We start from the raw sequence: 72,089 nt of genomic DNA, 5'->3' as shown, positions 1-72,089 counted from the left end.
GTAAAATGAATCAAAAATGGGTTACTCCTAACCCTTTAAAAAACGTGAATGGGGGAGTATGGAGACAAAATTTCAAGTGATAATTTTATGTATCTAGTCCTAATTGCTTCCAAGTTCAATTACCTAGCCCTCATGGCATGAATAATGGCTGGTTAGGTGGTGATTTTGATGTGTATTTACTATTAGTAAATACGTATAGAAGCTTGGTATGATACGAGTACAAATACTCTAGGTATACGTATAGAAATTTTGTGAAAAATGGAATGAGGATTCAAATATAGCTATCTTTTGTGAATACACTTATATGATTTTATGTATTTAAGTTCTTAAAAGTGATTAAATACATTACTTATACGATATATGTATAAACATTATAAGTCTTAAGTATTTATGTCAAATAACGTTACGTATAGTTATCGTTTTGAAAACTTAAGTTAGTAGTTTCAAAATACACATATAACTTGTTGTTATTAATACAAAATGAGATATTAAAACATTTATTAATCATGTTAAATATGTATATATACATTTATATACACAAACGTACAATTATCATATATTGTATAGTTCGTGATATCATCGGTCAAACTAGACGGTCAAACGTTGTGTAAAACTCTTTTCGGAAATATAAATCTCGACAATTTGGATTGCTTATCATGTTGGCAAGGTTTAATTTATGTAAATATTAATCTTATAAGTATAGAATGATCGAAAAAGTGCGGGTCGTTACAAATGTTCACCGTGTTCTTGGTCATTCTTTGAGTAAATAAGTATGTCATCAATGAAAACAATGACAAACTTGTCAAGGTATGGTCCACACACTCGGTTCATAAGGTCCATGAACACAGCTGGTGCATTAGTTAAACCAAACGGCATGACCATAAACTCGTAATGACCGTAACGTGTTCTGAAAGCAGTCTTTGGAATATCATCTTCTTTCACCCGCATTTGATGATACCCGGAACGTAAGTCAATCTTTGAATAAACAGACGAGCCTTGTAGTTGATCAAATAAGTCGTCGATTCTCGGTAGTGGGTAGCGGTTCTTGATGGTAAGTTTGTTCAACTCTCGGTAGTCGATACACAACCTGAATGTACCATCTTTCTTCTTGACAAACAAAACAGGAGCTCCCCACGGTGATGTGCTTGGTCGAATGAAACCACGCTCTAAAAGTTCTTGTAATTGGCTTTGCAGTTCTTTCATCTCGCTGGGTGCGAGTCTGTAAGGAGCACGAGCTATTGGTGCAGCTCCTGGTACAAGATCTATTTGAAATTCAACGGATCGATGTGGGGGTAATCCCGGTAATTCTTTCGGAAATACATCGGGAAATTCTTTTGCAATGGGAACATCATTGATGCTCTTTTCTTCAGTTTGTACTTTCTCGACGTGTGCTAGAACAGCATAGCAACCTTTTCTTATTAGTTTTTGTGCCTTCAAATTACTAATAAGATGTAGCTTCGTGTTGCCCTTTTCTCCGTACACCATTAAGGGTTTTCCTTTTTCTCGTATAATGCGAATTGCATTTTTGTAACAAACGATCTCCGCTTTCACTTCTTTCAACCAGTCCATACCGATTATCACATCAAAACTCCCTAACTCTACTGGTATCAAATCAATCTTAAATGTTTCGCTAACCAGTTTAATTTCTCGATTCCGACATATATTATCTGCTGAAATTAATTTACCATTTGCTAATTCGAGTAAAAATTTACTATCCAAAGGCGTCAATGGACAACTTAATTTAGCACAAAAATCTCTACTCATATAGCTTCTATCCGCACCCGAATCAAATAAAACGTAAGCAGATTTATTGTCAATAAGAAACGTACCCGTAACAAGCTCCGGGTCTTCCTGTGCCTCTACCGCATTAATATTGAAAACTCTTCCACGGCCTTGTCCATTCGTGTTCTCCTGGTTCGGGCAATTTCTAATAATGTGGCCTGGTTTTCCACATTTATAACAAACTACATTGGCATAACTTGCTCCGACACTACTTGCTCCGCCATTACTCGTTCCGACACCATTTGTTCCTTTCGTTCTATTAACCCCTGGTCCGTAGACCTCACACTTCGCCGCGCTATGACCATTTCTTTTACACTTGTTGCAAAATTTGGTGCAGAACCCCGAGTGATTCTTTTCACACCTTTGGCATAGTTGCTTCTGATTGTTGTTGTTGTTGCGGTTATTATTGTTGTTGGGATGATTGTTGTAGTTGCTGTTGTTGTTGTTGTTGTTGTTGTTGGGCCGTTTGTTGTAGTTGCGATTGATGTTGCGATTGTTGGGATAATTGTTGCGATTATTGTTGTAATTGCTGTTGTTGTTGTATTGGTGATTCTTATCACCGTTTTCCTCCCACTTTCTTTTGACTTACTTCACATTGGCCTCTTCAGCAGTCTGTTCTTTAATTCTTTCTTCAATCTGGTTCACTAGTTTGTGAGCCATTCTACATGCCTGTTGTATGGAGGCGGGCTCGTGTGAACTTATATCTTCTTGGATTCTTTCCGGTAATCCTTTCACAAATGCGTCGATCTTCTCTTCCTCATCTTCGAATGCTCCCGGACACAATAGGCACAATTCTGTGAATCGTCTTTCGTACGTGGTAATATCAAATCCTTGGGTTCGTAACCCTCTAAGTTCTGTCTTAAGCTTATTGACCTCGGTTCTGGGACGGTACTTCTCGTTCATCAAGTGCTTGAATGCTGACCACGGTAGTGCGTACGCATCATCTTGTCCCACTTGCTCTAGATAGGTATTCCACCATGTTAACGCAGAACCTGTGAAGGTATGCGTAGCGTACTTCACTTTGTCCTCTTCAGTACACTTACTTATGGCAAACACCGATTCAACCTTCTCGGTCCACCGTTTCAATCCGATCGGTCCATCGGTTCCATCAAATTCCAAAGGTTTGCAGGCAGTGAATTCTTTGTAGGTGCATCCTACACGATTTCCTGTACTGCTAGATCCAAGGTTATTGTTGGTATGTAGCGCAGCCTGTACTGCGGCTATGTTTGAAGCTAGAAAAGTACGGAATTCCTCTTCATTCATATTCACGGTGTGTCGAGTAGTCGGTGCCATTTCCTTCAAAATAGTTAAATGGAACAAGTTAATCATACAGAATATTAAGAGTAGTTAATAGTATTTCGTAGCATAATATGAACTCATTTATAAAAGCTTTTTCTTCATATTAGCATTTTATAAGTTTAAATTCGGGTAGTACCTACCCGTTAAGTTCATACTTAGTAGCTAATATACAATTCAACTACTACAATTCTATATGAAAAACTGATTGTAATAATATTTCGCGTTCAAACTTTTATACAATATTTTACAAACTTACAATACCGCTTATTTTACATAAAGCATGAAATATAGCACTCAATAACTTTGATACAAGATAGTTGTGAAGACAATTCTAGCTAGTACACAAGTCGTTCGGCAAAGGCAATAAAGACACGTAATTCATACGTCCAGAAACAAGTCATGCATTCTGGTTTTACTAGGACTACTTCCCATCCTTGGTCTTGTGCAACATAACCGTTATGGCCGTTGATAAGACAGCGTGTTGTAACGTCATCAAAGGGACGAGGGTTACGTAATGTCCAACAGTCCCGTAATAATCTAAAAACCTCATTTCTTACCCCAATTACCGACTCCGTCACTTGTGGAAACGTTTTGTTTAATAGTTGTAGCCCGATGTTCTTGTTCTCACTTTGGTGAGAAGCGAACATTACTAATCCGTAAGCATAACATGCTTCTTTATGTTGCATGTTAGCCGCTTTTTCTAAATCACGAAGTCCAATATTCGGATATATTGAGTCAAAATAATTTCTTAACCCGTTGCGTAAAATAGCATTTGGGTTCCCCGCAATATATGCGTCAAAGTAAACACATCGTAACTTATGGGTTTCCCAATGTGATATCCCCCATCTTTCAAACGAAAGTCTCTTATAAACCAAGACATTCTTGGAACGCTCTTCGAATGTCTTACAAACTGATCTCGCCTTAAATAGTTGTGCCGAAGAATTCTGGCCGACTCTAGACAAGATTTCATCAATCATGTCTCTGGGTAGGTCTCTTAAAATATTGGGTTGTCTATCCATTTTGTGTTTTTAAACTGTAAAATAGACAAGAGTTAGATTCATAAAAAAAATACTTATTAATACAAGCAATTTTTACATATATCATAAAGCATAAGAACACTATATTCCATATATTACACCACACGAATACAACTATCTTATTCCGACTCGCTCGTTTCTTCTTCTTCGGTTTTGGTTCATTTTGCCAAGTTTCTAGGGATATATGATGTTCCCCTAATACGAGCCGTCGTTGTCCACATTGGTTTAGAAAAACCTGGTGGTTTAGAGGTTCCCGGGTCATTGTTACAACTTAAGGACTTCGGGGGTTGACGATACATATAAAGTTCATCGGGGTTGGAATTAGATTTCTCTATTTTTATGCCCTTTCCCTTATTATTTTCTTTTGCCTTTTTAAATTCAGTTGGGGTAATTTCTATAACATCATCGGAATTCTCGTCGAAATCCGATTCATCGGAGAATTGGTAATCCTCCCAATATTTTGCTTCCTTGGCGGAAACACCATTGACCATAATTAACTTTGGTCGGTTGGTTGAGGATTTTCTTTTACTTAACCGTTTTATTATTTCCCCCACCGGTTCTATTTCTTCATCCGGTTCCGATTCTTTTTCCGGTTCCGATTCTTCTTCCGGTTCCGACTCTTCTTCCGGTTCCTCTTCGGGAACTTGTGAATCAGTCCACAAATCATTCCAATTTACATTTGACTCTTCATTATTATTAGGTGAGTCAATGGGACTTGTTCTAGAGGTAGACATCTATCACATAATATCAAACACGTTAAGAGATTAATATATCACATAATATTCATATGTTAAAAATATATAGTTTCCAACAAAAATGTTAAGCAATCATTTTTAAAGAAAACACGGTCGAAGTCCAGACTCACTAATGCATCCTAACAAACTCGATAAGACACACTAATGCAAATTTTCTGGTTCTCTAAGACCAACGCTCGGATACCAACTGAAATGTCCCGTTCTTATTGATTAAAAACGTTCCATATTAATTGATTTCGTTGCGAGGTTTTGACCTCTATATGAGACGTTTTTCAAAGACTGCATTCATTTTTAAACAAACCATAACCTTTATTTCATCAATAAAGGTTTAAAAAGCTTTACGTAGATTATCAAATAATGATAATCTAAAATATCCTGTTTACACACGACCATTACATAATGGTTTACAATACAAATATGTTACAACAAAATAAGTTTCTTGAATGCAGTTTTTACACAATATCATACAAGCATGGACTCCAAATCTTGTCCTTATTTAAGTATGCGACAGCGGAAGCTCTTAATAATCACCTGAGAATAAACATGCTTAAAACGTCAACAAAAATGTTGGTGAGTTATAGGTTTAACCTATATATATCAAATCGTAACAATAGACCACAAGATTTCATATTTCAATACACATCCCATACATAGAGATAAAAATCATTCATATGGTGAACACCTGGTAACCGACAATAACAAGATGCATATATAAGAATATCCCCATCATTCCGGGACACCCTTCGGATATGATATAAATTTCGAAGTACTAAAGCATCCGGTACTTTGGATGGGGTTTGTTAGGCCCAATAGATCTATCTTTAGGATTCGCGTCAATTAGGGTGTCTGTTCCCTAATTCTTAGATTACCAGACTTAATAAAAAGGGGCATATTCGATTTCGATAATTCAACCATAGAATGTAGTTTCACGTACTTGTGTCTATTTTGTAAATCATTTATAAAACCTGCATGTATTCTCATCCCAAAAATATTAGATTTTAAAAGTGGGACTATAACTCACTTTCACAGATTTTTACTTCGTCGGGAAGTAAGACTTGGCCACTGGTTGATTCACGAACCTATAACAATATATACATATATATCAAAGTATGTTCAAAATATATTTACAACACTTTTAATATATTTTGATGTTTTAAGTTTATTAAGTCAGCTGTCCTCGTTAGTAACCTACAACTAGTTGTCCACAGTTAGATGTACAGAAATAAATCGATAAATATTATCTTGAATCAATCCACGACCCAGTGTATACGTATCTCAGTATTGATCACAACTCAAACTATATATATTTTGGAATCAACCTCAACCCTGTATAGCTAACTCCAACATTCACATATAGAGTGTCTATGGTTGTTCCGAAATATATATAGATGTGTCGACATGATAGGTCGAAACATTGTATACGTGTCTATGGTATCTCAAGATTACATAATATATAATACAAGTTGATTAAGTTATGGTTGGAATAGATTTGTTACCAATTTTCACGTAGCTAAAATGAGAAAAATTATCCAATCTTGTTTTACCCATAACTTCTTCATTTTAAATCCGTTTTGAGTGAATCAAATTGCTATGGTTTCATATTGAACTCTATTTTATGAATCTAAACAAAAAAAGTATAGGTTTCTAGTCGGAAAAATAAGTTACAAGTCGTTTTTGTAAAGGTAGTCATTTCAGTCGAAAGAACGACGTCTAGATGACCATTTTAGAAAACATACTTCCACTTTGAGTTTAACCATAATTTTTGGATATAGTTTCATGTTCATAATAAAAATCATTTTCTCAGAATAACAACTTTTAAATCAAAGTTTATCATAGTTTTTAATTAACTAACCCAAAACAGCCCGCGGTGTTACTACGACGGCGTAAATCCTGTTTTACGGTGTTTTTCGTGTTTCCAGGTTTTAAATCATTAAGTTAGCATATCATATAGATATAGAACATGTGTTTAGTTGATTTTAAAAGTCAAGTTAGAAGGATTAACTTTTGTTTGCGAACAAGTTTAGAATTAACTAAACTATGTTCTAGTGATTACAAGTTTAAACCTTCGAATAAGATAGCTTTATATGTATGAATCGAATGATGTTATGAACATCATTACTACCTTAAGTTCCTTGGATGAACCTACTGGAAAAGAGAAAAATGGATCTAGCTTCAATGGATCCTTGGATGGCTCAAAGTTCTTGAAGCAAAATCATGACACGAAAACAAGTTCAAGTAAGATCATCACTTGAAATAAGATTGTTATAGTTATAGAAATTGAACCAAAGTTTGAATATGATTATTACCTTGTATTAGAATGATAACCTACTGTAAGAAACAAAGATTTCTTGAGGTTGGATGATCACCTTACAAGATTGGAAGTGAGCTAGCAAACTTGAAAGTATTCTTGATTTTATGAAACTAGAACTTTTGGAATTTATGAAGAACACTTAGAACTTGAAGATAGAACTTGAGAGAGTTCAATTAGATGAAGAAAATTGAAGAATGAAAGTGTTTGTAGGTGTTTTTGGTCGTTGGTGTATGGATTAGATATAAAGGATATGTAATTTTGTTTTCATGTAAATAAGTCATGAATGATTACTCATATTTTTGTAATCTTATGAGATATTTCATGCTAGTTGCCAAATGATGGTTCCCACATGTGTTAGGTGACTCACATGGGCTGCTAAGAGCTGATCATTGGAGTGTATATACCAATAGTACATACATCTAAAAGCTGTGTATTGTACGAGTACGAATACGGGTGCATACGAGTAGAATTGTTGATGAAACTGAACGAGAATGTAATTGTAAGCATTTTTGTTAAGTAGAAGTATTTTGATAAGTGTATTGAAGTCTTTCAAAAGTGTATAAATACATATTAAAACACTACATGTATATACATTTTAACTGAGTCGTTAAGTCATCGTTAGTCGTTACATGTAAGTGTTGTTTTGAAACCTTTAGGTTAACGATCTTGTTAAATGTTGTTAACCCAATGTTTATAATATCAAAAGAGATTTTAAATTATTATATTATCATGATATTATGATGTACGAATATCTCTTAATATGATATATATACATTAAATGTCGTTACAACGATAAACGTTACATATATGTCTCGTTTCAAAATCATTAAGTTAGTAGTCTTGTTTTTACATATGTAGTTCATTGTTAATATAATTAATGATATGTTTACTTATCATAATATCATGTTAACTATATATATAACCATATATATGTCATCATATAGTTTTTTACAAGTTTTAACGTTCGTGAATCACCGGTCAACTTGGGTGGTCAATTGTCTATATGAAACCTATTTCAATTAATCAAGTCTTAACAAGTTTGATTGCTTAACATGTTGGAAACATTTAATCATGTAAACATCAATCTCAATTAATATATATAAACATGGAAAAGTTCGGGTCACTACAGTGTCAGTTTTCGTTAGTTAGGGGCGTCAGTGGGACTGGTAACGCAAAAAAAATCGCCGGTTTCTGTTTTGGCCAATCAATGATTTTCGCTTTTTAATAAATATATATTTACTATTATTAACTTATTTTTTCACACCCTATTTTCAATCAGATTTTACCACATCACCTTACTCAATATTTAACACAAAAAATTGACACAACGGTTAAAAAATGTCATAAACTGACATTGCTAAATCTCAGTCAGATTGCACTTTTTGTCCAAACTGCCCGTGATATCATCGCGACGGTTAGAAATGGTCTTAGATGTGTTATCATGTGAGAGTTGAATATTAGTTTTATGAATTTAGAACTTAGTTTTATGAAGAAACTATGAGTGTATTAATATAGGGCGTAGTATGTTCTTAAATTTTGAGTGTAGTAATATGATATCTATCTATGCATCTTTTTTTATTATTCTACAATTGATGCATATAGGCTACCTGTTAAGGAAATATCCATTTACAGTACATAGATACAATTTTTATGATAATAATTCAACTCTGAATTTGTGGTGTGGTGCCATATTTTCTTAGAATGTAGGTTACAACAATACAACATCCATGATGGATATTTACCTATTGTAGTGGTGTTGATAAGTTTAGATTGTTGTTCTTCAACTAACCCGTAAAATCACGGGTCATTCGACTAGTATTTTTATTTACTTTCTAATAGATAATTGTGTTCCAGTGTGCATTAACTGAAGATTAAATTACCAGGGTTCTTTTTAAAAGATTCAATCGTTATAATCGAGCTCCAAAAAATACAAGGATCTCGAGCTCCAAACAATATAAAGATCTGATATCCAGCTTATAAACAGTATTTGTAGAACTTTAAAGTTGTCACATAAACAAATAGTTATATGGATATGTTCTGACTAATCGAATAAGAGTTTGTTATTTAAAATCACGAAAACTTTGTAATAGTCCATCGTTGAATGCTATACCATTCAGCGAATTAGTTTATGATATCTGAATAATATATGATGTAGAATAGTTCAACATTCATTGTTGAACATTCGGAGTTGAAACACTCATTTAAGCATTACATGCGTAAATTTTTGATAATACATACTTAAATCGTACCCATAGCACTTATCAAACAATTATATTGAATATGCTATTCATATAAAACCTTATTAATTCATTCACGTAGTTCATTAAAATGATTATCAATTTTTGTCATTAAAAAATAAATTCATTCGGAACCTCTTAATTATTCAAAATATCAATCATTAAACATTTAATCATTTAGTGTTATAAAATGCATCTTTATTATTACAAGAGAAAATGAAGTTGTAATGTGGTCCAGCGGTTGGTGACCTGCCTCCTTTAGGGAAGGTCAGGAGTTCGACCTCCGTTGACTACATATTAACCCACAATTTCATCACTGCCATGAAGTTCCACCCATGACACATTTCCCACATCGCGTTGAGGGTAAAGGAGAAGGGGTTTTACCATCCATGCCGCGTATGAGATTCGTGCGGGTTTTCTCTTGGGCACGCAGTTGGGGCAGGTATAACTGTGTAGGAGATGAACATGTGGGTGGTTAAGTTCCCTCTGGGTGATCCTAACAGTTGTCCGAAGAAAATTATTACATGAGAAAATACTACGGAGTATATAATTACTTGAGAGGCGGGAATATTATACTTTGACCATACATTTATCCAAGAAGAAAAAATGACAAGAGCTTAGTTACCTTTATGATATCATAAGTTAACTTTTGTGATGTCCAAAAAAAAAAAAAAATAAATAACATAACTTTTGTCCCTATAAATGATGATTTTTTTTTTTTTTTTTTTTTTTTTGAAAGACTGCCAAAATTTTATCACTATATGAAATTTACATTACATTTACGGTAGAAGCCTACATGTCATGAAGTAGGACATGAAGGAAAAAAACAGAACCGAAAAAACGAAAAGATGACCATCTGTATGCACATCCGAAAGCCTAATATGATACAATCAAAAACAAAACTTGTTCTTTAACCCACCCCTGATCGTGGAGCTGAGAAGCAACACGAACCCGGGTCAGTTAGCCAACGATACCTCGAAGCAACATTTCTTTGAACTCTTGGTGATCCACTCAAAACTTGTGCATTGGATTTCCGTGAGAATGACCGAACTAGAAGAAGATTTCTTACCAAAAACCATGAGATTTCGATACTTCCATATCAAGTATCTGCTAACCCATGTAACCGCTTGCCATACTAAGTTGTTTTCATTCGAGTTTGGGTATGGGCTCGCATCCCTAAAAAATTCGTTGATGGATAGTGTAGATACATTACTAACTTTCCACCATTGAAAAACTTTCGACCAAATATCCATCACACATTTGCAAAATAATAAAGCGTGTTCGACCGTCTCTAGATCATCATCGCACATCGGGCACCTCACCGAGTTGAGATCGATATATTTTTTATCTAACTCAACTCGGGTTGGAACCCGTTTGCGAAGAGATCTCCAAGCGAATATTTCAATTTTCTTCGGAACTAATTTATTGCGAGTAGTCTCGTGTACCTGAAAAGAATTGTGCAGTAACTTCTCGTTGATTAAGGAGGACATTACACAACTTTTAAAAATCCCGCTACCATCAAATTGCCAAATACAGCCGTCCCTTTCCTTTGACCCGAAGACCCCCAATTTCACCAGATTCTCGAGCTATGCAGCGTCTGAGAGGGCTCTGCCCAGCAGTGGTCTTGACCATTGCCACGTGAAAAATGAAACCTGTCACCTGCTTGCTTACCCTATCTCCTACGCATGCGTCTTTTATGGCTTCAAGCTGATACAATCTAGGAAATAAGTCCTTGAATCGAATATCGCCACACCAAAGATCATTCCAAAAAAGAGTTTCCCTACCATTGCCAATTTCTCTAACAAAAGATTGGTTTAAATTCAGCCCAAGATTGGACACAACTGAACCCACCTGAATAATATCATTCCATGTCGATCCCAAAGTAATGGATGATGAAACGCCCAACCCGCCCTCCCGCCCATAAATGCTTCTAATTATTTTGACCCAAAATGCTCCATTTTCCACCCGAAAACGCCACCACCATTTACAAAGTAAAGCTAAGTTTTTTGCTTTTAACGAACCAATGTTTAGTCCCCCAGCCCTATATGGAACAAGTATATCATCCCATTTGACCCAAGGTATTTTCTTGTTTTCCCCCGACCCGTCCCAAAAAAACTTACGAGTAAACTCTCAAGATGTTCGATGGCACATGTTGGAGCTCGGAAGAGAGAGAAGAAATACAACGGTTGTCACACCCCCAAATAGGGCCAGGGTTATTTGTGACCATTAATATCATAACACAGTTGTATAAACGAGAACGACTCTATATGAGACGTTTTGAATAAAACATTTATTAATAAAACAGCGGAAGCAATTAAAAGTTTTACATCAAATTTAAACTGAAATAATAATAATAGTCTTAATGCAAAGTAAATGTAATGAAATGAAGACTCCATGTAGCAGCATTCAATTCATCAAGTAGCAATCATGACAATCATCTTATTCATCACCTGAGACAAAACATGCTTAAAGTGTCAACCAAAAAGGTTGAGTGAAATTCATAGGTTTATATAATATGCATTAGACCACAAGATTTAGTTTAAAGTTGATTGATACCAAACATATCAATCTAAAAGTGTTGCTGAAGTTTGTAATATCGCGACTAAACAAAAATTACCTCGTGACACTTTGTTATTCAGTGTCGTTGAATCATTATTATGTAACCAAAGACCAACGGTCAAATGGTTAGAGACGTTACTCTCAATAGGCCTATTCACAATAATTAAGTTTGCCTTTTATACGTAGCAATTTACGATATTACGGTGAGGATTTGCATGAATCAAAGCATGGCAGCATAATAACATTTGAGTACTTGTGTCTAAATGTAAAACAGTTATAAAGCAAGCATGTGTCTCACCCCAAAAGTTATAAACAATTTAATAAACAGTAAAAGTGGGGCTATGAAAATCACCTTAAATAGCAGTTGAAGTATTCCACGCAAGAAAGGAAAGTAAAGCAAGTAAGTGACCGGGATATCAACTTAAAGGTATAACGTTCGATCAGTAAATGTCTAATAGACCAAGTGTATTAATATAATGAATTATATTAATAGTGACAGTCCAAAATAGGAAGGTTTCAACTTATGGAAAGTTTATAAGTTCATGTTATATTCATTAGTAAGACGTTGTACAACTTTACTCAAACTTCGTTGCTATCAAATAAGTCAGGAATGACCAGATGTAACCGGGGGCCCAGGACTCTTGACCAGAATCTAAGTCATGGCATTCGAGATCCACAAACTTACCCATAAATGGCAACCTAGACATCATTCACTTACGACTGTAAGTAGCGATGAAGTTTGTATATAGTGCACGTTATCTTTAGAGTATAACCTTCACGTTATGTGCATATAGAATTACGACACATTGATATAATTTACTTATACAGTAAATATATATTATGTTAAGTTTGAATATATTTAATATTATTAATGTATTATCATTATTAATTTATTTTAAAATTAATCTTATAACAAAGTATTATAAGTTTAATTATGTAGATAGGTTAAATATGTAATAATTATGTCTTATATATATATATATATATATATATATATATATATATATATATATATAGATCTTAAATTTATATAATATTATTTGATTAATATAAATCTTATATTTATTATATATATCGAAATTTATATATATAAACTATCTAAATTCAAATTTATATATCAATAAATCATCTAACAATTCTAATTAATATTTTATTGATTTCACAACAGTAGGTAAACTAAAAAAAATGTTTTATACGTTGAAACTAATCTTTATGCTTTAATTATTATTTTACTTACTCGATTAGTATCTAAAATACAAAAAAAAACTGATAAACGAATAGAAATTTATATTTTATATTTTTCTCAGTACCTAAATATCACAATAAACATATAAAAATTTTATAAAATTATTCCCATTACGTTTTGTATTTAATTTGTATTTATTTTTATTTTTAAATCGTAAACAAGCTTAAATAAGAAAAAATATAATTCTACTAAAAAAATTTATTTTTATAATTTTTGCTTGTTTATATAAGTTTTATAATCTCAGAAAAATTATATATATATTTTTATTGTCGTTTAAACTATTTATTTCAATTTTTACCTTATTTTTACATATAAATAATACATAATTCGAAATTAATTTTTATATAATATGTATTGATCCAATAAATTAAGTTTAATATTATAATTTACTAGAAAAATAGTTTCATAATTTATTTAACCCTTTTCCTAATTTATTTTAATTTTTTTTATATATATGCCGATTATGTATATATATTTAATAAACTGTTTTTAATTATTTAAAATATAAAAACATGATATACATTCGAAAAAAATATTTTTCTCAGATCTCATAATACTTTTTAATAATTATCATGTACAAATTATAATTTATTAAATTCGTTATATATTTATTAAAATAATTAAAAAAAACAGCGGCTGGAATAATAAAAACAAAATTAATTTTTAAAAATACAAAATTGACTAATTAATCTGGAAAACTAATTTTTATAGATCATAAACTTCATGTTGATAATTATCATGCAAAGTTTTGTATTTAATTATGTTATAGATTAATTAAAAAATATATATATGTATCTTGTATATGTCTCGGAAAAAAATACAAAAATAATTACAAAATAAATATAAATTCGATATGTAAATTCTTAAAAATATTTTTAAAATTTCCAGTAACATTTATCACTAATTACAATATATTACTTATATTTGTTTCAATTATAACAAATTTAACATTATATATATATATATATATATATATATATATATATATATATATATATATATATATATATATATATTTCGACTAAAAATAATATATAAGTAAATAAAAAAATAAATATAAAGGAAAGAATACTTACAAGTACTTTCAAGAGAGAATGAAGTTTTTGAGGTGCAAGTTCAAATGAGAAAATTGATGGGTATTTATACTTGAATTTTTGAATAAAATAATATAAAAGAAATAAATAAAAATACAAAAGAAAATAAAATAAATGTAAAATAAAGCAAATGGTAGAAAAAAATAAAAAGAATTCTAGCCTACTCATGTATCTATTAAATAAGAAAAGGTAGTTTGTCTCTTTTTATTTATTTATTAAAAGTAGATCTAGATCTAGTTTTAATATTTTTTATTTATTTTTTTTTATTTATTTTTCAAGTACTTGATTTATGTTTTTCTAAAAACTTTTATCAACTATTTTTTTAGTTAATTATTAAATACGAATTTAATATAAAATATTAATATATTCGTTATTTATATATATATATTATTAATAAATATGATTTTTAATTTAATTATAATATTACTTTATTGTTTTATAAATATTATTACACTTTTATATAGTTGCATTTATTATATAATATAATATAATATATATATATATATATATATATATATATATATATATATATATATATATATATATATATATATATATATATATATATTATTTATTTAAGTGTGTAATTATTCGGTCTATGTTAATTAAATTTTATATATATCAACCCTTAAATAATAAGAACGTACAATCAGGTAGTAAACCTTAGGGTCAATTTAGTAAATTTAGAAGTCGAAAAGTGAGGGTTGTTATAGTACCTCCCCGTTAATAAAAACTTCGTCCCGAAGTTTTAGGTAGACTTCTCGGATGCATCAGCGGTTGAGAAGAGATGGGGATATTTTAATTTCATCTGGTCTTCACGTTCCCAAGTATACTCAGGTCCACGTCGTGAATTCCAACGGATCTTAACAATAGGTATGGTGCTTTGTTTCAAGCGTTTAGCAGATCGGTCCATGACCTCTACGGGTTCTTCTATGAAGTGCATTTTATCATCAATGCGAATGTCATCCAAAGGAATAATGAGAGTGTCATCAGCGAGGCACTTTTTAAGATTCGAGACATGAAATACGTCGTGTATGCTGCTAAGTTCAGCAGGTAGTTCTAATCGATAAGCCACAGGTCCGATTCTTTCAGTAATCTTGAAGGGTCTAACAAAACGCGGACTTAGTTTACTTCGTTTACCAAAACGAACGACGCCTTTCCAAGGGGATACTTTCAACATGACTTTGTCACCAACTTGGAATTCCAAATCTTTTCGACCTTTATTAGCATAGCTCTTCTGTCGGCTGCGGTCATTCTATTCGTTTCTTAATCTGAACTATCTTTTCGGTTGTCTCGTGTATGATTTCAGGACCGGTTAACTGTCTGTCAACAACAGGATCGGTTAACTGTCTGTCAACAACAGGATGACGCCCCGTACTAAATCATCATGTACGGACCATCAACAACAGGATCATTACAAGGTTAAGTACTATATGCGATTTCAAAAAGAGTTTGCATTCATTAATAAAAGGTGACGTCATAACTAACGTCAAATGTTTTACATCTCAAAAGCATGCATCGCTAAGTAGAAGCAAATCATAAGTGTACGTGACCCCAAAGGTCGTTACATTACATAGTTCAAAAGTATAAATGTTTGAATGCAAAGATAAGTAGTTCATGCGTTGACAACTCTAAGCAGCGGGTGTCTACAGCACAACTAGTATGATAGCGGAAGCGACCTCAAGCACCTGAGAAATACATGCTTAAAAATGTCAACACAAAGGTTGGTGAGCTATAGTTTAAGTATAACAGTAATGTAAGTAGGCCACGAGATTTCAGTGCTACAACGAGCGTTTCAAAACAGTAATCCAAATCAGTATGTTTAAGTATATGCTCAACCGTGGGCACTCGGTAACTAACTTAACGTTTAAATATTAATACCCCCTGAAAGTACACTTGGCGAGTGCATATGTTTACGAAGTATTAAACACTCGTTGACTGCTAGCGCGACTAGCCCGAGTGGGGATGTCAAACCCTATGGATCCATATCTAAGATTCACGTTCACGGTTCAAAAACCAATGATTAAACGTTACCGAGCTAAAGGGAATGTTTATGCCGTTGTATAAACCACACATATATAAGTTTAAGTACTCGTGCCTAGTATGTAAAACGTAAAATGCGCATGTATTCTCAGTTCCCAAAATAGTTAAAGTAAAAAGGGAATGCTATAACTCACAATGATATGTAGTAGCGGTTAAGTTGAGTCGGGAAAGGTGTGCAAGTAAACGGTCCGAAATCCTCAACCTAAGTCAAATAGTACTAAGTCAGTAAGTTGTCTAAAAAGGTTCATATGTATGTAATTAAGGTCATAAGGGTCATCATCAATCATCATCAAACAAAAGGTAACAAGTAAGGTTCGTTCATGAAGGAAGTTTAAAACAAAGGCTGACTTGGATCAGTCACCACGGCCTCTACACAAACCGAACAGAGGTGAGACCAGTGGCCATGGCTCCGTATATGAGTCATTTAAGTGTGGTAAAAATTTCAGAAGCTAACTCGTCTTCGTTTGACCGTGGCAACGGTATAAGTGCGAGTAGGTCTGAAATTTCTGCACAACGTTAAAAGGACCTAGTGACGATCGGAGGGCCATAAATCCTAAACCGTAACTCGGATGAAGACGAGTCTTATATGGAAAATTATCTAATCGAAAAGTTCTATCTAAAAATCAAGGTTAGAACAGCCCAGGTCTACTGGTCGGTTACAGAAACATCAGATCAGTAGCTTTTGGACAGAAACAGTAAGTTTAAAAGGGTTCCGGTGGTCTTGGTGCTTGATGTTCATCATGGTTCTCATCCTTGATGCGTATAGCTTCAAGTGTACAACTCATGGATGTGTTTATATCATCTTAACCAAGTCTTGACCATCATAACACTAGTGCAAGTCTAATACATGAAGCACAACTCACTTAAGAGTTGCATGTAGTTTGATGAACCAAAGTTACATCAAAGTCTTAGGTTTGACACTTACATGAACTATAAAAGTAACATTGAACTATAAACTTGAAAATAAACTAACTAATCAAGATCATAAGTAGTAGAACATAGTTCTTAGTTTGATCTTGAAGATCCAAGACTCAAAAGTCTTGATCTAAAGTTGCTAAGTTAAATCATAAGTACTAACACATGAGTCTTTACTTTAATGAAACCAAAAGTTACAAAACTTAGATTATCATCAAGTATAGTGTATGTAGGCTTTAAATCTCTTGTTTATGACAAATTAAGTAGACCATAAGCTATAGAACTTAGATCCATTACAAGTATGTGAAGTTATAACTAGTAAGTTAAACTTCTATATTCTTGAAAACTTATAAAGTTAACTTTAAGTTTCGAGAAGTATAAGATCAAAGTTAACTAGTAACATTTGACCAACAAACCAACAACATGAATTTTAAGTGCATAATATGAAGTAGTAACTAAATAAACAAGAAAAATGTTCATGGTTGTTCATACTTTAAAGATTCAAACCAAGGTTTGATCTTTAGAAAGTAAACTTTAAAGTTTACTTCATGAACTTCAAGTATGAGTTAAATCAACACATGAACTTGCAATCTTTTAAGAGAGTATATGTAGAACATAACTAGTAAGTTTATGTTCTTGTTGTGTTCTTGAAATTACAAGATAAAAGAAGAAAGAAACTAGTAAGTTTAATTCTTGAAAGCATGTAAGTAAACAACAACAACAAAGTAAGTAAGTAATAATAACAAACAAGTATTCAAGTAACAAAAGATGATGATGATTAATGGGAGTCTATGTTTCGGTTTTGATTAAAGAAAAGAAGGAAGAAAAGTTGTTCAAACACTTACAAGAAGAGAGAAATGTGAGAGAAAATGAAATGCAAGTTTGAGAGTGTTTGAAGTTGTGAGAGAATGAGAGAAATCAAGTGATGAAAAATGAAACACAAACACCCCTAAAGGGTCCTCTAAACCCACGGTTTGCAGGCCCAAATAGGGGAGTGAAATGTTTGTTGGTCCATGCATGGTAAAGCTCATAAAAGGTGGTTAAAAGAGGTGGTTACATGGGGATAACAAGTTAACTAGATTCTAATTCTTTCAACTAACTAGTTAACTCCCTAAATGATACTTACACTTTGAAAGACATGGGCTAAGTAGTTCATTAATAATGTAGGGTAGGCTTGTAAGCCCAAAGTCAAGTGTCCATTAACTTAAAACAAGCCCAAGTTCCAATAATAACAAGTAAACCCAATTAAAGCCCAAGTAATTAACTAATAACCTTAGTTAATTAAAATGATTAATAAATCATAATCATGAATGCAAATAATATCTAGAAATATTATTTGTGAAGTTTCATGTGTCACAAAGACGTTTCGGGCACTTAAAAGTCAAGTACGGGCAATCAAGGCAACATGTAAACGTAATAACATGCATTCGTTTAATCACACGTATTAATAATAATAATTATTAATAAATACACGTTGGAAAATCCAGGGTCGTTACATTACCCACCTGTTAAAGAAAATTTCGTCCCGAAATTTTAAGGAGTGACCAACAATGGTACCGTATTCGAATAATAAGGAGCATATCATAGTTCTGTGAGACCCGTGGGCTCAGAAGTAAGTTATCTACCTTGAAAGGTACTTCGGCGTATGAAAGTGAGAATAGGTATATGCCGTTACTTAAGCCTCTTGTCCTAAGAGGTCAACAAATTGATTTTATTTCTGATTAACAGGAGTATGTCATCTGAATGTATATCCACAAGAAGGAAAGATGGTGTGTTTAGCCTTACAGGCATCTTCAGTAAGCTGGATGCGTGAAATGCATCATGAATGTTCCTAAGCTCATCTAAAACATTGAGCGTGTATGTCGTAATATAAGCTGACAGGTAGAATGGAAAACATAGTGATTACAACCATGCGATTTGATGTATGGATAACGTTAGCTACGGATTTTACTAATCCCTTGGTTTCGAAAGGAGGCCATAGGCATAGGAACTCAATATTTAAGAATGTTTCATTTGAGTAAGTGAATCGAAATTTTAGCTGAAGGTGACCAACCGAACTTGCAGGCCATAATTATTCATAGTGTCTTCAGGATGGTCTGAACGAACAAGGAGGGACACTACCTAGTTTACCATACTACAGGTGAACCTATCCTTGGATGAAATGAAAACACGGTTTCGCAATGTAACTTCATCCTTTCAGTTACATGTTGAAGTTAGGATTAACGTTAACTAGAGTAACATACAGTTGCAACCAATGAAGGAAGAAATATATAGAGTATCCACATGAGTGTCGTAAATGTTTTAAGCAGTCCCCTCCCATGGGGTAACAAGATTCATAGGCTCTCAAAGTTTCTTATGTTACATTTCCAAAAGAAAGTCGCACGAAAGGCGTGGTCTTGAACGAGAGTGAACTCTTCGAGTGGTTCGTTTTGAATTTATCCGAGTACTTAAGGGGATGCGTGAATGAGGAGATACGTGAACCCTTGGTCCTAACGAATGTCTTAATCCGAGTGAAAAGAATCTCCAAAAATGATTCTTGTGTCTCAACATACTGATTCATAGAGATGAAGTTTACGAGGGTGTTGTGATTCGCCGTGAAGTATTGAGAACAGTAATCCACCTAGTATCTTTCCTACGATAGGGTGACCAATGAGTGTACCTCAGAAAACTGATTTATCGGCTCACGTTTTTATCATGTCTAACTTTAAAAGAACATTTTTGTGGGTGCAAAGATTTTCTAACAAATTTTATAAAACCGCCATCCAAAGTGACTCGAGAATTTTTTTTTTTTTAACAAAGGTCTTAATAGTAGGTTTCATTCCTAACGGAGGGCGAGAGAAAGTGTGATCCTTACATGGTGTAGTCTAATACGAAAGCCTTTAATAAAGTCCACCGAGGGAGTTTTGAAAAGCAAAACCTTTAAACGTTTGTTGTGATCACATAAACGGACGAAGTTCCTAGTAAATTTAGAAGTAGGTACAACGTGTACCATTTTGCTCAAAACTATTTGACTTAAGTTGAATAGCTCAGTAAAGGAGCGGTTTTTAAATAATTTGAAGATATAACTTAGTATCAAAATAGGTAAGTATAAATTTATACATATATGATTTTATAAATCATTTAAGTGACCGAAAAGTTTTTTTTTTAGTACCTTCATTGTCTGTAAATCTTGTGAGGACTGTACAAATAAACAACGTGTAAAATTTTTTGATAAGCATGGTTTTTCGTATTTCAAAGGTTACGAATTGAAAAGATTTGAGTGAAAAGCTTGGAATCCTTGGGTGACCAGTTACTAGGTAATGAAAACTAATGATATAAATGCAGTTTTGGTAATTATCAGGATACAAGTCTTTGGGCCAAAAATATTTACGTGCGACGCCGTTGCTAAAAAGTGAGGTACGAAGGATAGAGCACGAGGATGAGAAGTTAATCGCTTCTTGAATTTGCAAAATGCCAAACAGGTCGTGACTAATAATGAAGTCAGAGTACCGATGGTGTTAATGTTACTAAATGAGAGTTTCTTGGAATGAGTTAGGACTTAGAGTTATGTAAGGAAGAGTATTGTTCTAACTGGTGTGGTAAAATAAATCCATGGAGTGACGCAATAGTTTTGAATGGTTTATGTGGATGTCCGAAGGCCTTGCATGACGTGGTAGTCAGTGACTTTATCACATATACATGAATCTCTCGATTTCGACGGTTATAAAGCCTTTATGATGACTTGGATACGAATAACACGAAAAGTTTTATAAAATAAGCAACGAAAATTTTATAGAAATTGTTTATGGTGACAAGGTAAGAGAAGAAACGAAGTTCTTAGTAAATTAGGGTTATGTACAACACGTACCATTCAAAGTATGATATCTTTTGAATAAAGGATTTGATTTGTAACAGTGAAAGTGAAGTTTCGTATGTACTTGTCAAAAATAGGTAATCATTTACTTTATTTTTTTTATATAATGGGTATGATTTCGAAAATTTGTATGAATGACAAACAAAATAAGTTTATTTTTCTTATAAAGCTTTGAGAGGATAGCACAGTAAAATAATGTGTGTAAAATTTGGTAAACAAAATTTTCATATTTCGGGGGATACAAGTTGGAAAAGATTGATGAGAACCGAGTAAAAGACTTTTGAAAATTTTGAGTGATATTTGAGGTAATAAAAACCATTGAATTTATGTATGATTGACGACTATTAGTAGGGCATAAGTCCTTTGACTAAAAATGATTAAGTGTGAAGTTGTTGCTTATAAGTGAGATACAAATGGGAGAGTATGAGGATGAGAGTTAACCACTCATTGATTTTAGGAAAATTTCGAACGGGTATGACGGATATCGAGGTAAGAAGGATGATGTTGTGGTTATCACCGAATAAAGATTTCTCGTAATAAGCTAGGACTTAGAGTTGCGTAAGAATGAGTATCAAAATGAGATTCTTGGGAGGTCTTCAATATAGGCTTTAAATTGCTGAAGTGAAGGAATACAATCTTCCTTAAGTATTGTTGTGCAAGTTTGTCCATTGTATCGGTTTCTTTCATGGCTAGAAAGTAAGCAGTTTTGGTGAGACGGTCAATAATAACCCAGATGATGTCCTAACCATCTTACCGTCTTTGGTATTTTAGCGATGAATTCCTTCCCATTTCCATTGTGGGATTTCGAGTTGTTGTCATGTAACTAATAAGGTTCAGTTCTCGGGCTACATCTCTTCCCATAATAGTTTCACCATTCTTGCGAGGTATACGGATAAATTTTCCCTCATTATAAACAAATTCCACTTTCATCCTTGAAAGTCAGTTCGTGCTAACTATTTCCTCAAAGCTTCCTAGCTCGATGAGTATTAGGTTAATCTTAAAGTTCATCCCAAATCAAATCTTACTGTACTACTGTGAAAAACAAATTCTATCAATCTTCTCAAATAACATATGCCTGTACGTAGGTAACTATTCCTTTTCAACTATTACATTAAAACTCCCAAGTTTGGTTAATATGAGGTCATCTCCAAATGACCCACCTGTTAATCTTAAAGTACTACCTTAAATTATTCCCCTATCTTCATCAGTTTACCATTTGCTTACCCTATAGAATACTTAGCTCTCATGGTTGTTAATGGCTTATTAGTCGTAACACTAAGTTTCTTAGATATAAGGTTTCTATCGCTCCAATATTAAACAGCCTTGAGACAATAAATCGTTGTGATGAAACGTACCCTAACCAAAATTAGGATCCATGCGAGTTTCTATAACTGAGATAACGATTGCTCTACCACAAGCTAGTACAAAGTTTTTCCTATTTGGGAACTTTTTTCTTAAATGACCAGGGTGTCGATCTCTAATACAAATTTTTCGGGTTATCAATTCTGCAATCAAGGCCCCTCTTGTACAGTATCTGAGTTACGTGGTTATTCCTTCCCTACCTTTAACAGGCTACAATGTGTACGCTCAAGTAATTCTTAACAAAATTTTCCCTGGATTACCCCATATTCCTCATGTAGTAACATTGGAACTTCTGCATGATTTACTTCAATATAATCACGCTGGCCTGGCGTCATTATATTATAATAAATCGTACGTTCATTCCAATATCAATCCATATGGTCAATGTAACGTGATCACTTCCAATTATACGCAAATTTCATCTAACAGTGCTTTATCTGTGCCAACAAAATAGAATTGACATAACTAATCTCGCAGTTTCTCGATGTCAGTGCGTAGGTTCCGTAGACCATGTATTAATGCTTAAGTGTCCTGAAGTTTCTTCAAAGGTTCGGATTTAGGTAACGTTGTTAGGTTCCTTCTAAATATTCAATCCGGGTTTCGCGTCGGGTTGTACGTGTAGCAAGTAGTAATACGATGTGTTTGAGCATCAGTAGAAGGTACTATGACCTTGTGAAAGGAGATGTCCTCCTGACTTATCCAATGTCTAGGGGTGGTAGGGACTTAAGTGCAGAAGTGTCGTTAGATCGTTGAGCAGTCGTGAAGAATGAAAGAGTTAAGTGACGGTCATGAGAGCGTACAGTGTATGTGTCAACTGAACAATCTTCTAGATTGCGTGAAGTAATGTTTCGATCTCTGGAACGGTGGAACAGTAGTAACAGGTGGATTGCACTACTAGTTCTTAGGGTTAGACGAGTGGGAAAGTAGTTCAGGAAAACATCTGAACTGGGAAGGATAAGTTCTCCAAGTCGATATAACGGATAGTAGATAGGTAGTAAGAGCGTAATCAGGCATAACAACTACAGCGGCCTAGATCGTTTACAGCGGCACGTGGCATGGCAATAGTAACATTATTATACCGAGGTAACATGCTAAAGGCAGATAGTAGCATGTAGTAATATAACACAGTAGCATGCAATCGAAAGCGAATAATAGCATGCAGTAGTGAAATCACATAGTAGCATACGGCATATAGCAGTAAAAGTAAGCAGCAGCATGCAGTAAGTTCAGCGGAAACAAGAAAACTAGCAAGTTGTAGATTAGTCCCATTAGTGAATCCTACTCGGGTCGGTCTTAGACTCACTAATGCAACCTAATTCCCTACAACCAATGCTCTGATACCAAATGTGACGCCCCGTACTAAATCATCATGTACGGACCATCAACAACAGGATCATTACAAGGTTAAGTACTATATGCGATTTCAAAAAGAGTTTGCATTCATTAATAAAAGGTGACGTCATAACTAACGTCAAATGTTTTACATCTCAAAAGCATGCATCGCTAAGTAGAAGCAAATCATAAGTGTACGTGACCCCAAAGGTCGTTACATTACATAGTTCAAAAGTATAAATGTTTGAATGCAAAGATAAGTAGTTCATGCGTTGACAACTCTAAGCAGCGGGTGTCTACAGCACAACTAGTATGATAGCGGAAGCGACCTCAAGCACCTGAGAAATACATGCTTAAAAATGTCAACACAAAGGTTGGTGAGCTATAGTTTAAGTATAACAGTAATGTAAGTAGGCCACGAGATTTCAGTGCTACAACGAGCGTTTCAAAACAGTAATCCAAATCAGTATGTTTAAGTATATGCTCAACCGTGGGCACTCGGTAACTAACTTAACGTTTAAATATTAATACCCCCTGAAAGTACACTTGGCGAGTGCATATGTTTACGAAGTATTAAACACTCGTTGACTGCTAGCGCGACTAGCCCGAGTGGGGATGTCAAACCCTATGGATCCATATCTAAGATTCACGTTCACGGTTCAAAAACCAATGATTAAACGTTACCGAGCTAAAGGGAATGTTTATGCCGTTGTATAAACCACACATATATAAGTTTAAGTACTCGTGCCTAGTATGTAAAACGTAAAATGCGCATGTATTCTCAGTTCCCAAAATAGTTAAAGTAAAAAGGGAATGCTATAACTCACAATGATATGTAGTAGCGGTTAAGTTGAGTCGGGAAAGGTGTGCAAGTAAACGGTCCGAAATCCTCAACCTAAGTCAAATAGTACTAAGTCAGTAAGTTGTCTAAAAAGGTTCATATGTATGTAATTAAGGTCATAAGGGTCATCATCAATCATCATCAAACAAAAGGTAACAAGTAAGGTTCGTTCATGAACGAAGTTTAAAACAAAGGCTGACTTGGATCAGTCACCACGGCCTCTACACAAACCGAACAGAGGTGATACCAGTGGCCATGGCTCCGTATATGAGTCATTTAAGTGTGGTAAAAATTTCAGAAGCTAACTCGTCTTCGTTTGACCGTGGCAACGGTATAAGTGCGAGTAGGTCTGAAATTTCTGCACAACGTTAAAAGGACCTAGTGACGATCGGAGGGCCATAAATCCTAAACCGTAACTCGGATGAAGACAAGTCTTATATGGAAAATTATCTAATCGAAAAGTTCTATCTAAAAATCAAGGTTAGAACAGCCTAGGTCTACTGGTCGGTTACAGAAACATCAGATCAGTAGCTTTTGGACAGAAACAGTAAGTTTAAAAGGGTTCCGGTGGTCTTGGTGCTTGATGTTCATCATGGTTCTCATCCTTGATGCGTATAGCTTCAAGTGTACAACTCCTGGATGTGTTTATATCATCTTAACCAAGTCTTGACCATCATAACACTAGTGCAAGTCTAATACATGAAGCACAACTCACTTAAGAGTTGCATGTAGTTTGATGAACCAAAGTTACATCAAAGTCTTAGGTTTGACACTTACATGAACTATAAAAGTAACATTGAACTATAAACTTGAAAATAAACTAACTAATCAAGATCATAAGTAGTAGAACATAGTTCTTAGTTTGATCTTGAAGATCCAAGACTCAAAAGTCTTGATCTAAAGTTGCTAAGTTAAATCATAAGTACTAACACATGAGTCTTTACTTTAATGAAACCAAAAGTTACAAAACTTAGATTATCATCAAGTATAGTGTATGTAGGCTTTAAATCTCTTGTTTATGACAAATTAAGTAGACCATAAGCTATAGAACTTAGATCCATTACAAGTATGTGAAGTTATAACTAGTAAGTTAAACTTCTATATTCTTGAAAACTTATAAAGTTAACTTTAAGTTTCGAGAAGTATAAGATCAAAGTTAACTAGTAACATTTGACCAACAAACCAACAACATGAATTTTAAGTGCATAATATGAAGTAGTAACTAAATAAACAAGAAAAATGTTCATGGTTGTTCATACTTTAAAGATTCAAACCAAGGTTTGATCTTTAGAAAGTAAACTTTAAAGTTTACTTCATGAACTTCAAGTATGAGTTAAATCAACACATGAACTTGCAATCTTTTAAGAGAGTATATGTAGAACATAACTAGTAAGTTTATGTTCTTGTTGTGTTCTTGAAATTACAAGATAAAAGAAGAAAGAAACTAGTAAGTTTAATTCTTGAAAGCATGTAAGTAAACAACAACAACAAAGTAAGTAAGTAATAATAACAAACAAGTATTCAAGTAACAAAAGATGATGATGATTAATGGGAGTCTATGTTTCGGTTTTGATTAAAGAAAAGAAGGAAGAAAAGTTGTTCAAACACTTACAAGAAGAGAGAAATGTGAGAGAAAATGAAATGCAAGTTTGAGAGTGTTTGAAGTTGTGAGAGAATGAGAGAAATCAAGTGATGAAAAATGAAACACAAACACCCCTAAAGGGTCCTCTAAACCCACGGTTTGCAGCCCCAAATAGGGGAGTGAAATGTTTGTTGGTCCATGCATGGTAAAGCTCATAAAAGGTGGTTAAAAGAGGTGGTTACATGGGGATAACAAGTTAACTAGATTCTAATTCTTTCAACTAACTAGTTAACTCCCTAAATGATACTTACACTTTGAAAGACATGGGCTAAGTAGTTAATTAATAATGTAGGGTGGGCTTGTAAGCCCAAAGTCAAGTGTCCATTAACTTAAAACAAGCCCAAGTTCCAATAATAACAAGTAAACCCAATTAAAGCCCAAGTAATTAACTAATAACCTTAGTTAATTAAAATGATTAATAAATCTTAATCATGAATGCAAATAATATCTAGAAATATTATTCGTGAAGTTTCATGTGTCACAAAGACGTTTCGGGCACTTAAAAGTCAAGTACGGGCAATCAAGGCAACATGTAAACGTAATAACATGCATTCGTTTAATCACACGTATTAATAATAATAATTATTAATAAATACACGTTGGAAAATCCAGGGTCGTTACACATATAGTATCATTGCCACTAGAAGTCTTGGACAATTTAGTAATAAAGTCCATAGCGATACATTCCCACTTCCATTGCGGAATTTCCGGTTGTTGCAGTAAACCAGACGGCTTTTGATGTTCGGCCTTAACTTTCAAACAAGTAAGAAACTTGCTCACATATTCAGCAATATCAGACTTCAAATTAGGCCACCAATAGAATTCTTTCACATCGTGATACATCTTACTGGAGCCTGGGTAAATAGAATATCTAGTCTTATGTGCTTCATCCAAGACTAGTGTAACGACCCGTCAAAATCGCTATTGACGCGGCACGTTAATCATGGATTCCACAGTGAGGTTTTGACCTCTATATGATACGTTTTGATAAAATATTGCATTCATTAAAATAAGTGACTTTCTAAACATAGAAATTTATAAACATGTGGGCGAGTGCTTAGGTATAAGCAAAACCCCAAAATACATAAGTCTTTAATTTACAGGTTGACATCACAGTCTAATTATTTATTACACAACGCAGTTTTATTTTGAATGCAATAAACTTTGTACAAAGCATGAGAGACTCCATGCAGGCAACAAGCACATCACAGCGGAAGCAGTCTAAGGACCTGAGAATAAAACATGCTAAAAAGTCAACACGAATGTTGGTGAGTTATAGGTTTAATTGCTCGAGTCATAAACATATATAAAAATAGACCACAAGATTTCATCAAAAGTTTTATCAATAGATTCTACGTAATAGAGCACCCTGGTAACTAAACTTAACGCTATAATGATAATTACCCCATTCGTTTTAATACACGCAAACCAACGTGTCATAAACTCAAATAATATACGTCCGTTAAAAGGCTAGCGCTCTAGCTCGGACGGGGATGTCAAGCCCTATGGATCCATATACAATTATTCACGCCCACCAGTCCATATCCTATGTACTGGCAGCTACTAGTTACCAAAGCTAAGGGATTTTCGATTTAACTCAGTGTAGAATTTAGTATGTACTTGTGTCTTATTGCGTTTAAAATAAATTGCAGGTATTCTCAGCCCAAAAAATATTTAAAGTATTTAAAAAGGGAGACTATAAACTCACAGTTCAATATTGAGACTCAATATTGTAGGCAAATTGCGTAGACGTAATGATGGTAGACGACTGTTGTAACACCCCGCCAAAATCGCCATTGACGCGGATGTTAGCTCTGGTCCCAGTGCTCGGCTTGACTTCTAAGTAACAGCAGAGTTCTACAGCGGAAGCAATATATCTAAGTACCTGAGACAAAACATGCTTAAAGTGTCAACTAAAATGGTTGAGTGAACAACATAGGTTTAATAATTATAACAAGTTTTTAGACCACAAGATTTAAATAAGCAGTTTAATCAGTCCGGTAATAGTGCTGGTGTATATGATATCGATACTAACCATTAGTTACCCTAAACACATCACGTTCGTGTCGTTCATCGTTATTATGTATCCATTGACCAGCGGTCATTCGGATAGAGACGTCACCCTCAATAGCGCTATCACAATAACTAAGCTTGCCTTTATACGTAGCAACTAACGATATCATGGTAGGGATTAAGCATGAATCAAAGCATGTTAGCAAACAGTTTGAACTGATCAAAATAAAGTTTGAGTAATTGTGTCTAAGCGTAAAACAGTTTAAAAGCAAGCATGTGTCTCACCCCAAAAGTTATAAAACAGTTAAGAAATAGTAAAAAGAGGGGCTATGAAGTTCACCTTAATAGCGGATAGATATTCCACGCAAGTTATATGATCGGAGTGTTGAACACGGAGATCTCAACCTAGAGATATTATGTTCGATTAGTAAATGTCTAATAGACATAAAGTTTGTTTATTAATATAGCAAACTATATTAACAGCGACCGTTTTCGAGAAAAAGTTTTATTTATATAAGTGATAATATACTTAGTGTACTTAAATGTTACTATATAGATAAGTGTATAAGTTATGATAATAATAGTATTATTATTCTTTAATTAACTATTATGTATACTTATCTTTATATGTTACATATATAAATATACTTTTATGTGATACATACATATATATATTCTTTATTATTATTATTATATGTGTTTACAACTATGTGATATATGTATATATTATATGTAAGTGTTACTTATACATTAGTGTAAAAATGATATATATATATATATATATATATATATATATACATACTTATTACTTTTCTTTTTACATACCTTATACAACTTACACAATACACACTCATACATACATACACACGTACATATACATACATATACACGTACGTATACGCACACACATATATCTACAATGTATACATGTACATACATACGTATGCATGCTTGCATGCATGTATATCATCTTCATTATTATTTACTAATACACTTTCATATTTGACAACTAATCCCCATTAATCATAATCATGACCTATTAACTTATTAATTTTCATAATCTTAACCCTTAATCATTATTATCTCATTAATCATCCTTATCACATATTAACACTAACCCTTACTAACCACAACTATCATCCATTCCAATTATAACCACAAGTTCATATCATTTTAACCCTAATACTTTATCTGTTATCATCTAATTTTATAATCATACTTAACCTTATAACCTTTTAACATTATCATAATCTTATTCATATATCAATATCATGATCATAACCTTTTATCATATACTTAACCTAGTAACTTTAACATAAAATCATACGTTTTTAATTACAATCTTATTACTAAATTTGTAACCCTTATTCTTAATACCACATATATACATAACCATAATCATTATTCAAATCTCCTAATCCTAATCATATTATTCTTAATCAATTCTTTTTCATAATCTTTACAAATCATAAAATCATAACTTTTATCAAAGCCTAACAACATTAATCATCACTACATGAAATCATAATCTTTTTATTATATTCAAGTCCATTGATCTTAACACTTAATCGTATTCATTAACCCTAATCTTATTCATATTCATAACCTATATCATAATCATATTCAATCAACCTTCTTTTAATAATCATAATACTTCTAATCTATTCATGCTCAATCTTATTACGAATAACTATAATCTTTTATCATACTCATCTTATTCATAATCATTAAACTAATTTCATGTCTTATTCATAATTATAATCATATTAACCATAACTTTTAACCTTAATCATAAATCTTTTTAACTTTACTTGATCATAATCATTAAAGCTTTTACCATTTAATTATATATATCAAGATCAAATCTTTTATTATCAATAATCATAATACTTTTAACAAACTTATTAATCATCATCAAAATATATTAAAAAGTAGTAGATTGAAAGTAGATTTATTCTTTAGGGTTATAGGTATACCTTAGGAGATTAAGGATCAAGAACAAGTGGCGATAATGACCCAAACAGAAACTGAATTTCAGCAGCAAAAAAGACCCACAGAAGGGCTGTTTGGGTCTGACCTGGTTCGACAGAATCACAGCAGGTTTAGCAGCAAAACACAACCCAAATCGTAGGGTTTTCTTGGGCTGTTTGTGTTCGACAAACACAGAAGGAACAACAGCAACTTTTCAGAAAAGAAACGCAGCAACAAAGGTACTTTTTGGGGCTGTTTGATAGCGACTTTTCAACAGAAAAAAGGAGACTGTTACAGCAGGTTTTTGGGCTGTAAAAGTGGCGAATGGACTGCACAAATACAGCAAAAGATAGCGACAGGAAAAAGCTGTGAATGGTGACGTGTGCAGGCTGTTTTGGAGGGTTGTTTTGTCGACTTACAGCAAGTTTTTAGAGGGTTTAGAAGTCGATGCAGGTGAAGGAAAAACTACAGGAACTCGTCGACTAATGTTAGGGGTTTTGTGGGTTTATTTTGTGATACACTTATGGAATTTCATGAGGCCTTTTATAGTTACAATTAGTTTCCTAATACTTGGAGATCAAGGAGTTGTATTAGACTTAAACTAGGATTTGTGGATACTTAGTGATCAAGTATTTCCTAATTTATTTCTTTCCTAGCCGATTTTATAATATTAATTCATGTTTATTTTTTTTTATTTTTTTCGGCATTTATAAATTTATTTATGTATTTTATATTTTTTTATTATTATTATTATTATTATTATTATTTTTATTATTATTAAGGTTACATTTATTTAAAATACATTTTATTAAATCATTTACATTTTGTCCATGTTCTTTTGTTAAATTTTAATTTAGTTCTAATTATAAATGTCACAATTAATTTATTTACATATAGTTTATATTATTAATTTAATATTAGGGTTAGGGTTTATAAGATTAGGGTTTTAATTAATATCTGAGTTTGAGGTTTTAGGTTATTTATTACAAGCATTAATTTACAGATTGTTTAATTACTCGGACACTTATTATATCTAAATAACAACCTTAACGCTAACACACCGAATATGGCAATGAAACCCTAAGGGCAATTTGGTAAATTCGGAATGGAAAAGTGAGGGTTGTTATAGTACCTCCCCGTTAATTTAAACTTCATCCCGAAGTTTCAGGAAGACTTCTTGGATGCATCAACGGTTGAGAATAGATGTGGATATTTCCGCTTCATCTGGTCTTCACGTTCCCAGGTATACTCGGGGCCTCTACGTGAATTCCAACAGATTTTTGGCAATAGAAATTGTTGTCCTGTTTCAAGCATTTGATCTCACGATCCATAACTTCTACAGGTTCTTCTATGAAGTGCATTTTATTATCAATGCGGAGGTAATTCAAAGGGATAACATGAGTGTCATCGGACTAGGTTTCCTTAAAAGGGATTGTGATATTTTAGTCGTACAAGCATTTCGGTAAGTTGGACACCTGAAATGTGCAACGGAAATTACTAAGTTTATTTGAAACCTTGAGCGTTTATGTCGCCATTTGGGCAGACAATCAGAGAGTAGTACTTGAAGATCACAGCCATGTAGTTTGATGCATGGCTTGTGTTTGTTAGATATGTTACTGACTTCAAATTTCTGAAGATAACCATAGACATGATACCTTTGGTTTTCAAGAAATATCTAATGTGAATAGATGTAACCAGATTCCAGTTGAGAAGTTACTAATCAGGCTTATACGCAAAGCAAGCCATGATTACTAAGATGCCCTTAGAATGGTATGAAAGATTAACGAAAGATTATAATACATGCAAACTTATCCCTGGGAAAGAGTTTTTAAAAGCACATTTGCAGAATGTATCTATAGCTATATGTTGAAACAGAGGTCGAAACTTGACTAGTATAGCATCTAGTTGTAACTAGTGAGGAAGAAATGTTTAGTGTAACCACATATATGCCATACGTTTTAAGGTAACTCCTTTAGAGAGGATAGCGAGGATCATAAGTTATATTCCTGATATGAAACCGCACGAGATGTGTGATCTCTTGATGGGAAAGATGTTCTCGTACAGATGACGAGTCAATCTAGCATTCACTTATGAGTTTAAGTGCTGATGAGAAGAAATATGAATCACTGGCTACATAGAATAGTTTACACCGAGTGAGGAAATTTCCGAAAATGATTGCATTTGCCACAAAATATTAAATTATAGGATTGATATTTACGTGGGTGTTGTGGTTTAGCCACGAAATATCGGAAGTAAAAACTCCTCAACGATCAACCTTAAAAGGGAAAAGTTGATGAAAACAGAGGGTTTTGAATGATGAACTTAATGATAAGTTTCGAAGGACAAGAGGAATTGCGATTAATACATGGTGTATAATAATACGAAAATTTTTATATAAATAAGCAATGAAAATTTTATAGAAGTTCGAGTCGTTTAAGGTGACAATTTTAAAAAGGAAATGAAGTTCTTAGTAAAACTAGAATTATGTACAACATGTACTATTTTAAGTATAATATCTTTTGATTAAAAGAATTGGTTTATAAAAGTCAAAGTATAATTTTATATGTACTAGTCAAAAATAAGTAAAGGTAAATTTTATTTATATAAACATATACGATTTATAAAATTTGCACGAATGGTAGTAAATAAATTCATAAAATTTCGAGAGGATCGCACAGTAAAATAGTATGTGTAAAAATTTCGGTAAACAGAATTTTATATTTATGAGGTTACGAGTTGGAGAATGACTGAGAAAAATCGAGTGAGGGACCTTGAAAATTCCGGGTGATATTTTAGCAACAATGTTACGAGGTAATGAAATCTATTGTATTTAAATACGGTTGTTGACTACTTTTTTTAGGACATATGTTCTTAGAATTCAAAATGTTCATGTGTGAAGCTGTTGCTGTCAAGTGAGATATGAATGGTAGAGTTTGAGAACATGATAGTGAATGTGGTGTTTATAATATCTTCGTTTGAATATTCAAATGAAAATCTTGCGAGTGGTTGTCGCTTATCTTCGACGGGTTTCCTAATGAGTTTATGAAAATCTACACTAGGAGCGTAATTGCAGATAACAGAAGGCATGCTTCGAAGAAGTTTCAGGGGTGTCACTTCAAGTCACTTAAGAACATGCATCCTTCCCTCCAGCGGGGATGTGATAATTAAGCGTCAAAGATAAAGGGATAAGTTGTTTAAGAAAGAAAGATTGCAAAGTTTTACAACCTTTATGGTATAGGAGGGATTGTTAATCTACTCATGGATATGAGATATATAGTTTGGTTAAAACGAGCTCTTGATATATCTGAAAATCGGATGATGATTACCCTTCATGTAATAACATTGAGATTTTCGAATGAATGGCTTATAAATTTTTCTTTAATTCACTTTCTATTCCATATGTCATGATATTGGGATTTCTTTATGAATTACCATAATATAATCACGTCGACTAAGCGTCATTATATTTCACTAATTCATACTTCCATTCCAAGGTCACTCCATAAGGTCAAGACACGTGATCAAACTTAGATAGTTGACGTGGGAATGTTGAGTCATGAGTGACATCCCTTTGTGTGAGTCAAAGAATACTTTGAATCACAATGGTGAAGTCAGGTCATAGGATATGTTTGGATATGATAACAATCACATATTAGCTGATCCTTCAGAGTCGGGATCATGCAAGATGATAGGGTTTTGGCTTGACATCCTTAGGAAAGGATACATAATGTCAGAAGAGGTAAATGCATGTAGTAAGATGGATTGACAGTATAAAGATTAAGGGAAAGCACTTAAAACTAAGGCAGAAAAGGTTATAGACTTAAAGATTGCTAAGGCACCCACATAAGGCACACATAGAATGCAATCCTGGTTCTCTATAACATGCCTTGGCTCTCTTAAATTACATAATGAGATGGGTATGGTGGCATTCTATTATTGGAATACAAGTAAGTCATGGCTCTTATTCTAAGAGTCAGACGTGTAAGTATAGTTCCTATTGAAATATCCCGTTCTTATTGATTAAAAACGTTCCATATTAATTGATTTCGTTGCGAGGTTTTGACCTCTATATGAGACGTTTTTCAAAGACTGCATTCATTTTTAAAACAACCATAACCTTTATTTCATAAATAAAGGTTTAAAAAGCTTTACGTAGATTATCAAATAATGATAATCTAAAATATCCTGTTTACACACGACCATTACATAATGGTTTACAATACAAATATGTTACATCGAAATCAGTTTCTTGAATGCAGTTTTTACACAATATCATACAAACATGGACTCCAAATCTTGTCCTTATTTTAGTATGCAACAGCAGAAGCTCTTAGTATTCACCTGAGAATAAACATGCTTTAAACGTCAACAAAAATGTTGGTGAGTTATAGGTTTAACCTATATATATCAAATCGTAATAATAGACCACAAGATTTCATATTTCAATACACATCCCATACATAGAGATAAAAATCATTCATATGGTGAACACCTGGTAACCGACATTAACAAGATGCATATATAAGAATATCCCCATCATTCCGGGACACCCTTCGGATATGATATAAATTTCGAAGTACTAAAGCATCTGGTACTTTGGATGGGGTTTGTTAGGCCCAATAGATCTATCTTTAGGATTCGCGTCAATTAGGGTGTCTGTTCCCTAATTCTTAGATTACCAGACTTAATAAAAAGGGGCATATTCGATTTCGATAATTCAACCATAGAATGTAGTTTCACGTACTTGTGTCTATTTTGTAAATCATTTATAAAACCTGCATGTATTCTCATCCCAAAAATATTAGATTTTAAAAGTGGGACTATAACTCACTTTCACAGATTTTTATTTCGTCGGAAAGTAAGACTTGGCCACTGGTTGATTCACGAACCTATAACAATATATACATATATATCAAAGTATGTTCAAAATATATTTACAACACTTTTAATATATTTTGATGTTTTAAGTTTATTAAGTCAGCTGTCCTCATTAGTAACCTACAACTAGTTATCCACAGTTAGATGTACAGAAATAAATCGATAAATATTATCTTGAATCAATCCACGACCCAGTGTATACGTATCTCAGTATTGATCACAACTCAAACTATATATATTTTGGAATCAACCTCAACCCTGTATAGCTAACTCCAACATTCACATATAGAGTGTCTATGGTTGTTCCGAAATATATATAGATGTGTCGACATGATAGGTCGAAACATTGTATACGTGTCTATGGTATCTCAAGATTACATACTATACAATACAAGTTGATTAAGTTATGGTTGGAATAGATTTGTTACCAATTTTCACGTAGCTAAAATGAGAAAAATTATCCAATCTTGTTTTACCCATAACTTCTTCATTTTAAATCCGTTTTGAGTGAATCAAATTGCTATGGTTTCATATTGAACTTTATTTTATGAATCTAAACAGAAAAAGTATAGGTTTATAGTCGGAAAAATAAGTTACAAGTTGTTTTTGTAAAGGTAGTCATTTCAGTCGAAAGAACGACGTCTAGATGACCATTTAAGAAAACATACTTCCACTTTGTGTTTAACCATAATTTTTGGATATAGTTTTATGTTCATAATAAAAATCATTTTCTCAAAATAACAACTTTTAAATCAAAGTTTATCATAGTTTTTAATTAACTAACCCAAAACAGCCCGCGGTGTTACTACGACGGCGTAAATCCGATTTTACGGTGTTTTTCGTGTTTCCAGGTTTTAAATCATTAAGTTAGCATATAATATAGATATAGAACATGTGTTTAGTTGATTTTAAAAGTCAAGTTAGAAGGATTAACTTTTGTTTGCGAACAAGTTCAGAATTAACTAAACTATGTTCTAGTGATTACAAGTTTAAACCTTCGAATAAGATAGCTTTATATGTATGAATCGAATAATGTTATGAATATCATTACTACCTTAAGTTCCTTGGATAAACCTACTGGAAAAGAGAAAAATGGATCTAGCTTCAACGGATCCTTGGATGGTTTGAAGTTCTTGAAGCAGAATCATGACACGAAAACAAGTTCAAGTAAGATCATCACTTGAAATAAGATTGTTATAGTTATAGAAATTGAACCAAAGTTTGAATATGATTATTACCTTGTATTAGAATGATAACCTACTGTAAGAAACAAAGATTTCTTGTGGTTGGATAATCACCTTACAAGATTGGAAGTGAGCTAGCAAACTTGAAAGTATTCTTGATTTTATGTAACTAGAACTTGTAGAATTTATGAAGAACACTTAGAACTTGAATATAGAACTTGAGAGAGATCAATTAGATGAAGAAAATTGAAGAATGAAAGTGTTTGTAGGTGTTTTTGGTCGTTGGTGTATTGATTAGATATAAAGGATATGTAATTTTGTTTTCATGTAAATAAGTCATGAATGATTACTCATATTTTTGTAATTTTATGAGATATTTCATGCTAGTTACCAAATGATGGTTCCCACATGTGTTAGGTGACTCACATGGGCTGCTAAGAGCTGATCGTTGGAGTGTATATACCAATAGTACATACATCTAAAAGCTGTGTATTGTACGAGTACGAATACGGGTGCATACGAGTAGAATTGTTGATGAAACTGAACAAGGATGTAATTGTAAGCATTTTTGTTAAGTAGAAGTATTTTGATAAGTGTCTTAAAGTCTTTCAGAAGTGTAAGAATACATATTAAAACACAACATGTATATACATTTTAACTGAGTCGTTAAGTCATCGTTAGTCGTTACATGTAAGTGTTGTTTTGAAACCTTTAGGTTAACGATCTTGTTAAATGTTGTTAACCCAATGTTTATAATATCAAATGAGATTTTAAATTATTATATTATCATGATATTATCATGTATGAATATCTCTTAATATGATATATATACATTAAATGTCTTTACAACGATAATCGTTACATATATGTCTCGTTTAAAAATCATTAAGTTAGTAGCCTTGTTTTTACATATGTAGTTCATTGTTAATATACTTAATGATATGTTTACTTATCATAGTATCATGTTAACTATATATATATCCATATATATGTCATCATATAGTTTTTACAAGTTTTAACGTTCGTGAATCACCGGTCAACTTGGGTGGTCAATTGTCTATATGAAACATATTTCAATTAATCAAGTCTTAACAAGTTTGATTGCTTAACATGTTGGAAACATTTAATCATGTAAATATCAATCTCAATTAATATATATAAACATGGAAAAGTTCGGGTCACCACAGTACCTACCCGTTAAATAAATTTCTTCCCGAAATTTTAAGCTGTTGAAGGTGTTGACGAATCTTCTGGAAATAGATGCGGGTATTTCTTCTTCATCTGATCTTCACGCTCCCAGGTGAACTCGGGTCCTCTACGAGCATTCCATCGAACCTTAACAATTGGTATCTTGTTTTGCTTAAGTCTTTTAACCTCACGATCCATTATTTCGACGGGTTCTTCGATGAATTGGAGTTTTTCGTTGATTTGGATTTCATCTAACGGAATAGTGAGATCTTCTTTAGCAAAACATTTCTTCAAATTCGTGACGTGGAAAGTGTTATGTACAGCCGCGAGTTGTTGAGGTAACTCAAGTCGGTAAGCTACTGGTCCGATACGATCAATAATCTTGAATGGTCCAATATACCTTGGATTTAATTTCCCTCGTTTACCAAATCGAACAACGCCTTTCCAAGGTGCAACTTTAAGCATGACCATCTCTCCAATTTCAAATTCTATATCCTTTCTTTTAATGTCAGCGTAGCTCTTTTGTCGACTTTGGGCGGTTTTCAACCGTTGTTGAATTTGGATGATCTTCTCGGTAGTTTCTTGTATAATCTCCAGACCCGTAATCTGTCTATCCCCCACTTCACTCCAACAAATCAGAGACCTGCACTTTCTACCATAAAGTGCTTCAAACGGCGCCATCTCAATGCTTGAATGGTAGCTGTTGTTGTAGGAAAATTCTGCTAACGGTAGATGTCGATCTCAACTATTTCCGAAATCAATAACACATGCTCGTAGCATGTCTTCAAGCGTTTGTATCATCCTTTCGCTCTGCCCATCAGTTTGTGGATGATAGGCAGTACTCATGTCTAGACGAGTTCCTAATGCTTGCTGTAATGTCTGCCAGAATCTTGAAATAAATCTGCCATCCCTATCAGAGATAATAGAGATTGGTATTCCATGTCTGGAGACGACTTCCTTCAAATACAGTCGTGCTAACTTCTCCATCTTGTCATCTTCTCTTATTGGCAGGAAGTGTGCTGATTTGGTGAGACGATCAACTATTACCCAAATAGTATCAAAACCACTTGCAGTCCTTGGTAATTTAGTGATGAAATCCATGGTAATGTTTTCCCATTTCCATTCCGGGATTTCGGGTTGTTGAAGTAGACCTGATGGTTTCTGATGCTCAGCTTTGACCTTAGAACACGTCAAACATTCTCCTACGTATTTAGCAACATCGGCTTTCATACCCGGCCACCAAAAATGTTTCTTGAGATCCTTGTACATCTTCCCCGTTCCAGGATGTATTGAGTATCTGGTTTTATGAGCATCTCTAAGTACCATTTCTCTCATATCTCCAAATTTTGGTACCCAAATCCTTTCAGCCCTATATCGGGTTCCGTCTTCCCGAATATTAAGATGCTGCTCCGATCCTTTGGGTATTTCATCCTTTAAATTTCCCTCTTTTAAAACTCCTTGTTGCGCCTCCTTTATTTGAGTAGTAAGGTTATTATGAATCATTATATTCATAGATTTTACTCGAATGGGTTCTCTGTCCTTCCTGCTCAAGGCATCGGCTACCACATTTGCCTTCCCCGGGTGGTAACGAATCTCAAAGTCGTAATCATTCAACAATTCAATCCACCTACGCTGCCTCATATTCAGTTGTTTCTGATTAAATATGTGTTGAAGACTTTTGTGGTCGGTATATATAATACTTTTGACCCCATATAAGTAGTGCCTCCAAGTCTTTAATGCAAAAACAACCGCGCCTAATTCCAAATCATGCGTCGTATAATTTTGTTCGTGATTCTTCAATTGTCTAGACGCATAAGCAATCACCTTCGTTCGTTGCATTAATACACAACCGAGACCTTGCTTTGATGCGTCACAATAAATCACAAAATCATCATTCCCTTCAGGCAATGACAATATAGGTGCCGTAGTTAGCTTTTTCTTCAATAACTGAAACGCTTTCTCTTGTTCATCATTCCATTCAAATTTCTTCCCTTTATGCGTTAATGCAGTCAAGGGTTTTGCTATTCTGGAAAAGTCTTGGATGAACCTTCTGTAGTAACCAGCTTGTCCTAAAAACTGGCGTATGTGTTTCGGAGTTTTTGGGGTTTCCCACTTTTCAACAGTTTCTATCTTTGCCGGATCCACCTTAATACCTTCTTTGTTCACTATGTGACCGAGGAATTGAACTTCTTCCAACCAAAATGCACACTTTGAAAACTTAGCGTACAATTCTTCCATCCTCAATACTTCTAACACCTTTCTCAAATGTTCACCGTGTTCTTGGTCATTCTTTGAGTAAATTAGTATGTCATCAATGAAAACAATGACAAACTTGTCAAGGTATGGTCCACACACTCAGTTCATAAGGTCCATGAACATAGCTGGTGCATTAGTTAAACCAAACGGCATGACCATAAACTCGTAATGACCGTAACGTGTTCTAAAAGCAGTCTTTGGAATATCATCTTCTTTCACCCGCATTTGATGATACCCGGAACGTAAGTCAATCTTTGAATAAACAGACGAGCCTTGTAGTTGATCAAATAAGTCGTCGATTCTCGGTAGTGGGTAGCGGTTCTTGATGGTAAGTTTGTTCAACTCTCGGTAGTCAATACACAACCTGAATGTACCATCTTTCTTCTTGACAAACAAAACAGGAGCTCCCCACGGTGATGTGCTTGGTCGAATGAAACCACGCTCTAAAAGTTCTTGTAATTGGCTTTACAGTTCTTTCATCTCGCTGGGTGCGAGTCTCTAAGGAGCACGAGCTATTGGTGCAGCTCCTGGTACAAGATCTATTTGGAATTCAACGGATCGATGTGGGGGTAATCCCGGTAATTCTTTCGGAAATACATCGGGAAATTCTTTTGCAATGGGAACATCATTGATGCTCTTTTCTTCAGTTTGTTCTTTCTCGACGTGCACTAGAACAGCATAGCAACCTTTTCTTATTAGTTTTTGTGCCTTCAAATTACTAATAAGATGTAGCTTCGTGTTGCCCTTTTCTCCGTACACCATTAAGGGTTTTCCTTTTTCTCGTATAATGCGAATTGTATTTTTGTAACAAACGATCTCTGCTTTCACTTCTTTCAACCAGTCCATACCGATTATCACATCAAAACTCCCTAACTCTACTGGTATCAAATCAATCTTAAATGTTTCGCTAACCAGTTTAATTTCTCGATTCCGACATATATTATCTGCTGAAATTAATTTACCATTTGCTAATTCGAGTAAAAATTTACTATCTAAAGGCGTCAATGGACAACTTAATTTAGCACAAAAATCTCAACTCATATAGCTTCTATCCGCACCCGAATCAAATAAAACGTAAGCAGATTTATTGTCAATAAGAAACGTACCCGTAACAAGCTCCGGGTCTTCCTGTGCCTCTGCCGCATTAATATTGAAAACTCTTCCGCGGCCTTGTCCATTCGTGTTCTCCTGGTTCGGGCAATTTCTAATAATGTGGCCCGGTTTTCCACATTTATAACAAACTACATTGGCATAACTTGCTCCGACACTACTTGCTCTGCCATTACTCGTTCCGACACCATTTGTTCCTTTCGTTCTATTAACCCCTGGTCCGTAAACCTCACACTTCGCCGCGCTATGACCATTTCTTTTACACTTGTTGCAAAATTTGGTGCAGAACCCCGAGTGATACTTTTCACACCTTTGGCATAGCTGCTTCTGATTGTTGTTGTTGTTGTTGTTGTTGTTGCGGTTATTATTGTTGTTGGGATGATTGTTGTAGTTGCTGTTGTTATTGTTGTTGTTGTTGTTGTTGTTGTTGTTGTTGGGCCATTTTTTGTAGTTGCGATTGATGTTGCGATTGTTGGGATAATTGTTGCGATTATTGTTGTAATTACTGTTGTTGTTGTATTGGTGATTCTTATCACCGTTTTCCTCCCACTTTCTTTTAACTTGCTTCACATTGGCCTCTTCAGCAGTCTGTTCTTTAATTCTTTCTTCAATCTGGTTCACTAGTTTGTGAGCCATTCTACATGCCTGTTGTATGGAGGCGGGCTCGTGTGAACTTATATCTTCTTGGATTCTTTCCGGTAATCCTTTCACAAACGCGTCGATCTTCTCTTCCTCATCTTCGAATGCTCCCGGACACAATAGGCACAATTCTGTGAATCGTCTTTCGTACGTGGTAATATCAAATCCTTGGGTTCGTAACCCTCTAAGTTCTGTCTTGAGCTTATTGACCTCGGTTCTGGGACGGTACTTCTCGTTCATCAAGTGCTTGAATGCTGACCACGGTAGTGCGTACGCATCGTCTTGTCCCACTTGCTCTAGATAGGTATTCCACCATGTTAACGCAGAACCTGCGAAGGTATGCGTAGCGTACTTCACTTTGTCCTCTTCAGTACACTTACTTATGGCAAACACCGTGTGACGACTCCGTCAAAACACTTAACGACTCCGTCACTTGGTCCCACAGCTTGATCGAAACTCTATATGAATTTAATAAAACAACCTTGCATTCTTTATTTAAAAATGATTTCCTATAAAGGAAATCTACTAAAATGTATAATTTTAGAAAAACTATACAATAATACTTTAACCAAAAGTTGACCAAAACAAAGTCAACAACAACCACTATTTAATGTAACAAAATAGAATGCAAGTTAATGTTTAACAAAAGCTGCCATCATAAATATGCAGACTCTCTAAGCACAGCGGAAGCAATCAATCATGAACCTGAGAATAAAACATGCGAGTAACTGTCAACAAAAATGTTGAGTGAATTATAGGTTTAATATTGCAAACAATATTTAATTTAAACAATAAAAATTTATGTTTGGACACATAAAAGTCCTTTTTAAACCACCAAATTATATGCTAGAAAACATATAATAAAACATTATTCCATTTTCCGTGAGCCACCTGGTAACCACTTAACCCTTTATTTACCCTTGCCAAACACAATAAATAATATACACCGAACAAGTGTATCTACAACAAAATACGAAGTACTAAACATTCCGATAACAAATTGCTAGCGCGACTAGCTCGAAATGGGGTTGTCAAACCCGATAGATCTATCCATAGGATTCGCGTTCACCAGTAGAAACCAGTGATTACAGTTACCAGACTAGGGAATATTTTTGTTCAACTCACAATGAATAATTTATACCAACTTCCACTTGTGTCCAAAATATAAAATAAATTGCATGTATTCTCATCCCAAGAGATTTAAGATAGAAAAATGGGACTATAACTCACCTTAATAGCAACTGAAGAAATCTCACAAACAAGCGAACAGCAAATAAAGTAAAGTGATCAAGAAAGATCACAACGCCGACCTATAAATAAAGCAGGCCGATATAAATAACTAACTTAGGTCAAGTCTTAGTATGATAGCTATTGTACATGTTGCAAGTAGACATAGAATAACACTCGGCAAGCATCGGTTTGACTGGAACAGCATACGGACACACACTTTCTATTTTTAGAAAGTTTCTATTTTTAGCAGGTTTCCATTTTTGGAAAGTTTTCTATTTTAGGAAAGTTTCTATTTTTGGAAAGTTTCTATTTTTGGAAAGTTTCCAAATTTAGAAAGTTCTATTTTTAGAAAGTTTTGAAGTTAGGAAAGTTTCCTTATTTAGAAAGTCAACAGAAGTCAACTGAAAGTCAAAGTCAACCGAAAGTCAACTCAAAAGTCAACCTTGGTCAAACATAGTCAACATTAATTTGAAAAGTGTAAGTTATAATAATAACATAGGTTATAATGTTTATTAAAGTCAAAAGTGTATAATTATGTCTTAACATAAGTTTAATTAAATAAAAATGAATTATTAAAGTTTAGATAAGTTTAAATGATATAATTAATATAACATAAGTATTTAATTAATTAATTAAATATTAGTCATAATATAAGTATTATTAATTAATAATAAATTTTAAATCATATCATAAGTATTATTAATTAATAATGAATTATTAATCATATCATAAATTTCTAATTATACTTATTAAATCATAAGTATTTAATAATTAAATAATAACTAAGTCTTATAATAATTAAATAATTATTTAATCCTTATTATAAGTCCTATAATAATAATAATCTCATAATATAAGTTTAATACTTATCATAAGTATTTTTCATTAATAATAAAAGTATTATTAATCATAAGTTTAATTAAAATGTTAATTAAATCATAAGTCATAATTAAATGATATAATAAATATATATCATAAGTCTTAAATAATAATAATTACTTCTTATATCATAAGTAATTAATCAATAATGAAAATCATTATTTTTCTCATAAGTTTTAATATTTAACCATAAGTTTTAATCAAAAGTTCATCGGGTCGTATCTTGAGCCCCGGGTGTCGGTTTTCGGCGAGCCTTACATATATCTCCGCCTAAGCAAACCACCCGACACTTTGGTACACTCAAGAACACACCAAGAACAGCCTACAAGTCGTGATATACAGCCAATACACTACTTGGAACTTTAATTTAATCAAAAACGTGTTTTAGACGTAACGGGTGATTCGTGGCTTGGATTGAGATGACCCGAACATGAAAGTTTGCCCCACCATCAGTCCTAACACACTAACACACCCTAAAGTCACCAAATATGGTCACAAAGTCGGACCAAACCTGGTTCATACCAAAATCACATTTCAATCTTAACAAAATACCACTTTGATCATAATTAGGGTTCCGGGAATCGAAACGACATGAATCCGGAGTCTAAAATTAACGTCTTGATGAGAGGAACTCATCTAGATACTTTATTTTAACATTTATATCAGTCATCATATCAGAAACACACGAAAAAGCTGCTGTCCAGAATTTTACAAACCGAAAACATGTGATTATGAGTACATCTATGCATACAAACACCATTACAATAATCCGCAAACATCATACTACTAAATAATCATAAAAATACAGAAAATAAATGAAAAATCAAAAGTTCTAGGGTTAGGGTTTATACCCTAATCAATAATCAATGGATGTTATCGCGTAGAGGAGATTGAGAGGAACGCGTTGGTGTTAATCAATCCTTGATCCAAGCTTTAAAATTAATTGATGATGATGATGTTATTGGTGGAAGTGGCGACGGCTCAAGGGAGCAAAAGGGGAGAGCACCAAATGAATTTTAGGGTTGATAAAATTAGGAATAAAATGTGAAAATGAGGAGAATTGCAAAAATGAAAGGGGTATACCCCCTTCCTTGACAATTTCGGCCAAGAACTGAATGGGGTGGGCCCCATAGTGGCCCAATTTGATAAATGACAAAATCCTAGTGGCCCGAACGCCCGAACGAAACGCGAAACGCGAAAACGCCGCTACGCGATTGATTTTTCGAAGAGATAATAAATACGCGACGAATAAAATATATAAAAACTATATATAATCATATGACATCAAAATATCATATTTAAAATAATTAGGACTTAAAAATTCCAAAAGTTCGACCGTTGGTTTGAAAACCGAAAAGATTCGCCGGATAGAAATCCGCGACACGTAGAAACGTACAATTAAAGATATGAATACAAATATTCATATAACACATAATAATTAATATATTATTACAAAAATAATAATATAGGTCATAGAAATGATGTGGCACGAAAAATAATTAACGGTCGTTAAATAATTAACGGCAAAAGATAACGGAAAAAGTAGGGTCGTTACAGTACCTTCCCGTTACGGAAATTTCGTCCCGAAATTTAAGCAGGTGCAGGGGTTTCCTCGGCATCTGGGAATAAATGCAGTTACTTCTGCTTCATCTGACCTTCACGCTCCCAAGTGAACTCGGGACCGCGTCCGGTGTTCCATCTAACTCGAACAATAGGAATTTTACTCTGCTTAAGAGTCTTTACCTCTCGGTCCATAATTTCAACAGGTTCTTCAATAAAATAAAGTTGCTTATCAACATGAAGTTCATCAAAAAGAATAGTTTCATTGGCCTCGGCCAAACACTTCTTTAAATTCGATACATGAAAAACGTCACGAATAGCACTGAGTTCTTGTGGCAATTTCAAACGATAAGCCACTGGTCCAACTCTCTCAATAATTCCAAAAGGTCCAACAATTCGAGGATTCAACTTTCCCCTTTTACCAAAACGTACCACACCCTTCCAAGGTGAAACTTTTAACATAACACGATCACCGACCTGAAAGTCGATATCGTTCCTTCTCTTATCAGCATAACTCTTTTGCCTACTCCTGGCAGTTCTCAATCTTTCCTTAATCTGTGCAATCTTCTCGGTAGTCTCGTGAATGATCTCTGGTCATGTGAGTTGAGCATCCCCAACCTCATTCCAACAGACAGGAGACCTACACTTTCTACCATACAGAGCTTCAAATGGTGCGGCTTTAATACTTGCATGATAACTGCTGTTATAAGAAAACTCATCCAGCGGCAAATAACACACGCTCTTAACATGTTTTCTACGTTTGAATGGTCCCTTCACTCTGACCATCCGTCTGTGGATGATAAGCGGTGCTCATATCTAATTTAGTTCCTAGAGCACCTTGTTAGGACTGCCTCAGTCCAACATAATCGATACGGGAACACCATGTCTCGAAATAATCTCCTTCAAATACAAACGAGTAAACTTCTTCATTGAATATGTTTCCTTAATTGGCAAGAAAAGAGTTGACTTAGCGAGTCGGTATCAATCACCCAAATGGTATCATAACCACCCACAACTCCCGGTAACTTCGTAATAAAGTCCATCTTAATACCTTCCCACTTCCACTCGGGAATTTCAGGTTGCACCAAAAGTCCAGACGGTTTCTGATGTTCAGCTTTAACCTTAGCGCAGGTCAAAAACTTAGCCACATACGTAGCCACATCAGCTTTCAAATTAGGCCACCAATACAGCTCCTTAAGATCATGATACATCTTTCCTGAACCAGGATGAATAGAGTACCTAGACTTATGAGCCTCATCTAAAACAAGTTTTCGTAGATCACCAAACTTCGGAACCCAAAGGCATCCCGCAAAACACCGAGTACCATCGGTTTGTACCTCTAACTGTTTACTCAAGCCTCGGACCTTCCCGTTACAAAATTTTCCTCCTTCAAGGCTTCTTATTGTGCCTCAAGGATCTGCCTAGCGAGGTTTGTTTGAATTGTCATATTCAAGGCCCTAAACCTGCGAGGTTCAGCCCTTTCTTTATGACTTAATGCATCAGCCACATCATTGGCCTTTCCCGGATGATATAAAAGTTCGCAATCATAATCATTTAACGTCTCAACCCATCTTCGTTGCCTCATATTTAGCTGTTTTTGATCAAGAATATGTTGAAGACTTTTGTGATCAGTGTACACTGCTCATTTGACCCCATATAAGTAATGTCTCCAATTCTTGAGTGCGAATATAACAACTCCCAATTCTAAATCATGGGTTGTATAATTCTGCTCGTGGATCTTCAACTGACATGACGCATATGCAATAACCTTGACGCGAAGTATCACAATAAACAACAAAATCATAATTACCCTCAGGTAGTGATAATATCGGTGCAGAAGTTAACTTCTTCTTCAGAGTTTGGAAAGCAGACTCTTGTTCACTCTTCCACTCGTACTTCTTCCCCTTATGTGTTAAAGCAGTCAGAGGTTTCGCTACTCGTGAAAAATCTTGAATGAACCTTCTATAATAGCCTGCTAATCCTAGAAACTGGCGAATCTGAGTAGGAGTTTTCGGAACTTCCCACTTTTCAATCGCCTCAATCTTAGCAGAATCAACTTGTATTCCCTATTTACTAACAATATGTCCGAGGAAATTGAACTTCTCTTAACCAGAAAGCACACTTAGAGAACTTAGCGTACAACTCTTCTTTCCTCAACAGATCAAGCACTAACTTCAAATGTTCTTCGCCCTTCATCACTCTTAGAATAAATAAGGATGTGGTCGATGAAAACAGTAACGAATTTGTCCAGATAGGGTCTACACACACGGTTCATGAGGTCCATGAACACAACAGGTGCATTTGTCAATCTGAACGGCATAACAAGAAATTCAAAGTGACTATAACGGGTACAGAAAGCGGTTTTCAGAATATCAGTTTCTTTAGCGCGTAATTGGTGATAACCGGAACGAAGATCAATCTTATAATAAACGGACGAACCTTGAAGTTGATCGAACAGATCATCAATTCTCGGAAGAGGGTAACGGTTTTTAACAGTAAGCTCGTTCAATTCACGATAATCAATACACAAACGAAATGAACCATCTTTCTTCTCAACGAACAAAACGGGAGCTCCCCAAGGGGACGAACTGGGACGGATGAAATAAAGTTGCAATAATGAAGGAAGAAATAAATATGGAGTAGTCACATCGGTGGCAAAGATATTTAAGGCAATTCTCTCAAAGGAGTTAACGAGGATCATGGACTCCAAAGTAAATTTTCATTATATTTTCGAGAGGAAGACGTATGAAAGGTGTGATAATTCAACGAGAGTGAACTTCCTTGTACAATGAGCGAGGAAGTCTAGGATTCATCCATATTCTTAAATTTATGTGCGGATGAAAAGAACGCGAATCATGGGTTATAAAGAATGACCGACTCCAGGTGAGATGAATCTCCAAAAATAATTTCGTGCACCCTAAAGTATCGAATCCTAGGATTGATGTTTACGAGGGTGTTGCGGTTGACAGCGAAAATTGAGAGTAGAAACTCCTCAAACGGTCTAGAGTAATATATATCCATGATACCCATTATAACAACAGTTGGGGTAGAAACCCACCTAGCGCCTTTTCTACAATAAGGTGGCCATCGGGGGTACCCCAGAAAATTGATTTATCGGTCCGCGTTTCGGCCATGTCCAACCATTAGAGATAAAATCTAATGAGCGCAAAGACTCTCCAACAAATTTACAAAGCCGGCCCCCAAAGTGGTGTATGAGTTTCTATCAATGAACTTAATGGTAAGTTTCATCCTTAAACGGAGGATGAGGAGAACTGTGATCCAAACACTCTGTAGAGTAATGCGAAAATTCTAATGTAATCAATCAAAGAAGTTTTGAAAAAGCTTTAAGCGTCTAATGTAACCCCATAAATGGAACGAAGCTCTTAGTAAATTTAGAAGTATGTACAACGTGTACCATTTTACGTAAATCAATTTGAGTTAACTAGACAACTCAATAAGAGTGGTTTTAAAATAATTTTGAAGGTATAAATTAGTGTATACTAGCCAAAATAGGTAAGGGTAAATTTGTCCATTTGAATTCATACGTACATATATGATTTTATAAATAGTATACATGACAAAGTATTTCATTACTTCTATTCGCCCATAAATCTCGTGAGAACCGCCCAATTACACAAATGTGTAAAATTTTTAATGAAAAGCAGGGTATCCGCATTACAGAGGTTACGAGTTAAAGTAAGATCGTTAAAGCTCGGGTGATGGACTTGAATCGTCTTGCGACATCTAATCAATAAATGCTACGAGGTCATGAAAACTAATGAGTTAAATATTGTTTTGACTATTGTCAGGACATAAGTCCTTGGGCCAAAACTCTTCACGTGCGAAGCTGTCACTAACAAGCGAGTTATGAATGACAAAACATAGGGTAAGTAGTTCGGTTAAAACGAGTCTCTCGTATATCAACAAATAAGATAATGAGTATCTTCCTTACTCATGTAACAACGTTAGAATTTCCGAATGAGTGGTGTATAAATTTTCTCTGACTCGCTTTCTATTCCTCATGTCACAATATTGGGACTTTTTATGAATTAACGTAATATAATCACGTTGGCCTGACGCCATAATATTTCACTAACTCATAGTTCCATTCCAATATCACTACATAAGGTCAGGACACGTGGTTAACCTCGAATTTCAACACAATTTCCCTAAAACAATTTCTTAACAATGTGCTAAGGATAGCACAAGAGAGAAAGACATCGAAAGTAATGAATAGGAGTAATGGTGACATGAAAATGTCTTCGAAGTACCAAGAATCTCTAAAAGTCAAGGATGACGTTTTTCGGTTCAAAAACCAAAGCACATAGGCACAACGGCACAATGGCATGTAATGTAACAAAAATGTTATATACCCAAACACAATAGCTGACATTGAAATGCCGAGCCTTTAGAAGTCAAGAATGACATCTCGCGTAATATAACTCAAACGTTATATACATAACCATAATAGATGACATAGAAATGCCGAGAATTCTAGAACACGTAATGTAACTTAAACGTTATATCAATAAACACTAATTATGACATAGAAATGTCGAGAATTCCAGAAGTCAAGAATGACACCCCCTCGGTTTCACTAACCGAGGTGTTCCTTTAAAAGATGAACTCGCATGAGTCGGAGAATACGTTTAAATCGGAATGGGAGTTCCTCCCGGATTCAGAACATAATAGAAATGTATGTATGACAACAATATACATACCAATACGATACAAATAATCACATATAGTAATATATAATAGGCCGGGCTGTAGACTAGACTCACTAATGCACCCTATTGACTCGGGTAACGACATCAATGCAGCCTAATTCCCTACAACCAGAGCTCTGATACCAACTGTGACGACTCCGTCAAAACACTTAACGACTCCGTCACTTGGTCCCACAGCTTGATCGAAACTCTATATGAATTTAATAAAACAACCTTGCATTCTTTATTTAAAAATGATTTCCTATAAAGGAAATCTACTAAAATGTATAAGTTTAGAAAAACTATACAATAATACTTTAACCAAAAGTTGACCAAAACAAAGTCAACAACAACCACTATTTAATGTAACAAAATAGAATGCAAGTTAATGTTTAACAAAAGCTGCCATCATAAATATGCAGACTCTCTAAGCACAGCGGAAGCAATCAATCATGAACCTGAGAATAAAACATGCGAGTAACTGTCAACAAAAATGTTGAGTGAATTATAGGTTTAATATTGCAAACAATATTTAATTTAAACAATAAAAATTTATGTTTGGACACATAAAAGTCCTTTTTAAACCACCAAATTATATGCTAGAAAACATATAATAAAACATTATTCCATTTTCCGTGAGCCACCTGGTAACCACTTAACCCTTTATTTACCCTTGCCAAACACAATAAATAATATACACCGAACAAGTGTATCTACAACAAAATACGAAGTACTAAACATTCCGATAACAAATTGCTAGCGCGACTAGCTCGAAATGGGGTTGTCAAACCCGATAGATCTATCCATAGGATTCGCGTTCACCAGTAGAAACCAGTGATTACAGTTACCAGACTAGGGAATATTTTTGTTCAACTCACAATGAATAATTTATACCAACTTCCACTTGTGTCCAAAATATAAAATAAATTGCATGTATTCTCATCCCAAGAGATTTAAGATAGAAAAATGGGACTATAACTCACCTTAATAGCAACTGAAGAAATCTCACAAACAAGCGAACAGCAAATAAAGTAAAGTGATCAAGAAAGATCACAACGCCGACCTATAAATAAAGCAGGCCGATATAAATAACTAACTTAGGTCAAGTCTTAGTATGATAGCTATTGTACATGTTGCAAGTAGACATAGAATAACACTCGGCAAGCATCGGTTTGACTGGAACAGCATACGGACACACACTTTCTATTTTTAGAAAGTTTCTATTTTTAGCAGGTTTCCATTTTTGGAAAGTTTTCTATTTTAGGAAAGTTTCTATTTTTGGAAAGTTTCTATTTTTGGAAAGTTTCCAAATTTAGAAAGTTCTATTTTTAGAAAGTTTTGAAGTTAGGAAAGTTTCCTTATTTAGAAAGTCAACAGAAGTCAACTGAAAGTCAAAGTCAACCGAAAGTCAACTCAAAAGTCAACCTTGGTCAAACATAGTCAACATTAATTTGAAAAGTGTAAGTTATAATAATAACATAGGTTATAATGTTTATTAAAGTCAAAAGTGTATAATTATGTCTTAACATAAGTTTAATTAAATAAAAATGAATTATTAAAGTTTAGATAAGTTTAAATGATATAATTAATATAACATAAGTATTTAATTAATTAATTAAATATTAGTCATAATATAAGTATTATTAATTAATAATAAATTTTAAATCATATCATAAGTATTATTAATTAATAATGAATTATTAATCATATCATAAATTTCTAATTATACTTATTAAATCATAAGTATTTAATAATTAAATAATAACTAAGTCTTATAATAATTAAATAATTATTTAATCCTTATTATAAGTCCTATAATAATAATAATCTCATAATATAAGTTTAATACTTATCATAAGTATTTTTCATTAATAATAAAAGTATTATTAATCATAAGTTTAATTAAAATGTTAATTAAATCATAAGTCATAATTAAATGATATAATAAATATATATCATAAGTCTTAAATAATAATAATTACTTCTTGTATCATAAGTAATTAATCAATAATGAAAATCATTATTTTTCTCATAAGTTTTAATATTTAACCATAAGTTTTAATCAAAAGTTCATCGGGTCGTATCTTGAGCCCCGGGTGTCGGTTTTCGGCGAGCCTTACATATATCTCCGCCTAAGCAAACCACCCGACACTTTGGTACACTCAAGAACACACCAAGAACAGCCCACAAGTCGTGATTTACAGCCAATACACTACTTGGAACTTTAATTTAATCAAAAACGTGTTTTAGACGTAACGGGTGATTCGTGGCTTGGATTGAGATGACCCGAACATGAAAGTTTGCCCCACCATCAGTCCTAACACACTAACACACCCTAAAGTCACCAAATATGGTCACAAAGTCGGACCAAACCTGGTTCATACCAAAATCACATTTCAATCTTAACAAAATACCACTTTGATCATAATTAGGGTTCCGGGAATCGAAACGACATGAATCCGGAGTCTAAAATTAACGTCTTGATGAGAGGAACTCATCTAGATACTTTATTTTAACATTTATATCAGTCATCATATCAGAAACACACGAAAAAGCTGCTGTCCAGAATTTTACAAACCGAAAACATGTGATTATGAGTACATCTATGCATACAAACACCATTACAATAATCCGCAAACATCATACTACTAAATAATCATAAAAATACAGAAAATAAATGAAAAATCAAAAGTTCTAGGGTTAGGGTTTATACCCTAATCAATAATCAATGGATGTTATCGCGTAGAGGAGATTGAGAGGAACGCGTTGGTGTTAATCAATCCTTGATCCAAGCTTTAAAATTAATTGATGATGATGATGTTGGTGGTGGAAGTGGCGACGGCTCAAGGGAGCAAAAGGGGAGAGCACCAAATGAATTTTAGGGTTGATAAAATTAGGAATAAAATGTGAAAATGAGGAGAATTGCAAAAATGAAAGGGGTATACCCCCTTCCTTGACAATTTCGGCCAAGAACTGAATGGGGTGGGCCCCATAGTGGCCCAATTTGATAAATGACAAAATCCTAGTGGCCCGAACGCCCGAACGAAACCCGAAACGCGAAAACGCCGCTACGCGATTGATTTTTCGAAGAGATAATAAATACGCGACGAATAAAATATATAAAAACTATATATAATCATATGACATCAAAATATCATATTTAAAATAATTAGGACTTAAAAATTCCAAAAGTTCGACCGTTGGTTTGAAAACCGAAAAGATTCGCCGGATAGAAATCCGCGACACGTAGAAACGTACAATTAAAGATATGAATACAAATATTCATATAACACATAATAATTAATATATTATTACAAAAATAATAATATAGGTCATAGAAATGATGTGGCACGAAAAATAATTAACGGTCGTTAAATAATTAACGGCAAAAGATAACGGAAAAAGTAGGGTCGTTACACACCGATTCGACCTTCTCGGTCCACCGTTTCAATCCGATCGGTCCTTCGGTTCCATCAAATTCCAAAGGTTTGCAGGCAGTGAATTCTTTGTAGGTGCATCCTACACGATTTCCTGTACTGCTAGATCCAAGGTTATTGTTGGTATGTAGCGCAGCCTGTACTGCGGCTATGTTTGAAGCTAGAAAAGTACAGAATTCCTCTTCATTCATATTCACGGTGTGTCAAGTAGTCGGTGCCATTTCCTTCAAAATAGTCAAATGGAACAAGTTAATCATACAGAATATTAAGAGTAGTTAATAGTATTTCGTAGCATAATATGAACTCATTTATAAAAGTTTTTTCTTCATATTAGCGTTTTATAAGTTTAAATTCGGGTAGTACCTACCCGTTAAGTTCATACTTAGTAGCTAATATGCAATTCAACTACTACAATTCTATATGAAAAACTGATTATAATAATATTTCGCGTTCAAACTTTTACACAATATTTTACAAACTTACAATACCGCTTATTTTACATATAGCATGAAATATAGCACACAATAAATTTGATACAAGATGGTTGTGAAGATAATTGTAGCTAGTACACAAGTCGTTCAGCAAAGGCAATAAAGACACGTAATTCATACGTCCAGAAACAAGTCATGCATTCTGGTTTTACTAGGATTACTTCCCATCCTTGGTCTTGTGGAATATAACCATTATGGCCGTTGATAAGATAGCGTGTTGTAACGTCGTCAAAGGGATGAGGGTTACGTAATGTCCAACAGTCCCGTAACAATCTTAAAACCTCATTTCTTACCCCAATTACCGACTCCGTCACTTGTGGGAATGTTTTGTTTAATAGTTGTAGCCCGATGTTCTTGTTCTCACTTTGGTGAGAAGCGAACATTACTAACCCATAAGCATAACATGCTTCTTTATGTTGCATGTTAGCCGCTTTTTCTAAATCACGAAGTCCTATATTCGGATATATTGAGTCAAAATAATTTCTTAATCCGTTGCGTAAAATAGCATTTGGGTTCCCCGCAATATATGCGTCAAAGTAAACACATCGTAACTTATGTATTTCCCAATGTGATATCCCCCATCTTTTGAACGAAAGCCTTTTATAAACCAAGGTATTCTTGGAACGTTCTTCGAATGTCTTACAAACTGATCTCGCCTTAAATAGTTGTGCCGAGGAATTCTGACCGACTCTAGACAAGATTTCATCAATCATGTCTCCGGGTAGGTCTCTTAAAATATTGGGTTGTCTATCCATTTTGTGTTTTTATACTGTAAAATAGACAAGAGTTAGATTCATAAAAAAAATACTTATTAATACAAGCAATTTTTACATATATCATAAAGCATAAGCATACTATATTACATATATTTCACCACACGAATACAACAATCTTATTCCGACTCACTCATTTCTTCTTCTTCGGTTTTGGTTCGTTTTGCCAAGTTTCTAGGGATATATGATGTTCCCCTAATACGAGCCGTCGTTTTCCATATTGGTTTAGAAAAACCTGGTGGTTTAGAGGTTCCCGGGTTATTGTCACAACTTAAGGACTTCTGGGTTGACGATACATATAAAGTTCATCGAGGTTGGAATTAGATTTCTCTATTTTTATGCCCTTTCCCTTATTATTTTCTTTTGCCTTTTTAAATTCAGTTGGGGTAATTTCTATAACATCATCGGAATTCTCGTCGGAATCCGATTCATCGGAGAATTGGTAATCCTCCCAATATTTTGCTTCCTTGGCGGAAACACCATTGACCATAATTAACCTTGGTCGGTTGGTTGAGGATTTTCTTTTACTTAACCGTTTTATTATTTCCCCCACTGGTTCTATTTCTTCTTCCGGTTCCGATTCTTCTTCCGGTTCCGATTCTTCTTCTGATTCCGACTCTTCTTCCTGTTCCTCTTCGGGAACTTGTGAATCAGTCCACGAATCATTCCAATTTACATTTGACTCTTCATTATTATTAGGTGAGTCAATGGGACTTGTTCTAGAGGTAGACATCTATCACATAATATCAAACACGTTAAGAGATTAATATATCACATAATATTCACATGTTAAAAATATATAGTTTCCAACAAAATTTGTTAAGCAATCATTTTTCAAGAAAAAACGGTCGAAGTCCAGACTCACTAATGCATCCTAACAAACTCGATAAGACACACTAATGCAAATTTTCTGGTTCTCTAAGACCAACGCTCTGATACCAACTGAAATGTCCCGTTCTTATTGATTAAAAACGTTCCATATTAATTGATTTCGTTGCGAGGTTTTGACATCTATATGAGACGTTTTTCAAAGACTGCATTCATTTTTAAAACAACCATAACCTTTATTTCATAAATAAAGGTTTAAAAAGCTTTACGTAGATTATCAAATAATGATAATCTAAAATATCATGTTTACACACGACCATTACATAATGGTTTACAATACAAATATGTTACATCGAAATCAGTTTCTTGAATGCAGTTTTTACACAATATCATACAAACATGGACTCCAAATCTTGTCCTTATTTTAGTATGCAACAGCGGAAGCTCTTAGCATTCACCTGAGAATAAACATGCTTTAAACGTCAACAAAAATGTTGGTGAGTTATAGGTTTAACCTATATATATCAAATCGTAACAATAGACCACAAGATTTCATATTTCAATACACATCCCATACATAGAGATAAAAATTGTTCATATGGTGAACACCTGGTAACCGACATTAACAAGATGCATATATAAGAATATCCCCATCATTCCGGGACACCCTTCGAATATGATATAAATTTCGAAGTACTAAAGCATCCGGTACTTTGGATGGGGTTTGTTAGGCCCAATAGATCTATCTTTAGGATTCGCGTCAATTAGGGTGTCTGTTCCCTAATTCTTAGATTACCAGACTTAATAAAAAGGGGCATATTCGATTTCGATAATTCAACCATAGAATGTAGTTTCACGTACTTATGTCTATTTTGTAAATCATTTATAAAACCTGCATGTATTCTCATCCCAAAAATATTAAATTTTAAAAGTGGGACTATAACTCACTTTCACAGATTTTTACTTCGTCGAAAAGTAAGACTTGGCCACTGGTTGATTCACGAACCTATAACAATATATACATATATATCAAAGTATGTTCAAAATATATTTACAAAACTTTTAATATATTTTGATGTTTTAAGTTTATTAAGTCAGCTGTCCTCGTTAGTAACCTACAACTAGTTGTCCACAGTTAGATGTACAGAAATAAATCGATAAATATTATCTTGAATCAATCCACGACCCAGTGTATACGTATCTCAGTATTGATCACAACTCAAACTATATATATTTTGGAATCAACCTCAACCCTGTATAGCTAACTCCAACATTCACATATAGGTCGAAATATATATAGATGTGTCGACATGATAGGTCGAAACATTGTATACGTGTATATGGTATCTCAAGATTACATACTATACAATACAAGTTGATTAAGTTATGGTTGGAATAGATTTGTTACCAATTTTCACGTAGCTAAAATGAGAAAAATTATCCAATCTTGTTTTACCCATAACTTCTTCATTTTAAATCCGTTTTGAGTGAATCAAATTGCTATGGTTTCATATTGAACTCTATTTTATGAATCTAAACAGAAAAAGTATAGGTTTATAGTCAGAAAAATAAGTTACAAGTTGTTTTTGTAAAGGTAGTCATTTCAGTCGAAAGAACGACGTCTAGATGACCATTTAAGAAAACATACTTCCACTTTGAGTTTAACCATAATTTTTGGATATAGTTTCATGTTCATAATAAAAATCATTTTCTCAAAATAACAACTTTTAAATCAAAGTTTATCATAGTTTTTAATTAACTAACCCAAAACAGCCAGCGGTGTTACTACGACGGCGTAAATCCGGTTTTACGGTGTTTTTCGTGTTTCCAGATTTTAATTCATTAAGTTAGCATATCATATAGATATAGAACATGTGTTTAGTTGATTTTAAAAGTCAAGTTAGAAGGATTAACTTTTGTTTGCGAACAAGTTTAGAATTAACTAAACTATGTTCTAGTGATTACAAGTTTAAACCTTCGAATAAGATAGCTTTATATGTATGAATCGAATGATGTTATGAACATCTTTACTACCTTAAGTTCCTTGGATAAACCTACTGGAAAAGAGAAAAATGGATCTAGCTTCAACGGATCCTTGGATGGTTCGAAGTTCTTGAAGCAGAATCATGACACGAAAACAAGTTCAAGTAAGATCATCACTTGAAATAAGATTGTTATAGTTATAGAAATTGAACCAAAGTTTGAATATGATTATTACCTTGTATTAGAATGATAACCTACTGTAAGAAACAAAGATTTCTTGAGGTTGGATGATCACCTTACAAGATTGGAAGTGAGCTAGCAAACTTGAAAGTATTCTTGATTTTATGTAACTAGAACTTGTAGAATTTATGAAGAACACTTAGAACTTGAAGATAGAACTTGAGAGAGATCAATTAGATGAAGAAAATTGAAGAATGAAAGTGTTTGTAGGTGTTTTTGGTCATTGGTGTATGGATTAGATATAAAGGATATGTAATTTTGTTTTCATGTAAATAAGTCATGAATGATTACTCATATTTTTGTAATTTTATGAGATATTTCATGCTAGTTGCCAAATGATGGTTCCCACATGTGTTAGATGACTCACATGGGCTGCTAAGAGCTGATCATTGGAGTGTATATACCAATAGTACATACATCTAAAAGCTGTGTATTGTACGAGTACGAATACGGGTGCATACGAGTAGAATTGTTGATGAAACTGAATGAGGATGTAATTGTAAGCATTTTTGTTAAGTAGAAGTATTTTGATAAGTGTATTGAAGTCTTTCAAAAGTGTACAAATACATATTAAAACACTACATGTATATACATTTTAACTGAGTCGTTAAGTCATCGTTAGTCGTTACATGTAAGTGTTGTTTTGAAACCTTTAGGTTAACGATCTTGTTAAATGTTGTTAACCCAATGTTTATAATATCAAATGAGATTTTAAATTATTATATTATCATGATATTATCATGTATAAATATCTCTTAATATGATATATATACATTAAATGTCTTTACAACGATAATCGTTACATATATGTCTCGTTTAAAAATCATTAAGTTAGTAGTCTTGTTTTTACATATGTAGTTCATTGTTAATATACTTAATGATATGTTTACTTATCATAGTATCATGTTAACTATATATATATCCATATATATGTCATCATATAGTTTTTACAAGTTTTAACGTTCGTGAATCACCGGTCAACTTGGGTGGTCAATTGTCTATATGAAACATATTTCAATTAATCAAGTCTTAACAAGTTTGATTGCTTAACATGTTGGAAACATTTAATCATGTAAATATCAATCTCAATTAATATATATAAACATGGAAAAGTTCGGGTCACTACACCTATAGCAAAGTGTTTCTAAAGATTTGAATGGTATAAGAATTCTAGGCATAACAAATATAAGTGAACTTAATGCACATAATCTAGAATGTAATGCAAATAATCAATGCAAATGAATAAATCGGTTATAGTCTAGACTCACTAATGCATCCTAACTATTCATGTTAGTCACACTAATGTAACCTAGTTCCCTATAACTAGAGTTCTGATACCAACTGTAACACCCCGCTAAAATCGCCATTGACGCGGATGTTAACTCTGGTTCCAGTGCTCGGCTTGACTTCTAAGTAACAGCAGAGTTCTATAGCGGAAAGTACCTGAGACAAAACATGCTTAAAGTGTCAACCAAAATGGTTGAGTGAACAACATAGGTTTAATAATTATAACAAGTTTTTAGACCACAAGATTTAAATAAGCGGTTTAATCAGTCCGGTAATAGTGCTGGTGTATATGATATCGATACTAACCATTAGTTACCCTAAACACATCACGTTCGTGTCGTTCATCGTTATTATGTATCCATTGACCAGCGGTCATCCGGATAGAGACGTCACTGATAATGCTAAAAACGAACATATATTTCATAGCATTATTCCTCAAGAAAGACAAGCTTTTAGTTGCAATTGTTCTATTTAAAAGTGATATTCGTTTAAATAATAAAAGGTGAAGACAAAAGACAGATTCGACGAATTGAAGACGCAAAGGTCCAAAAAGCTCAAAAGTACAAAATACAATCAAAGTGGTTCCAATTATTGATAAGAAACGTCTCGAAATTACAAGAGTACAAGATTCAAAACGCAAAGTACAAGATATTAAATTGTACGCAAGGACGTTCGAAAATCCGGAACCGGGACATGAGTAAACTCTCAACGCTCGACGCAACGGACTAAAAATTACGAGTCAACTATGCACATAAATATAATATAATATTTAAATAATTCTTAAAATTATTTATATATTATATTTATATTAAAAATCCGTCGGCAAACAAAGAGCCAAAGCTGGGTGAGCTGTAATTTCAAACTCCGCGAGTTGCGGAGTTTGAAGGCAAAAATTTACGCGACTCGCGGAGTTCACCTGGACTCAAATTCCTATAAAGGCCAACGCAGTTCGACGAGTTTTAATATCATAATATCTATCTCTCTCTCAATATATACGTAATATATATATATATTTATATTTTAATTTTAATTTTAATTTTAATTCTAATAATAAGGGTATGTTAGCGAATGTTGTAAGGGTGTAAGTCAAAATTCTGTCCGTGTAACGCTACACTATTTTTAATCATTGTAAGTTATGTTCAACCTTTTTACATTAATGTCTTGTAGCTAAGTTATTATTATGCTTATTTAATCCGAAGTAATCATGATGTTGGGCTAAAAATATTAAAATTGGGTAATTGGGCTTTGTACCATAATTGGAGTTTGGACAAAAGAACGACACTTGTAGAAATTAGACTATGGGCTATTAATGGGCTTTATATTTGTTTAACTAAATGATAGTTTGTTAATTTTAATATAAAGATTTACAATTGGACGTCCCTATAAATAACCATATACACTCAATCGAACACGATGGGCGGGGTATTTATATGTACGAATAATCGTTCATTTAACCGGACACGGGAATGGATTAATAGCCACTAGAATTATTAAAATAGGGATGAAATTATGTACAAGGACACTTGGCATAATTGTTAACAAAGTATTAAAACCTTGGGTTACACTCAGTCGACATCCTGGTGTAATTATTAAACAAAGTATTAAAATCTTGTTACAGTTTAAGTCCCCAATTAGTTGGAATATTTGACTTCGGGTATAAGGATAATTTGACGAGGACACTCGCACTTTATATTTATGACTGATGGACTGTTATGGACAAAAACCAGACGGACATATTAAATAATCCAGGACAAAGGACAATTAACCCATGGGCATAAAACTAAAATCAACACGTCAAACATCATGATTACGGAAGTTTAAATAAGCATAATTCTTTTATTTCATATTTAATTTCCTTTATTTTATATTTAATTGCACTTCTAATTATCGCATTTTTATTTATTGTTATTGTATTTAATTGCACTTTTAATTATCGTACTTTTTAATTATCGCAAGTTTATTTTATCGCACTTTTATTATTCGCAATTTCATTATCGTTATTTACTTTACGCTTTAAATTAAGTCTTTTATTTATTAATATTTTACATTTGGTTTTAACTGCGACTAAAGTTTTAAAATGACAAACCGGTCATTAAACGGTAAAAACCCCCCTTTATAATAATAATATTACTTATATATATATTTGTATTTTTATAAATTTAAACTAATATAGCGTTAAGCTTTGTGAAAAAGATTTCCTGTGGAACGAATCGGACTTACTAAAAACTACACTACTATACGATTAGGTACACTGCCTATAAGTGTTGTAGCAAGGTTTAAGTATATCCATTCAATAATTAAATAAATATCTTGTGTAAAATTGTATCGTATTTAATAGTATTTCCTTGTAAAATTTAATAGTATTTTATACCCCTTAGCTTTGACATCAAGTATTTTTGGCGCCGCTGCCGGGGAACTTAAACGCCGAAAGCGCAACGCTAAATATTAAAAAAAAAAATTTATTTTTAGTTTACTTTTATAAAAAGACGCTTTTGTAAAAATACGTTTTAAATATTCGAAAACATAAAAAGAAAAACAAAAATATAATATTTTTAAGAGTTTGTTAAATATTTAAGTTTTATAAAGTTTCTTTATTTTTATTTTATAAAAGTATAAGTTTTATTTAAATATTTTGTTTTTATTTAAAACATAAAATCAAAAACCGAAAAAAATTTATATATAAATCTAGTTTTAAGATTTTTATTTATAAAATTGTAACATATTTTTATTTCTATTCTAGTTTTTAAAATATAAGTTTTATTTAAATTATATAAATATTTTAATTAAATTAAAAACAGAAAAATAAAAAAAATATATATATATAAATAAAATTACGTTGAACCTGTCAAACGAAGCAACCTGATCTGAAATTTAAAACCCCGCGACTCGCGGAGTTTTCCAGCCTCGGGCACCGCAAGTCGCGGAGCAGCCCTTACACGGGTACACAGGAACCCTAACAGCATTAATTACGGGATAATTATTATTATTATTAATTCTAAACCCTAATTAGGGTATTTTTATTATAATATTTAGTTTATTTTGTTTTATTTAATTTTATTTAGGTTAATTAAATTATAAAATTAATAATTTTATAAAATAAATAATATAAAAATAATATTTTTATAAAAATTGTACTTTTTACAACTTTTAATATATTTTTATATTTTGTCCCTTTTTAATTGTTTTAGCGTAATATTTGTGTTTTTCGCTAGTTTTTAGTTTTAAACTTAATTTTTGCCATAGTTATTTTTATTTATAGATTTTTAGGCTTTGTCGTAAAATCCCTTAAGTGCTTTTTCTTTAGACTAAGATCTAGGTGCTTTAGAATTTTGCGACGTCTTTTTAAATTTTAGTGTTTTTTTTAAGTTATTGCCATTTAGGATATAGTTTTACTTGTAAGCTTTAATATTTTTAGACACCTTTTACCTATGTATCAATTATCATTCCAATTAGTAATCTCAATTTGCGATTATAATTTTAAGTTAGTGATAGTAATAAGGTTGGGTTAGTCGAGTGTTTTTAAGTTCTATAAGTCATTTCTTTTTATTTCTTATTTTCCGACGCCTTTTATTTTTCAACCCTTTTCTTTTTCTTTTTCGACGCACTCTTTTTCTTTCTTATTTCTCGCTATTCTAGTTTTAGGACATAGAGTTTTTTTTTTCTACTTCTTATCTAAATTTCTTAAAATTACGAAAATTTATTTTAAGTGGTTAAATTGATAGACATCAAAATTTTCTGGTTCGTAGTAATAGTTGGATTTGTACGTGGACCGGGTTATTGGAGCCAAACAGTCCTCAATTATATTGAGACCAAACGAATCCTGCCCCTCTACTGCATCTTTTGGCTATTCGAAACGTGGGCAAAATCAGAAAAGTCTATTAATTGGATAACTTATATAATTTTTCTTTCCTTTTTAAAAACTAATAGGATATTCAGTGAATTCACCGAGCAAGACGTTCACCACCTCTTGTACGTTCACCACCTGTAACTAGATCAAGACATTTAGCAAATATTACAGCCGTTGATTTTTCTTTAGAATCGTCATCCAGTCGACCAAGTACTCCAATTCAAATTTCCGATAATCCATTTTTTGAACCCGACCTCACAATTGAGAATTCGGAGAATATTCAGGGACGATTCATAGATCCTGAACCATTAAATTTTCCTCCGGAACCACCAATCATTCAAACAGAGATTGTTGAGGAACGAACCATTAAATCAGAATCCTCTAGTGATTTCGATTCAACAAATTCAATTATGGAGAATCTAGAACCTTTAAGTATAGAAGACCGAATGAGAGCTAAACGTACTGGCCAAGGTCATGCAATTACTCATCCAGACATTAATGCGCCAGATTATGAAATCAAAGGACAAATTCTACACATGGTGACTAATCAATGCCAATTTAGTGGTGCGCCGAAGGAAGATCCAAATGAACATCTTCGTACCTTTAATAGGATCTGCACTCTATTTAAAATAAGAGAAGTTGAGGAAGAACAGATATATCTCATGTTATTTCCCTGGACTTTAAAGGGAGATGCCAAAGATTGGTTAGAATCGTTACCTGAAGGGGCGATTGATACATGGGACGTTTTAGTTGAAAAATTTCTTAAATAATTCTTTCCGGCATCTAAAGCAGTAAGACTTCAAGGAGAAATTGTTACGTTCACACAGAAACCGAATGAAACTCTATATGAGGCGTGGACAAGATTTGGAAAGTTATTAAGAGGATGTCCGCAACATGGTTTAGACACCTGTCAAATAGTACAAATATTCTACCAAGGATGCGACATCACTACAAGAAAAGACATCGATATAGCAGCTGGTGGTTCCATTATGAAGAAAACCAAAACTGATGCTTATAAAATTATTGATAACACTGCTTCCCACTCACATGAGTGGCACCAAGAAAAAGATATCGTTAGATCATCTAAAGCAGCTAGAGCCGATTCTAGCCATGACTTAGATTCCATTTCCGTAAAGATAGATGCTGTCGAGAGACCAATGGAAAAGATGACTAAGGATATTCACTCAATACGAATTAGTTGTGAGCAGTGTGGAGGACCACATTTGACAAAAGATTGTCTCAGTATTGAATTAACAATGGAACAAAGAGAGAATATTTCATACATAAACCAAAGGCCTGGAAATAATTATCAGAATAATTATCAACCGCCAAGACCGATCTACAATCAAAACCAGAATTATAATCGAAATATTCCATACAACAACCAACAAGGTCCTAGCAATCAACAAGTATCTAACAATACTTACAACCAGCAAAGACCTAATTTTCAAAACAAACCACCACAAACCGATGATAAAAGGCCGAATTTAGAAGATATGATGACGAAGCTAGTTGAAACTCAAACGCAGTTTTTCACATCTCAAAAACAAACTAATGAACAAAATGCCCAAGCATTTAGAAATCAACAAGCTTCTATTCAAAACTTGGAACAAGAAGTAAGTAACCTAGCAAGGTTAATAGGTGAAAGAAAACTGGGAAGTTTACCTAGTGATACAAATGCAAACCCCCAGAATGAAACAGCTAAAGCCATTACCACAAGAAGTGGTACAACACTTAAACCACCTGAAATACCTGTAACTTCTGATGAAGCTATTCCTACTCCACAAGAACCACAACCTGATCAAGATAAGGAAAAAGAACGTAGTTGAAAAGGTTAATGAAGATAACACAGTTAAGGCTAAACCTTATGTTAAACCATACCAACCACCACTTCCTTACCCGAGTAAAATGAAGAAAGATAAACTTGAAGCCGAGCAATCCAAATTCTTGGATATGTTTAAACAGATAAATGGAAATCTTCCTTTCATTGATGTGATTTCAGGAATGCCTAAATATGCTAAATTCTTGAAAGATCTGATCATGAATAGAAAGAAAATGGAAGAACTCTCGGCTGTTACTATGAACGCTAATTGTTCAGCAGTGCTGTTGAATAAGATACCAGAAAAATTATCTGATCCAGGAAGTTTCACAATTCCATATTTTCTGGGTAGTCTTAGTTCAATAGAAGCATTGGCAGACTTAGGTGCTAGTATAACTTTAATGCCGTATTCACTATACGCTAAACTAGACCTTGGAGAATTGAAACCAACAAGAATAAGCATACAACTAGCCGATCGATCAATAAAATATCCTAGAGGGATAATGGAGAACATTGTGACGACCCGGAAATTTCCGACTAAATTTAAACTTTATCTTTATATTATTCTGACACGATAAGCAATGTTTGTTAAGTTAAATCTCAAGGATTTTAAACTATATTTATACATTCATTTAAACCTCGACCAAATTCCAATGATTCACGAACCATTAAATGAACATATATGAATATGTATGTATATGTGTATATGTTATAAATTGAAAATATCAACAAAGTATTTAAAAGTATAATGCTTTATATGAACGTATTTGTTTCAATATGATTATCGACAAAATAAAAAAAAAATATATTAAATGATTGAATTATCAGAAACATTGAATTATGATTACAAGTCTCTGTTGAGAGGTCCACTATGATTTGAGAAATCTATTCCTCTTAACGAGATTCGGAATAATTTGTAAAGCTATTTATAAATAAAAATAAAAAGTGTCATTTACGAAAGTTAGACAAAAGCTAGTGGAGAATTGGTTTCCATAATATTCTATTAATCTATTTTCAAACGTACAAAAACGTTTTCAGTTTTAAAAAAAACTTTATTATTAAACTTTTATAAATATCTAGAATCACTTTTGACAACTCATTACTTAACCAGTATAATAAATATAACGATATATATTTTATTTCATTAAATATATATAACGATTTAAATTAATATTATATATATTTATACGCGTATTATACATACATAGTTTTTATACTTTTACTATACTTTAACTTTACCTTTACTTTACTTTTACTTTACTTTAACTTTAATAATTCACTTTAATAATTCATACTTTAATAATTCACTTTAATAATTCATACTTTAATAATTCACTTTAATAATTCATACTTTAATAATTCACTTTAATAATTCATACTTTAATAATTTACTTTAATAATTCACTTTAATAATTCAAAAATCTATTATAAATAGAATTCAATAGGTTTCATTATTTCATAGAAACTTGAAAATATATTTCTCTAAACTCTCTCAATCGATTTACATATATATATATTTGCTCTATATTATTTCAAGATATTATTAGTATACATAAAATATTACGACGGAGTGATGTCCGAGTGATTTCAAAATAGTTTTTTTGAATGAGTCGAAGCTAAGGAAATTATGGGTTATAGCTATGGAGGTGATGGGTATGGTTCATGGGTATGCTCGTGAGGTCAATCTAGTGTTTATCATCTCCGTTGCGTCTACGTACTTTTCTGCAATATTGAATCTCAATATTGATACGTGAGCACTCATAACTTAACTTTTATATATCAATAGTGTATCCCTGACTAGTGCTCGAGTATATAGGATTATGCATGCTTGTACATTCGATATTGTCCTTAGATAGGTTTGTTGAATCCTGAATTAGATACATATGCTACTGAGATAGGGTATATGATATGCATGTCATTGGAAAGCTAGCGAAAAATTAAGAACTTTTCATTTAGATATCGAATGGTTTCGATGAACGGATTTGAAGTTATAGTCAACTGAATTTTAGTATTATTGTTAAAATGATTATTATTACTATCGTCGTTATTATTTTAATAGAAATATCATGGTTATTATAAAATATCATTATTACTATTATGTTAGTATTATCATTTTATCATAATAACATTTTTAGTAAATATAAATATTGTTATTTTTTTATAGAATAATAATAATTATTATTACAAAATAATACAACTTTTACTTATTATTATTATGATCAATATTATTTTATCAAATAAATAGGGGATACAAAGATATTTTTCACCACGCGTAATATAATTACATTAATAATACTTACCACTATAGTTTTAAGATATTAAGTGAACTTTATAAATTTTACTACTTAAGATATATAAAAGTATATTTTATCATATATAAACGTTAATATAAATTTTTATTAATAAATGACTTTTATTATTATAAAATCTAATAAATATATTTAAATATATAAAACGACTATAGTTAAGTTATATAATAAACACGTATAAATTTTAGAAGTCATTTTGGGTCAAGTTGACTTTTGTTGACTTTTGCATATTAGTCTCGAGCATTAGGATTGTGGTACAATATGACTTGACCAAAAATTGTTAGACAAATATTGACCAACATATAAATATATATAATTAATATAGGTTCGTGAATCCGAGGCCAACCTTGCACTTGTTAAATGACGTTATATGTATTTTTACTACGAAATACAGTATGGTGAGTTTCATTACTCCCTTTTTATATATATTTTTGGGCTGAGAATACATGCGCTGTTTTATAAATGTTTTACGAAATAGGCACAAGTACTAAAACTAATTCTATGTGGGTTTAAACCAGAAATATACCCTTAGCTTGGTAACATTAAACTACTTGTCTATGTACGGTAGGCGCGAATCCTAAAGATAGATCTATTGGGCCTGACAAACCCCATCCTGACTATGGGATGCTTTAGTACTTCGAGGTTATTTTAAACACACCTGATCTGGTGTACTTCAGAGGGTAAAACATGAACGTTAAGGCTTGTTACCGGGTGCCTACAACTTATAGAATACATTTATACACTTGCGAGTGTACATATATTTATAAACGGAAATCTTGTGGTCTATTAATATATTGAAATGATTGTTATGATAAACCTATGAACTCACCAACCTTTTGGTTGACACTTTAAAGCATGTTTATTCTCAGGTATTAAAGAAATCTTCCGCTGTGCATTAGCTCATTTTAAGGATATTACTTGGAGTCATTCATGGCATATTTTGAAAGACGTTGCATTCGAGTCATTGAGTTCATCAAGATTATTATTATGTCAATTATAGTTGGATGTATTATGAAATGATGTGCATGCCGTCAACTTTCGTTGTAAAGAAAGTTTGTCTTTTAAAAACGAATGCAATGTTTGTAAAATGTATCATATAGAGGTCAAAATACCTCGCGATGTAATCAACTATTGTGAATCATTTATAATGTATATTAACGGGTCCTTTCAGTTGGTATCAGAGCGGTGGTCTTAGCGAACCAGGTCTGCATTAGTGTGTCTAACTGATAGTCGTTAGGATGCATTAATGAGCCTGGACTTCGACCGTGTCTGCATGTCAAAAGTTTTGCTTATCATTTTTGTCGGAAATTGTCTGCTTATCATTCTTAGTCTAGACACGTCTTACTGCATTGATTGCATGAATAGTGTATAGACAAAATTCATATCTCAGCGTATCTGCTAATCCATATCTTAGCGTATTTTTTACTGTAAACTTTGCCTGACATATCCCGTAATTTCCTCCGTAATCTACGAAATCTTTTGCGCTATATATATAGATATTCTATGTAATTAGAATACCACCCGATAGCCGAAAAATCATTTCATATCGAAAAATTCTTTATTCAATCGAACGAAATGGAATTCGTCATTAGTTCAAGTCCCTCGAATTCCGATATGGAATCCCACTCAAGCTCCGAAAGCAGTGTGACCGGAATGGATCAACCAATTAGCCATCATCTATTATGAATGAATTGGGGATAGGTTCGTAGCCTCCTCAATAATTAGAGACAAGAAGAAGGTGATCCCTTCCATCCACCACATTGCCCTCTTGGCGATGAACCTGAAGCACTTACCGGCGAACCGGTCCGAAACACCATTTTCTCTCTCATTTTCAGAGTATCTCGTCACGATTATATACTACATCAAATTCTAGATTTTATTTATCCGCTCATCCGAACCGACAATCACCCCGGTGTAATAGAAGAAGTCAACGAGCTTCGCGCTCGAGTAGTGGCTTTAGAGAATATGGTGCAAGGGTTACAAACACCAACAAATAACGAAGTATTAATTCATAATTTCAATTTTATTGAATAAATACTCCGTAAAAGTTATGTAATTTCTAAAGTCTTTAGGGATTATTCAGTTCTAGTTTCAACCGTAAATCAAATGAGTTTAATTTAATATTAACTCATTAAATCTATGTTACATCTGAAGAAAATATGCACATATATATTTTCATAAAGACTGTAATAAAATTCTGTTGTACAAAATATTAATTGTGAAATTTTTTTTAACAGGTAGGTAATACCCGAGAGATATATAAATTCACAATTTTCGAATCTGATTAAGCAAATCATCAACTATACTCCCAAAATCTCACAACAATATACATTCTTGTATAGAAATCAAAACAACCATTCTCACCCAAATTTGATTACGCATTCTGATTTTGACAAATCAAAATCCAAGTCATGATTTAACAGAAGACATCACTCTTAGATTCCTACATCTTTCAAAGCTATACTTTGACCTCAAAACCGTGTTAGAACATCATATGTATATTAACGATTACAAACTGTGTTCAAACTCTCCGAAGTTTTCGAAGACACTTCAAACAATGAACAATCGAGATGATGATTCAACCACATATTACCCACATTTATGTACCTAAAAAGCTCTCGAAGCCAAAGTCATAGTTCGACGCGTATCCGTGTCAGACCCTTTGGCATTTATTAGCTAAAATGACTTTTCAATTCCTTTTCATAGTAGACAGTTTTGTCACAGATCCAGCAAGTCAACTTCGACTTTTCAGTCGGACTAGTCTTATTATAACCTCGGTAGATACGTTGCCCTTTCGTCATCGTTACTGGGGACCTTTCATATCTCGCCACCTTAGCAATAAACTTACCAAAAACTTCAATTATCATTGACTTTTTGAAAAATCATTATATTTATTGAAATCACATCATTTACTCATTCGCATCTTGTAACGAGAATTGTCATACGAATCATCGAAAAACAGTAACCAGTATTTTGAAATCTCGCAGCATGTCTACGCCAACAGTTATATGTGTACGTAAAACGTCTATCTCTTGGACTTACATACTTTGAATGTGAAGTTCTGAAAAATATTTTGAACTGCAAACTAGTTCTTGAAATGCTGACGAAGCATCAAAAACTGTAAACGATCTTAACAGTAAAAAGTTTGATGACAAAGAATAGTAAGGTGGTAAAGCTGAGAAAAAGAGAAGGTTTGGAACTGGAAAACGGATTGAACAGACTAGGAAGGAGGCTGTGGACAAATCACAAAGACTAAATCTGCCTTCAAAGAATCCAAATGATTCAGTGCCTGCTAAAGTCATTAACGAATACCTTACTCTTTATTCTAAACCTTTACAGACAAATCTTCATCATCATCCATCAATATTAGAAATTCTAAGATATTATCATATCTTTCATTATAAATATCCGCGATATTTCTGAAGATATTTTCACAACTAATGTTATCTGAAGTCATTTATCTCTTTATGCTATCAGTGTTACATCATATAAGAAACTATTAGTTTCTATATTCTATAAACTTTCGAGTTTAAATTATGAATGTTTTGAAGTAGTGTTGGGAACTGAAGCATGAGTTAGTATAATATAATGACACTTGATCAACGTGATTATATTACAGTAAGTCATGCTAAGTTTCTAATGGGACATGACGATTCACAGACCATGCCGTCATCATGTTCCATGTTACATGACTCTTGTATTCTATTTAATCTCTAAAAATATCAAGAATATATTTTCTTGATGATTCGGTCTTTTCAGGGTATTCTGGTAAATTAACAAATCAAGATCGTGCCATTACCATTTCCTTCTTAGAACATTAACTATGTTCATTCTGAAATTCATATATGCGAATACTGGACCATTACAAACGTTGCTTAATCGCAAGAAGAAGAAACGAAAGGACAAAACTCCAAAATAGAAATTGGAGTATAAATCGCAGCAAATAGAAGGGAGCATTAACTGTGGATGTCAATGATTATAGAAGACAAAAGCAGGGGCTTTGAAATATAAGGGAAGATATAAAACCCAACAACCACCCAAAAATTATAAACCGTATATATCGATGCATATAGCAATATAAAGACACGGAAGAACTAAAAACACTATAAAACCGAGAGTATAGTAGAAGTAAATAGATTCTTCCGGAGGCAGATGAAAAAGAAGAACGACAGATATGAAAGTGAGGAGTATATCGAGAATCAGTACTGGATGAAGCATATTGACAGATACTTTAAAATATGAGTTGAGGGAGAAAGAATAGAAGGTGTGAGTTGTAAGGAAACGAAGGAGGTGGATTTATAGTGAAATACCCGACAGAGAAATCAAGATGGATTATCGTATTAAGTCGAAGAGAATCATAATCTCCTTAATCACCGAAGCATCAAATCCAACATAGATTACAAAGATTTTCTTTAAATTCGGAGATCAATTGTGATGACGTCAAAAGATATGACGAATCACTATAATCTTATTTCCTTCATTTATGATAACTTCCCTCATACGCTTTGAGTAATCGAATTATTTTATCCATACTTCTTAGACATGATAAAACTTCATAATCGTCATAATAACATTTTCATTGTTAGCCATAACGACCTCTATCAAATTTCGGGGACGAAATTTCTTTAACGGGTAGGTACTGTGACGACCCGGAAATTTCCGACTAAATTTAAACTTTATCTTTATATTATTCTGACACGATAAGCAATGTTTGTTAAGTTAAATCTCAAGGATTTTAAACTATATTTATACATTCATTTAAACCTCGACCAAATTCCAATGATTCACGAACCATTAAATGAACATATATGAATATGTATGTATATGTGTATATGTTATAAATTGAAAATATCAACAAAGTATTTAAAAGTATAATGCTTTATATGAACGTATTTGTTTCAATATGATTATCGACAAAATAAAAAAAAATATATTAAATGATTGAATTATCAGAAACATTGAATTATGATTACAAGTCTCTGTTGAGAGGTCCACTATGATTTGAGAAATCTATTCCTCTTAACGAGATTCGGAATAATTTGTAAAGCTATTTATAAATAAAAATAAAAAGTGTCATTTACGAAAGTTAGACAAAAGCTAGTGGAGAATTGGTTTCCATAATATTCTATTAATCTATTTTCAAACGTACA

This window comes from Rutidosis leptorrhynchoides, chromosome 11 (genome assembly GCF_046630445.1).
Source record: "Rutidosis leptorrhynchoides isolate AG116_Rl617_1_P2 chromosome 11, CSIRO_AGI_Rlap_v1, whole genome shotgun sequence".
Taxonomy (NCBI): domain Eukaryota; kingdom Viridiplantae; phylum Streptophyta; class Magnoliopsida; order Asterales; family Asteraceae; genus Rutidosis; species Rutidosis leptorrhynchoides.
The sequence above is the reverse complement of the archived record's forward strand: the minus strand, read 5'-3'. Positions refer to the sequence as shown.